At 37.2% G+C, this 72,089-nt stretch overlaps 2 protein-coding genes across 2 annotated transcripts; one reads left to right on the forward strand and one right to left on the reverse strand.

The window, feature by feature from the left end:
* Positions 1–686: 686 nt before the first annotated feature.
* Positions 687–49,960, forward strand: LOC123876219 (leucine-rich repeat-containing protein 24-like). Its single transcript, XM_045922403.1, has 2 exons — positions 687–821; positions 47,621–49,960. The coding sequence occupies exon 2, from the start codon at positions 47,656–47,658 to the stop codon at positions 49,411–49,413; it is 1,758 nt and encodes a 585-aa protein (XP_045778359.1). The 5' UTR covers positions 687–821; positions 47,621–47,655; the 3' UTR covers positions 49,414–49,960.
* A 15,006-nt stretch (positions 49,961–64,966) lies between these two features.
* On the reverse strand, positions 64,967–67,404 carry LOC123876173. Its single transcript, XM_045922337.1, has 3 exons — positions 67,252–67,404; positions 66,261–66,386; positions 64,967–65,056 (listed from the first exon to the last, which is right to left on the reverse strand). The coding sequence occupies exons 1-3, from the start codon at positions 67,351–67,353 to the stop codon at positions 64,967–64,969; spliced, it is 318 nt and encodes a 105-aa protein (XP_045778293.1). The 5' UTR covers positions 67,354–67,404.
* Positions 67,405–72,089: the final 4,685 nt, after the last annotated feature.

The raw sequence follows: 72,089 nt of genomic DNA on the forward strand, positions 1-72,089 counted from the left end.
ATTAACACTAGATGATGCTGCGGTTTCGTCCGCGTGGATTTAGGTTTTTGAAAACGTGGGAACTCTTTGATTTTTTGAAATAAAAAGTAGAATTTCATGGGTTTTGTTTTTTTTTGAGTTATTTTATTTTATTTATTTATTTGTCAATAAAACACATTTGCGCTTAACCCTAGCTCTTTTTCTACAAGTGTAAATTAAAAATTTATAACACCCCCGACAAGTGAAGGTTACAGTAACTAGAAAAGAGCTGATAACTTTCAAACAGCTGAACTGATTTTCTTGGATTATAGCTAAGAATACTCTCAATCAAGCCACCTTTAAAATAAAAGAAGAACTAAATTAAAATCGGTTCATTAGTTTAGGAGCTACGATGCCACAGACAGATACACAGTTATTGTTATGTCATTCAAGAAATCTAAGATTCTTTATAAAGCGCGAAAAAGGCTTTTGTTCTGAGAATTTCGTAAACCTTTGCAAATATAAACCTATGAAAATTTAAAATTAATTACATACTTTTATATAAATAAAATTTCTCAATTCAGAAATTATTCCCATAACTGATAGCATAGCAAAAATTACCAGCATGCATTGCGCATTGCGAGAAAATCGGGAAATTTTATCATGGGTGCCATGGCGGGACGTAGGGAGGGGAGGGCGTCGTCCCGGCGTCCACAAGCTCAGCGGCCGTCGCGGCGCCCGCTCCCGTGTCCCGCTCCGGGACGCTAGTGATGTGCTGTGTACGAAAATTAAAAAAGTAAAAAAAAAAAATAACAGTGATGTGTTTTGTGATTGTTTAGGAATCGCTGCCGGTTCCTTACATGGTAAGTTTATGGATTTTTCTTGTAAGAAAAGTTTGAAAAGTTTTCTTTTTTAAGTAGTTAGGTGCTAGCGACTTAAAAAAGGTGTGATAGCCTAGTGGTTAGAACGTCCGGCTCCTTATCGGATGACGGGGGTTCGATCCCGGGCACGCACCTCTAACTTTTCAGTTATGTGCGTTTTTAACCCCCGACCCAAAAAGAGGGGTGTTATAAGTTTGACGTGTGTATCTATGTATCTGTGTATCTGTCTGTGGCATCGTAGCTCCTTAACGAATGAACCGATTTTAATTTAGTTTTCTTTGTTTGAAAGGTGGCTTGGCTTGATCGAGAGTGTTTTTAGCTATTATCGAAGAAAATAGGTGCAGCCGTTTGAAAGTTATGAGCTCTTTTCTAGTTTTCTTAAAGAGGTTTTTGTGTCAGGGGTTTTTTAAATTTTGAGTTATAAGCAATTGAAATATCACTTGCTTTAACGGTGAAGAAAAACATGAGAGTTTTACCTACTCAAAGGTGTGTGAAGTCTGCCAATCCGCATTGGGCCAGCGTGGCAGACTATGGCCTAAGCTAAACCCTTCTCACTCTGAGAAGAGACCCGTCCTCAGTAGTGGGCCGGCAATGGGTTGATAGCGACATGCTCTGGCTTTCAAAAGAATAAGACAGCATTTTCGATGAAAGCTCTCTGTCGGCTTGATTTGTTCCGGCAACTTGAACAATTATCATATTTCAACAAATTAACAATAAAACAATATTAAACTATGAGTGTAAACCTTACTCTTGAATCACTCTATCTATTGATGAAAACCGCATCAAAATCCATTGCGAAGTTTAAAATATCAAAGCGTACATACATACAGCGGGAAGCGACTGTTTTATTCTATGTAGATAATTGTAAGAAATAATCAATCATGGATACCCTGATTTAGCTGTAAGTAAGGATTAACTTTCGTCAACTTTTATCTAAAACATTATTTTATGGAAAAGTTGGAAAATTGTTACGAAAAGTTGTTCAGATTCTCTTCTAATGGAACTAATTCAACGGATTGTACTTACTTAATATTTCTATTAGTACTAAATGATGCCCACGACTTTATCTGCGTGAAGTTAGGTTTTTTGAAAATCCCGTCTTCAATTTTCCGTGATAAAAATTGGCTCTATCCTCTATCTATCTATCTCGGATAATTAATTAAATCAGAGCTCCCATGAGATTTTAAAAACCTCAATCCACGCGGTCGAATTTGCGGGTATCACCTAATTATATTCTAATCCATACTTAATATAAATGTGAAAGTGTGTCAATCTGTCTGAACCCTTATCACAGCCTCATTTTGAAGAAATTTAGTACAGCGATAACTTGCATCTCAGAGACGAGGTTAAAAGTCTTTTAAAAACATAGATCCATGTGAAGTCACGGATCTTAACTTAACTTAACGGAGCCTAGTAGTTAAGAAAAAGAAGAACTGACCGACTGTATTATCAACATCCAATCTCTTGGTCTACAAATTCAGATTTTGCATTTAGGATACGTAAGACGTAGACCTCCATTAAGAAAGGAGTTTCGGAAAATTCACAAGAGTGCTAGTGCGATCGGGTTTGCTAGTTTTCATTATCAACTCAACCTGTCGCTGGCCCACTACTGAGCACAGAGCTCTCAGAATGAATAGGGTTTAGACCATAGTCCATGATGGAAGCCAAATCCGAATTGGCAAAATTCGGACACTTGAAAACATACGAAAAACTTCAAGCATGCAGGTTTCATCAAATTGTGCTTAAAACGCAAAATACATATAACCGCATGACTATCAAGCATCTTCTACGGGATCTCGGGCCAAATTATTATCAGTTAGTCGGTAGTGATAATAACTGGGACCGACTGAAAATAAAGGTTAAATTAACCCCCTGCGCTTGAACTTTTACTCGAGTCGGTAAATGGATGGATAACCCTTTGATGCCCCGAACCGCCCGAACGCCTACCTTGAAACTGATAAAATCTTAACCCACACTTCGGCTTCTGCCGTCTGCGAAAGGATTTGTGAGCCCACCGATTCAAAATAAAAAATATTTTTCAAAATTAAGTTACTACTTAGGTAAATACTTATAATAGTGGATGCAAGCTACCTCTGTACCAAATTTAATTATAATAAATTTAATTAAATTGTAAGTAGATATAACTAACACAATATTTGTACGCCACTCCGGCTAATGTGTCGAACCTTGTAATCATATCATCATCTTTTATACACACATTATGCAAATAAATAATTCTATTCTATTCTATTTCATCGGTTCAACTGTTGAGCCGTGAAAACCTAGCAGACAGACAGATAGACAGACATACTTTCGCATTTATAATATTTGTATGGATTTTAAAATGAAACTAATTTGAGATTTTATCTTAACAAAGCCTCGATAACTCAACAGTTGAGGAGCGGACTGAATTCCGGAAGGTCGGCAGTTCAAACTCCACCCGTTGCATTATTGTGGTACCCACTCCTGGCACAAGCTTTACGCTTAATTGGAGGGGAAAGGGGAGTATTAGTCATGATTAGCATGGCTAATATTCTTTAAAAAAAAACTCCTATCATAATGGATATAGCTAATGTTGTCAGAAATGAGACAGTGACGTAAATAGAAAATTAATGATAGTGGGATGAAAAAATAACTGAGTTGTTTCATATTTTATTATTTTTTAATTTTCATCCAACGTGAAAAAGAAAATTAAAAAATGATTTTTCTTTCAAGCTTTTTTTAGCTTCAGCTGTAGGAGATAGTATTTTCCTTTGATATTGAATTAATTTTTACATTAGCAATTTATATGTGGTTTACAGTTAATTGAAATTTCTATTTAAAAATATAATATCTGAGTTCAAAGGTTTTGCTCGGTTAGTTTTATTCATGTTTAAATTCAGAAAACATTATAGATTCAGTTCATAAATTGAACTTAGCTAGCTTGTTTTATGTTTTAACCGTTTTCAAAGAGATTCAAGAGATTTTAATAATCTCTACCATTTTAATACACAACTTTAATAGTATGCTTTGATATTTAGTCTGTTTATTTGACTTAGACATCATAATCTCTACCCTATTCATTATTATCATAAAAGTAAACAGTCTATAAGTATAATTTCTTTGACTTTGAAAGAAGTTCAGACATCATGATGTATTAGGAATTAGGACCATTTATTACAACTGTCGGTGAACGTTGCGTGAAGTGAACGATATTAATGTATTTTCTTGCGTTTTCTCGAACTGCGTAGGGTTTTTCATTACGACGACCCATTTTACTAGTACAAAGAATATCATCGTACTCTAATTTAACCCCTCGATCCAAAAAGAGGGGTGTTATAAGTTTGACGTGTGTATCTGTGTATCTATCTGTGGCATCGTAGCTCCTAAACTGATGAACCGATTTTAATTTAGTTTTTGCTAAATACTAAACCTGCAGTGCTAATCGCAGTTGAGGTTTTAACAACTTTTAAATTACTTATTTTTTATTTGAATTTTATGTTAGTAGTATATACTTATAACACCCCTCTTTTTGGGTCGGGGGTTAAAAATCACTAACAAAGTAGACGATACTGCCGCAAATTCTTTGATCTTCCTGATATCTATTCACTAGGGAGCAAGTTTTACCGGATCATGTGTTGTGAGCCTGTTGGGATCAAAGTATTCCACGGACTCGTATGAAGCGATTTGCTTCCTCGTTTATAATAAGCACTGTTAGAATATGCAATGCCCTTCCGGCTTCCGTTTTTTTTCTTAACTTTATTGGCAGAATAAACACCAGACCTTGATACGTTTAATACCTGCAGTCGTGTTTTTGATTTTAAAATATAAATATTTTTGAACATCGCAAAACTATTTAGATTTTTTGCTGATTTTTACCCAAAACTGTGCTGAGTAGTTGAGAGCTAGTTTTATTTTTCCTGTAAAGTTTAGATAAATCTAGTTTACATAAATCCAGTTAATCATAAGTACGTGTAGACAGAGATTTATGTAAAGTTTATGTATAACTTAAAATTTAAAAACCCCCGACACGAAAACCTCCATAAGAAAACTAGAAAAGAGCTGATAACTTTCAAACATCTGAACCGATTTTCTTGGATTCTAACTAAGAACACTCTCGATCAAGCCACCTTTTAAAAAAAACAAAAACTAAATTAAAATCGGTTCATTGGTTTAGGAGCTACGATGCCACAGACAGATACACAGACACAGATACACACGTCAAACTTATAGCACCCCTCTTTTTGGGTCGGGGGTTAAAAAGTGCGTACCAGTGTAATTTTGTGTGTAGGTAAGCCAAACTCATCTGCCGAGTTAAAACCAAGACAAAACTTTTTCGATACAAGTTTATGTAGCACAATTTATAAATAAGGCTCGGGTTGACAAAAAGTTTTTGACGAACCGAGTTTATTTCTCGAGAAGATATTGACAAATTCCTCTTGACTCAACAAAAACGCTTGCGGTGTTTGACGAAATAGGTATGTAGGTATATTCAGGTGAACTTTCCACGATACAAGTGTAAATTAAAAAATTTATTTATTTATTTATTTATTTATATTTTTTATGGAGACAAACAGTATTAAAAATAAACAAAAGGTAGCACAAATACAAAGCACACACACCACAACAGTCTCCATCGAAAAGTTATCACAAAATTAAAACACACAATAGCCGGGTATAAGAAGGTACATAGGAAATAAATTTTCAAAAGAAAAATAAAACCGACTTCAAAAACGACAAACACTAAAAAGTAAAAAATAACTTTTGTTTAGCTACACGTGTAATGTACCTAGGTATGAAGTCGAGCGAGCATATTAAAACAAAATTAGAAATCCAAGAGTGAAGCTCGCCCGACTTCATACCTAGGTACATTACACGTGTAGCTAAACAAAAGTTATTTTTTACTTTTTAGTGTTTGTCGTTTTTGAAGTCGGTTTTATTTTTCTTTTGAAAATTTATTATTTCACAATTTTTAGTGGCCCCACTGTACTATAATATGCTGTGCCCAGTTAAAACCCTACTGTTTACTAAGCTATTACACTGATCGCGAGCAATTTGCTCCTATCCATTGAGGAGTTCTGTTCTCCATCTCCGAAGATATTCATCAGATCTTCACCAAATTTATATGGGACCACCTGCACAGTATACCCTTTCAAACAAAAAAAAAATTTTCCAAATCGGTCCAGGGGTTTTTGAGTAATCGGGGAACATACATAAAAAAAAAAAAAAAAAAATAAAAAAAAAAAAAAAAAAGATTCTGACGAATTGAGAACCTCCTCCTTTTTTGGAAGTCGGTTAAAAAAAAACAGAAAATAGGTAAATTACATAAATAATAAAGCAAAAACAAAAACAAAAACGAAACAAAACTGACTAGTGAAGCTAGTCAATTTTGGATATAATGTCCCTAATTGCAGATTTATATTTATGAGGAGAGAGATGAAAAATATCGTAATTTGAAAATTGCTGATTGAACTATAACACCGACAAGTGGAGGTTACAATAACTAGAAAAGAGCTGATCACGCCACCTTTCAAACTTAATTTAAAAAAATTAAATTAAAATCGGTTCATTAGTTTAGGAGCTACAATGCCACAGACAGATACACAGATACACACGTCAAACTTATAACACCCCTCATTTTGGGACGGGGGTTAAAAATTGGATGAGAAAATGCGAAGGAAGTAAGGTAGGTAGTAAGTTGTGTAAAACTAAGGCATTAATAATACAGCTTTATTTTCATAGCTTATCTTTTTTTACAAGCTATTTATAACTTGAAGGATTTGTTAGATCATTTGTTTCGGTCAAATTTTGGAAGCCAATATAGAAACACTTCGTCTTATTCTATGGAGTTGAATTTTTACATCTTGGTTCAGTTCTAAATAATGGAATTAGAATGGAACTCTTCAATGGTCAAGTACCATCAAACAAGATTATGTGCGTTTTAATTTTTTTTTATTGAAATGGCGGCCATTTTAAATTCATTATTATTTCAACTCTCTACCTGTGAGATACGGTTCATGAGATACATCCCACTGACAGACAGACAGACAAACAGATAGATGGACGGACAGCGGAGGCTTAGTAATGGGGTCCCGCTGGCACCATTCACGTACGGAACCCTAAAAACGAAGTGATCTTTTCAGTAGTGTTAGCGCAAACCCTATATAATAAGGTTCTATTTTCAGGGATTCTAAAAATATCCTCATATAATATTTCTCAGCAAAATATTTTAAGACCTCTCTTCGTAATTTCAACACGGACCTTTATGAATGGTGTTGATATATCATACGGCTCCTTTGAAGTCAATTTCACATTAAAAACCCTTTGGCCCCAACTGTTAATTTAAAAGCCTTTTAAAGTACTTTTTTAACCCCCGACCAAAAAAGAGGGGTGTTATAAGTTTGACGTGTGTATCTGTGTATCTGTCTGTGGCATCGTAGCGCCTAAACGAATGAACCGATTTTAATTTAGTTTTTTTTTGTATGAAAGGTGGCTTGATCGAGAGTGTTCTTAGCTATAATCCAAGAAAATCGGTTCAGCCGTTTGAAAGTTATCAGCTATTTTCTGGTTACTGTAACCTTCACTTGTCGGGGGCGTTATAAATTTTTAATTTACACTTGTTACACATAATATTTAATATCCTGTTTTTCTCTCTTTCTCTATCTTTACGCTTACTTAATTAATTATCGCTAAGAATGATAATTCATTCAGTTGATAAAATTATTATCAACATTGGCAGCAACCCATTACCGGCTCATTACTGAGCACTGAGACACATTAGACTGACAGTTTGGCCTTAGTCTATCACGCTAGCCATATGAGAATTGGCAGGCTGACTCTCTCTCCCTCCTACTATGTATTTGTTCTATAAAGTTAGTATCTTGGGTTAGTATTTGTTCGACTTAGGGGCCATTGAATTACATAATATGTCAGACTTTTTCACAATTAAATGCATTCGTTCAGAAATAATTAGGTATAACTCAAAATTTAAAAACCCCCGACACAAAAACCTCTATAAGAAAACTAGAAAAGAGCTGATAACTTTCAAACGGCTGAACCGATTTTCTTCGATCATAGCTAAGAACACTCTCGATTAAGCCACCTTTGAAACAAAAAAACTAAATTAAAATCGGTTCATTCGTTTCGGAGCTACGATTGCACAGACAGATACACAGATACGTACGTCAAACTTATAACACCCCTCTTTTTGGGTCAGGGGTTAAAAATGTCAACTTTCTTTCTGGGCAAGTACTGAGAATATATTGACGAAAAAAGTCAATACCCACCTATTTTTGGCCAGACCCAGGAATCGAAACCAGGACTTCATCATCCGCCAGTCGCATTTTCTAACCACTAGACTAAAGGGGATACCTACGCTGTCGCAACTAGGTCGCACTAAGTACCCTAAAAAACCCGCAAAGCATTGAAAAAGATGAACTCTGAAAAAGATGAACTCTCCAGTCTTAATTCCAAAATAATGAGGTCAAAAGAGAAATAAAAGATGCATTGAAGTAAAGATGTTAAAGTCGCTTGAAATAGTAATATTTCTACATCGAATAGCTACTGAATTTGTCCCAGTTTTCCAATTTCCAGGGACGCGTTTGTAGATTTTCCATACATAAAAAGCCGGTCAAGCGGGAGGCAGACTCGCACGTGAAGGGTTCCGTACCATCGAACAGAAAATAACATATTTTTTTTGCGATGCAAGCTTTACGGTTATTGGCTTTTTCCCTTTACTTGTGCAATAAAATCTACCTACCTGCCAAATTTCATGATTCTAGGCGGGTCTACGGAAAGTGCCCTATAGGTTTCTTGACAGACACGACAGACAGACAGCAAAGTTATCCTGTAAGGGTTCCTTTTATCTTTTTGCGGTGCGGAACCCTAAAAACTTTATTTTAGTCAGTAAGAATACGTTATTTCTTTTAATGTTTGACTTTTAACTGGACGACTAAAAGTTGTTACTCGTTGGGAATCTCTCCTTTAACAAAGTCAGTCAGGGGACCAAAGGATCTTTCTATTTAAAGATGCAAAAGATCTCAAGGGATAGTAAAACAAGTAAATCAATTTACACATAATAATATATTTTTAACCCCCGACCTTTTTAAAAGAGGAGTATTATAAGTTTGACGTGTGTATCTGTGTATCTGTCTGTGGCATCGTAGCTCCTAAACTAATGAACTGATTTTAACTTAGTTTTTTTGTTTGAAAGGAGGTTTGTTGGAGAGTGTTCTTAACTATAATCCAAGAAAATCGGTTCAGCCGTTTGAAAGTTATCAGCTCTTTTCTAGTTACTGTAACCTTCACTTGTCGGGGGTGTTATAAGTTTTTAATTTACACTTGTCAAAATCGCTGTGAACCATAGACAAAAAGTCAGGTGGACTGGACAAAGGGTTCCTTGTTCTACGGAACCATAAATACGTAATTGAAAGCGAGCAAGTGCAAATGGTAATATCATCAACAGGTGGCATAGCTCGCGAAAATGCCTCAAAAATACCAAAGGGGGAAGAAGTGACCATTGCTTAATTAGACTAAAACTGTTCAAAGAGAACGGAAAACATTTTCCAGGAAAGGACCAATTGGAAAAGCGCTAGAGCAAACACATATCGAATCTGTACACTCAGAATCAAACGGACGCTTTGCTGAAAATCGAGGTTGAAATATGATTTTTCAACAAAATTTTTACCCATCCAGCCTTTTGATTGGTTAAAAGATCGACGAGTCTCTTTAAAAATCGTTTATTTACCGTTTGGTTCTTTTATGTACTTCAAAATAGTATATATTGGCTAATTCATTACTAACAGAGAAGTATTGGGATCAAAAAGCCTTTGAAAGTCATTCAGAACAACTGTAAATTAAAAATTTATAACACCCCCTATAAGTGAAGGTTACAGTAATTAGAAAAGAGCTGATAACTTTCAAACGGCTGAACCGATTTTCTTGGATTATAGCTGAAAACACTCTCGATCAAACCACCTTTCAAACAAAAAAACACTAAATTAAAATCGGTTCATTAATTTAGGAGCTACGATGCCACAAACAGACACACAGATACACACGTCAAACTTATAACACCCCTCTTTTTGGGTCGGGGGTAAAAAAGTTCTAGTTAACTGAAAATGAAATTACGTAACTTACCTACTTGTTGAACTATTTCACGTAGATACCAAAAAGGCATATGGTTTAATAAAAGTTGCCCTTCCAGATTAGCCGGTATTTGTTAGTGTCTATGTAGTCGAATTAATTTTTCACTAATAAATAGCTACATTATCCTAAGGCTATCATCATCATATCATATCATCGTATCATCATCACGTATCATATATACATACCTAAGCCTATCATACAGACTAAGTCGCAGAAAAAACCTACCCACAAGGAAATATTGGTGCAATTCGTAAATAGCGCACTCTGCACTAGCCGACATTTCGCCGATCGCGTAGGCCAATGTGAATTGGAGGCTTTCTTTGAACACTACCTACTTTATACTTGTGTACATACGTTGATTAATTCAGTAATTGCAATTTCAAATAACTAGGAATCCTTTCATTCGAGCGAATGAATCAACCGAAAAGAAATGAAAAGCATTTATTAGTAAAAAATCAATTTTCCGAAGCGTCAGAGCATACCGAATCCACTCACTTAAGAGGGCTTTCTCCGTCACTCGCTTCATACAATCGTAGTTCCAATTTCATTTGAATATTAAGCAACCAAAGTCCATAAAATTTTGCAGACATATTCTAGAAACTAATATCTGTGTCTGTGGTTTTTCAGATTTCTGTTAAAATATTCGGTTTCAAAGTTACGCGGTCTTAAAAATTTTCATACAAATCTTTGAGCCCTTGTAATTTTAAAACTACATATTTTTAGAAAAATCTAAAACACCACAGACACAGATATTAGTTTCTAGAATATGTCTGCAAAATTTCATGGACTTTGGTTGCTTAATATTCAAATGAAATTGGAACTACGATTGTATGAAACGAGTGACGGAGAGAGAGCCCTCTTAAAATCATTTTTTAACCCTACCGATGGTGCGTGGCGATAAAGGATGAAAAATGTAATGTTTCCTCTCAAATTTTTAATCTTTTTCATCACTAACTAAGTTGTAAAAAGCGGTGATGGCTTAGTGGTAGATGTCGGCCTCTTCTTTCGAGAGGTCGGGGGTTTAGTGGAATTTCAAAATTCGCCACTTTGGATTTTTATTATAATCATAATCGTTTATTTTGCTAGCATATAGTACGGTACATACATGCATATTATCTACATGGGTCTTAAGGATTAGGTAAATCCTGCCAAATATTATATTTTGTTGTTCTAACAGCAATTGAAATCACTCTGTGAAAATTTCAACCCTTTCACTGTATTACAGTTCTTGTAATACAGTCCGTGGACAGACAGACAGACAGCACTCGTTAGTAGGTACTCTTCAAGTACTAGCATATTAAGCAAAAATTTTAAAATGCAGATTTTCAAGAGTTCATCAAAGTTTAGAGATGAAAAGTCGTATTTTCAAGCCTGATTTTCAGCCTTTTTGAAAAGAGTGGGTTATGTAAACGGTCTAACGTAGGTGAGATCGATTTATCGCATGTCGCACTTGCATATTATGTAAGTTTCAGAATGTGCAATCAGAGTAAAGAATAATGAAACTAGGCATTCGTGATTCTAGACTTTTAGGGTTCCGTACGGAAGGATGCCAATGGGACCCTATTAGCCTCCGCTGTCCGTCCGTCTGTCAGCGGGCTGTAATCTCGTGAACCGTAAAAGGAAGAGAGCTGAAATTTTCACAGAATGTGAAATAAGCTAGTCTGAAATAAAACAAAGCAATTGAAATTTTCGCTGATTCAATCGAAATCGACTACTTTTTATCCAAAATACGCGGTAGGTACGGATTGGAGGCATTATTGGATTTGCTACGGCAAGCGCGAGCGGTTCGTTCCACGGCTTCGGAAACCTTACACCACACATAACAATGATTACACTGTAAGCGACGTTGATTACGGATTTATTGACCGACTTCAAACAAAGGAGGTATTACTAAGACTCCTTATGGTGACAGGCTTCGGCCGTGGCTAGTTACCACCCTACTGGCAAAGCCGTGCCGCCAAGCAATTTAGTATTCCGGCACTATACCGTGTAGAAACCAAAGGAGTATGGGTTTAACGAAAACTGGCATACCCCTTCCAGGTTAGCCCGCTTCCATCTTAGACTGCGTCATCATTTACCACCAGGTGAGATTGCAGTAATTTGCCAAATTGTATCTAAAAAAACTACGATGTCCATCCGTCCGTCCGTCTATCTGTCAGTGGGCTGTATCTCGTGAACCGAAATAGATAGAGTAAGATAGATAATTTCAACAAGCAAGGTGATATTTAATCGCTTGAAACTCAAATATTTAACTTAGAAATATAGAGGTGCGTGACCGGGGACTACAATTATATTCGTAGAAGTATCTTTGGAGCCCCCTACAAAGGGACGAAGGTTCTTTTATCCGAGCGTAATCACCTAAGTGTTCCTGAGCAGCGTTAGACCCCTTAAAGTAGAAGGGAAAAGATTGGATGAAAAGATACATACAAAAAGCTCACGATTGACCCTAAAATATTTTTCTTTTGAAATACTTCGATCGTTTTAATGAGCTCTGATATAGCTGGAAGTTAAATACTTAGGCGGGATTAAACTCGAAAGTTATAACATAATCTCTCTATTTGCATCGTATTCCTCATTGTTGAGGGTCATGACCCTTTTCCATTAATCACATTGGGTAGGAGTTTTCTTCATCCGCGTGGACTATACAAATTTCATACCCCTGTAATTTTACCCTTTTATGGATTGAATTTTCAAAAATCCTTCTTAGCGGATGTCTACATCATAATAGCCTAGCTGTATGCCAAACTACTGGACTGTCATAGATCAGTCAGTCAGCTTTTCCTTTTTAACCTCCGACCCAAAAAGAGGGGTGTTATAAGTTTGACGTGTGTATCTGTATATCTGTGTATCTGTCTGTGGCATCGTAGCTCCTAAACGAATGAATCGATTTTAATTTAGTGTTTTTTGTTTGAAAGATGGCTTGATCGAGAGTGTTCTTAGCTATAATCGAAGAAAATCGGTTCAGCTGTTTGAAAGTTATCAGCTCTTTTCTAGTTTTCTTATAGAGGTTTTTGTGTCGGGTGTTTTTTAAATTTTAAGTTATAGATACAAAAAATTCCCACGAGTACAAAACCTAATTCAAAATAATACAGATCTCTGTATTATTCTCTTTCTCTCTCTCTCTCTTTCTCTTTATCTCAGCTCTCTGTAGAAGCAATCTAGCTTGATAGGCGGACAATTTTTATCCCGGAAAATCAAAGAGTTCCCACGGGATGTAGTACCTCATCATTAATTAATATGAAACTGACTGACTAAAAATATCGATATACAGCTTAAACTACTGGATTGAGAACCTTGGGCTTTTGCAGGCATGTAGCTATACTTTATAGCTTTCCAAGCGAAACCAGGCGATATAGCCTAGTTTTTCACAGGAAAGTCATCAGAATAAAAAATCGATTTTATTAAAAATCGATTCCGACCATCGCGAGCGGCGATGTCAGCCATAACTGGCACTATTTAAATCGATATCAAACTACCCGCAATATGTTATAGCCATTAGTGTGGATGTGACGGGAGGTTGAAACTTGCTAATGGAGTAAGGTAGGCAAAAAGGCGGTGCTCCGATTTTACGGGATATAACCTGCATTCAGGCTTAAGCGTTTATCAATAACCTTTACGTTGGGATGCCAAGTTTTATTTTTAGCACGCTTTTTGCCTTTTGCCTTTGGTTAGATAGCTTAGTGGTCGAAATTTGTCGTTTTCTACACGATAAATTCTAAAATTGCCCCTTCCGGGAATCAAACTCAGGACCTTCCGTTGATAAGACCACAGCACTCACCACTACACCAGGGAGCACGACAAAAAGATAGAGATCAAGAGTCAAAAGATTGAATTTCCAACATTCGTGAAACACGTGTTACTTCCCGTTAATTGAAATCTCGTGAATTCGTTAAATAATATCTTTACATCAAACAGTAACACTTTCCTTAGATAGAATTAATAAATTAAAGTCTACAATAATAAATTAATGCCTCGCAATAAAACATGTGTTCTGGGGTGTCATGATTAATTATCATGAAAGTTACGAGTATTGCTGACGCTATTGTCTCCCCTTCGCGTAAACATCCCTAAGACAATGTACCCACCCACACAATTTTATATCTCCTTAGTAATTACATGGCTGAATAATCTATGCATATATTAATTGAAAAAGTTGTCAAAAACCCTGACTACGGTTTACATTGCATTCAAAATTCAATTGAAAATATTTTTATTCAATTAAACATTTACAACTACTTTTGAATCGTCAAGTACATCTACCACTGGCTCGGAATACCTTTCCTACCGAGAAGAACCAGCAAGAAACTCGGCGATTGCTCTGTTGGAAGGTTTGATATACAATATTACGCCATGTATTTAAAATAATTGAAGTCCCGCGCATTGCTAGACCGAGCTGCAGGTCGAATCCACGCTCTTTTATCATTTACATGCTCGATTGTATAATATGCTTTTTTTAGGAGCAAAATTTTAAAAGATTTTTAAACTAGTGTGAAGGCAAGTCCAAAATTGATTGCGAAATTTTGTTATAAAAGCCATTCCCATTCCCACAAATGACTTTTGGACCTTCCTGAGGCGGAGCATAGGAGTCGAAGCCTTTTACGATGTCTAGTTAGTATTTTCGACAGAAGATACGTTCTTTCTATAACGTAGGCAGTATGCACTCACTAAGAAAGGATTTCCAGGACTATATTCCGAACGAAACCGGGGCGGGTCAGCTAGTATATCACAATCTCATCAAAAGTGTCATATCACGTAGAAAATACAGTCAGCCACTTCCGCCCAAGATCGGGCGCTGATTCGATTGGGCTCACATAATAAAGACGCCGACAAAATAATTCAACACAAGCCATAGCTCACATGGCCCCAGGGAAATCAGTCTTAAACGAATCAGGCGTACTAATGAATAAACCAACTTCAAATGCTTACAATAATGAATAAAAATTTTCATTTGTATTGCGATGTCGGACGCCCATCTTTTTTATCATTTTTTATGTCCGTACAACTCCTCTAATATTACCGCGGTTATTCGTCTCATCTGGTGCAGAAGGGTTGACTCATCTTTTAACCCCCGACCCAAAAAGAGGGCTGTTATAAGTTTGACGTGTGTATCTATCTATCTGTGTATCTGTCTCTGGCATCGTAGCTTCTAAACTAATGAACCGATTTTAATTTAATTTTTTTTTTTGAAAGGTGGCTTGATAGAGAGTGTTCTTAGCTATAATCGAAGAAAATCGGTTCAGCCGTTTGAAAGTTATCAGCTCTTTTCTAGTTTTCTTATAGAGTTATTTGTGTCGGGGGTTTTTAAATTTTAAGTTATTGTTCAATATTTTTTGTCCAGGAAAATCAAAGAGTTCCCACGGGATTTTCAAAGTACCTAAATTCACCCTGTTGATGACACGGGTATCAGCTACTAGCCAGCATGTATTGTGTAGTGTATTTTGTAGTGTTCACACTCACAATCTCATCAATAGTGTCATATCACTTAGAAAATATAATATATAGTCAGAAGCCATTTCAGGCCCAATCAGAATTTATCAAAGGAGATCGGGCGCTGATTCGATGGGGCTCACATAATAAGACGCTGACAAAATAATTCATCACAAGCCATAGCTCACATAGCCCCAGGGAAATCTAATGAAAAAACCAATTTCGAATGCTACAACAATGAATCAAAATTTTCATGTCTTGTGAAGTTGGACGTCCATCTGTTTGTCATTTTTATGTCCGTATGATTTCAAAATAGATAGATATATTTTTAACCCCCTACCCAAAAAGAGGGGTGTTATAAGTTTGACGTGTGTATCTGTGTATCTGTCTGTGGCATCGTAGCTCCTAAAATAATGAACCGATTTTAATTTAGTTTTTTTTGTTTCAAAGGTGGCTTGATCGAGAGTGTTCTTAGCTAGAATCCAAGAAAATCGGTTCAGCCGTTTGAAAGTTATGAGCTCTTATCTAGTTACTGTAACCATCACTTGTCGGGGGTGTTATAAATTTTTAATTTTTAATATACAAGATCGTCACCTAAAAACAGCTCAACAGATTTTTTGTAGTGTGTGTAATTGTCAGGACTAGGTTTTTGTGAAAGGATTTTTTGGAAAATCCACCAGGAAAGTCGGTAAAGCCAGTTTGCAATGGTCACAATCTCATCAATAGTGTCATATCACGTAAAAAATATATACAGTCAGCCATTTCAGGCGCAATCAGAGCTTATCAAAGGAGATCGGGCGCTGATTCGATTGGGCTCACATAATAAGACGCCGACATATAATTTATCACGTCAAGCGATGGCTCACACGGCCCCGGGGAAATCAGGCTCACCGAATCTGACGTATTATTGATCATTTTGTCTGTATGTACCGCTATTATGTGTATTGATTATTAACTGTTGTTGTATCAGGCATAATAATATGCGCAATGCCATTTCACAATCGCTCATTTTTAAGGTTATGTACACTAAGCCGCTGTCCATCCGTTCGTCTGTCCGCCCGTCTGTCTGTCTGTCTGTCAGCGGGCTGTTACTCATGAACCGTAATAGGTAGAGAGTTGAAATTTCCAGTGTGTGTACTATTGCCGCTAGAACAACAAAATAATTAAAATTTCAAAACAGCCGCCATGCAAATTAAAAACTAAAAGTATTATTTCTTGTACGGAACCCTTGATATACGTGTACAACTCCCAACTGACCGGTTTTATTTAGTTTGTTTTAGAAAGACGGACGAATGCACTGGACGAAACTTTAAGGGTTTCTTACAAGAAACCCTTTTTATGGTTCCGTGGTAATACATTACCACGGAACCATAAAAAGTATAAAAAGATAGGTATTTTTACACGCTAGAAAGGCCAGTAAACTTTTCCCATACAAAAAGGAAATTCCACGGGTGCTTTTTTCTTTTCCCCGAAGGCATTATTAAATTCCTACATGACGATACGGAGAAATAATTTTAAACATTGAAGGAATTTTTAATGTTGCCCGTATCAAATTTGTGAATGCAAACTATAGCGTACCGCTTGACTGAGACGGCTCCTGCATAGTCAATGTCCTTCGGATGCCCAAAGGATTCTAACAGTATCCCATGCATCCGCACCATCAGGCATTTAGTGGTGAAAAAAGAAATCCTCATAATAACATATACAACCCTGAAAACATTACACTCCATTTTAACCCCCGACCCAAAAATCCCCTCTTTGTTATAAGTTTACGTGTGTATTTGTTTATCTGTCTGTGGCATCGTAGCTCCTAAACTAATGAACCGATTTTAATTTAGTTTTTTTTGTTTGAAAGGTGGCTTGATCGAGAGTGTTCTTAGCTATAATCCAAGAAAATCGGTTCAGTCGTTTGAAAGTTATCAGCTCTTTTCTAGTTATTACTCTAACCTTCACTTGTCGGGGATGTTATAAATTTTTAATTTACACTTGTATAATAAAATCAGCCGTGTAAGAATGCAGATATTCAACATTTGAAATCACTCCAAATATTAACCGTCCTTTCCAGTCTTCCCATTTAGCCGGCGTGAAAATTTCAGTTTCAAAATTTCAAAGTAAATGTAACTCGGAGAATAAAAGACTATATTTCAGAAGCACACATTAAGGTTACAGCTTAATTTTCATTTAATGCAAAACGCGGCATATACAACGAACCGTTGGTTACGAACGTAATAAAAATTTTTCACTCTCATGTTTTATTTTTTAAACTACGTACACAATATTTATTATTTAGGTTTACTAATTGCCGTACTTTTACGAGTAAACCGTAGAGTGGTTATTTTACTAGATTTGCAGTGTATCTCAAAATTGATTAAATTATAATTTAAAAAAATCAATATAGCACGGCAGTCGTGTTGTTAGTTAATCGGTTCAATAGTTTCAGAATTCAGAGTTCATCGATTACATTGTTTGTAAAAACAAACAAAGAAATCTGTTCTTTATAGTATTAGCTATTTATTTCTTTCCTTATTTAACAACGGATCCCTAAAAACAATACCGAATCAGCTTTACAATATTATCGTTTATGGCACAAGAAATATGGCGGTAATAAAGTTATAAGCAAAAGCAATACATTCGGCTCTGCGATATGATTTATTGGCTCTATAAAGAGAGATTTATTGTGAGCTGTTGCCGAGGTACGAGCGCGCACAAATACGAACACACATTCAACATACACGTATGTTGATTGCGGTTGATATTTGTGGAACTGGGTTAATGACTACAGCACAGGAATCAGTATTCAAAGTCTGTGCTGTAATCATTAAGGGTACGTTTCCACTGACGCGGAGCTGGGCGGAGTGGAGCAGTGTGCACTGTGATTACCCAATTCACGGTCCGCTCCGTTTCACTCGGTGTCAGTGGACACGTATCCTAAGAGGAGTATATTTGGAGTGAAGAGTATTGTGTCAAAAAAACCGGCCAAGTGCGAGTCAGACTCGCGCACCGAGGGTTCCGTACTCGGGTATTTTTTTCCGATGTTTTGCACGATAAATCAAAAACTATTATGCTTAAAAATAAATAAAATCCAGTTTTAGAATGTACAAGTAACTTCCCTATCTTTGCGACTTTGTCCGCGTGTCAAAACTAGTCGGGCTTACGTCGACAAAATACGTGAGTAAAGCCTGAGATGGCCTTGCCATCCGTCATACGGTTTTATGACTGTCGGAAATTTGAAGCCTTGCTCTTAAAAACAAAAATCTCGCACGAAAAGAAATAAATTAGTTAAGATTCTGAGTAATTGTAGGAAAGGAAGTATAAAAAACAAAAGGGCAAAATAAATTGCTCTAAAGCTAAATTGCGTTAGGGTCGGTCATAAATTAGATAAAAGTCGTAAATTTTAACTTAGAAATCTCTACAAGTGTACAAAATTGTAATCACGTGTTATGCGAGTGGTCTAGACAAGGCAAGAGCGTGAGAAAGCAAAAGGTACGGCCCATTAAGGGATGTTTGAAATACATTTTATTTTCAGCCAATTAGCCATCAGCCAGGGTAATTCTGTGCGCAAGAGTGAACCAATCAGAAACCGAAATTTCGCTGGTTTTTTTTTTCATTTCAGATCATGGGCGTGAACAAACACATCCGTGTGGTGGGTTTAAGGCTACACTGGGGGACCGGGAGAGAACATTCGATTGAGGTCTGGCTCAACGTGCGGTAGAGCCTAACAGTGAATATTAAAGTGTAGAAATATATTGCAATTGTATAGTTAATAATAGAAAAATTATAAATAGAATAAAATAGTGTGTATCCGGGCCAGCAGAAGCTGATATAGGGTGATGTACTAATTTACATTATATTTTAAACTAGATTATTTGAAAATCAGTTCCAAAAATCTTGAGTATAGAATTACCTCACAAACTAAACTAGAGATGGTATTTGAGATATTAGGAGGTGTTACAATATTGTGTATAGCTATTAGATTTTGAATCCGAAATTAGAGAAATGGGACATTTCTCTTTGTGGAACTAAGATTCAAATATATCTAGAACAAATAATGAATATATTATAATTTATACATAATGTGTGTTCTTAGACTTTTCTTTGTCATGTGTAGGGTTAGATTCATAGAATAATTAAAATTTATGGCATGTGTGTACCTATTTAGGACATAAGGTTATACATAATATCTAAAGCCGAAAGGGTTTTTCGTTCTGAATATTTGCTTTTCCCTTTCAATAACTAGTATGGCTTAGGAAGCAAGTATTCGGCCGGGAATTAATTAATATAATAAAGTTACTTAATTTCCAGTCTAAATAATAAATTCAGTTTCTCTTCTTTCTTTTTCTAAATACTCAACTGTATGAGTAAATAAACACTTATTTACCAGAAATAAATGCACTTGGGTATAACTGTCATCTTTTATTTGCTATATTTAGATACATTTCCTAGACATTTAATAATGGAGATTCAATTTGTTTGGAGGCTAGACTACCATATTATAATATTAACAAAGCCATTGATACAAAGAAACCATGTATCGAACTAACTTGAACTCCAATATTAAGATTTTCTCATATGACCTACATACCAATCACAATTCCTTTACTATTAAGTAAAATTTAGCCTAGTTTTTTTTTCAGCAATTCATCTAATTATAATACTAGCTCTTATTCAGCATTAAATAGGGATTATAATTGAATTAGCAGTCTAATGCAGTCCGATGGAATGACTTTTGTCGTTACGATTATTGATTTGGTAGAAAAATCACTCAATAGCTAAAATAAGGTGGTGTGCTATAAACTACTAGCTACCACGGTATAAACATCGTCTTCATCAACATGAACAGCTTTCACCGGCTCACTACTGAGCGCGGACTTCATAGAGAACTCTCGATCAAGTTTTCCTTCATCATATGGTATTTTATACCATTATGTGAAATTCTCACGATGGTTTTTCCGTATACTTTTACTATCACAAAACGATCAGTACCTAATTTACCAAGAATGCTCTCCACTACTAAAGATAATAGAGTCGGCTGAGTTCGAATCTCAGGCTAAAGACAAAGGGACCTTTTACTTTCGAGTAACAGCTAAATTTCATCTACCTACTAAAAATACCCTGAACGAGACAATGGAGTACACGCTGCCTCCGAAGGACAGATGGCGAGGCAGGTAGGTACCTTTTTTTTATTGTGTACCGATCTTTCCCAAACAGCATTTTAGGTAACATTATCTGTTAAAACCGACGCCAGCTGAATTTGTGAATCACCGAGTTTTGATAAGATAAAATTACTAGTTTTGCTGTACTTTGTAATTCCTTTGCTTGATATTATATGGTACATGGTTGATTGGTGACGTACCAGCAGCGAGATTCCGGCACAAAGCAAACACGTCATGTCTTTATACAGCTGGACTCTCCGAACTAATAAATTGGCCAATTTATTGACAATCAATCAAACAAATATATAAATATACAAAAATACCATGGTTTTGGGGCGAGCCCAGAGCTCATTGAAAAGAGCCTAGGTTTCCGTACCTAGGCAAATTGAAAACGCTTCGCAGCGAAATAGGAGAGTCCAAGTGCTGTGCCCCGATAACAATGCTAAAAGACTGAGATTTCAGTGTAGGGCTCCCCCCGTGCTTGAGGAATGCCGGTTGGTCTCAAACCGATGGCCTAAATAAGGCAAATACACGTATCAACTGATTTTCCACACTAACAGGACGTTCTAAATTAGCAAATCTCTCCACTCATTATATCTATTTTGAGGAGTTGAAATTTTACATTAATTTTTTATAATTCAATCCGTGTAAACCTGTTAGCTGGTCGAGAAGTCTACGTGTTCACCCAACGTACTGTACCAATTAATTACTTGTAAATAACTCATGACTTAAATACCTAGGTGTTTCTATAATTCAGCTGAGTTTATTTCTTATTTTATCTCTTCATAATGCCTAATCTTAACCACTAGTATAGACGATCACATCGTACCATCACAGAAATTTGATGCCGAGTGACCAGGGATCTATGTACGTATTCGAAATAACGATATGACTAGATTTACATTAACATAAAAATAACACAACGTAGAAATTGTGATTGGGTATTTGAGAGAGAAAAATTTATAAACTTACATTGCTATTTATAAATTATAAGTTTTAAGGACACACTGCATGTTGTTTTATATTTATATGTTGTACATTTACATTTATTTATGTATAGGGGGAGCAGGAGAGCAGAAATAAGCTGTATGTCTTATAAATGTAAAATTTACAGGTTTTCAGAAGATACTACAGAGATCGAGCTATTATTCCTTGCTTATTTCTCAGACTTAATTTTTTTTTTCTCAAACTCAGAGAGTACATATAATCGAAGCAGACCCAAACATGTGATTGCAATTAGTATCAGTAATATATTAGTATTAAAAATACGGCTTCGCGACTTATGAAAGTTATTCAAATAAAATTTAAGTTGGCACTTGGGTAGGTAAAAGAAATAGGGTCAAATTGAAAAAAAAAAAAGATGTCTTCAGGTAGGAAGGGACGTAGAACAAAGCAAGTAGGTGCGGGGCAAAGCGATGTTAGTACCGTAGAATCGAGCGAACAAACAACGACCTTAGGGAATGCTACATTAGAGTTGATTTTGAAAAAAATCACCGAGTTCGAAGCAAAATTACATCAGTTAAATTCAAATACCGGTTCAAATGAAATCGCGAGCGTCTCTTCACACGAGTCGAACGGGATTAATGAAAATGAAAAATCTGATAGGCAGGGGTCAAATCTTGAAACCGCGAGCACAAGTACATTATCTGAGACCCGGAATTTATATGTTGTACAGCCGTCAGTAACTAAACCAAATTTCGACGGAAAACCATTCACTAACCCCATCGTTTTTCTAAAACGATTAAAGAAATATATAAGGGCGGTAAATGGATTAGATCGCGAAATAGATATAGCGTTAGGTTGCATCTCGGGGCATGCTCGGAAGGTTATGGACTTGTATTCGAAGGGCTGGACTACGTTCGCTGACTTCGAGATTGATTTTAGACGAAATTATTGGACCGAACAAATTCAGGAATCTATAAGATATAAATTGATTAATGCGGTATATTCAAGCGATTCGGGAATGTCGATGTCCGAACATTTTGCTGAGCAAGCAGAATCAATGCAGTCATTAACTATTGCGTTTAGTGAGAGAGATTTGGTCAATTCTATTATGCGACATTATGCTATAGATATACAACGATTATGGTTTACTAGAACAGAGGAAGTTAACATCATGAACGGAGCGAAATTTCTTCGAAACATAGAGCAAAATATTGTTGAAAAACCTAGGCAATTTACGAGAGGTACTGTTAGTAATAATTACAGAGGTAGGCGATACAATGAGTCACCATCGAGACGACCTATTGTAGCAACAATGTCAACAAGAAGTTGGAGAGCTAGGGGAAATTCGACGAGGAGACGCGGCTATCGTGGTCGATTAGGTTCTAGGGTTAACTTTAACAGGCCTACGGTATCCGAATCTAAACAAATTAGGCCGGCTATCACGTTCGTGAAAGAGGGCGAGAATCTTACTGTGTCTAAGAATGTGGGGGAGGGTTCATCAAAAAACTAGAATGCCCAACACAAACGAGGTCAAGTCAGTTAGTCTTGTGTGGCACGGGCGTCAGAAAGACCTCAGATCACGAAAGGACAGGTGTAGTCTATAGGATCTTAATTAATAGTGGATGGAAGCCAGGACAGAGTTTGGGGACCGGAGATAAGGGACTTAAACGGTTATTAAGAGGCGGCGTTGATTATAACGAGTATAGTAGTCAATTTGAAATTAGGAGTATAGGAATCTTATTGGAAAACCAGTTTGAAAATGTAACAGAGTGTAATGAGTTAGGCGTGACTTGTGAAACTTGTATGAGGAGAGGTTTGAATGTGTACACAATGTATCATGAATTAGATGAACAAACCGATGTGAGTGTTGATTATTCTTTACCTAGGTTACCTGAAGTATGTGTTAGATTGTATGGAAGAAGTATGAGTGCACTCATAGATACGGGAAGTCAGATTAGTGGAATAACTAGGGAATTGTACGACTCTATTCTAAGAGAACATGGGACATTGCCAGAGATCGCTATTCCAGCAATTCAAATACAAGGCGCGTTTGGATCGCGAAGTGAAAGCACAAATCGGTTAGTGCTAATAGAGTTTCAGTTAGGTAGTACTTTAGTTGAAGCACCTGTACTAGTTATGCGACGTCTTCCTAGGTCATTGATTCTAGGATACGATTGGTTAGAGCGGGTAAAAGGAATAGTGAACTGTAATGGTGAACACACTTTGACTATTGAACATATGGGCGTTAGGTCTTGTGTTAGGCTAAATTCGGACTGCAAAATCGAAAGGTTAGGGGGAGAGACGAACGCAGCCACGATTAATTTAATATTAAATCAAAACTCTAGGCCAGTGGAACAAAGTGTATCAGACATGAATTTAGATAATGAGAAATTTAAGGGATTAAAATTAGATGACGCGAACTTAAGTAATGAACAAAAGGAATTATTACTACCTGTGTTAAACAAACACTGTAAGGTATTTACGGAAGGTTTAGGTTTGACAAACAAGTACGTACACGTTATTGAGCTATTAGACGAAACACCTTTTGTAAAACACAGTTATCCGGTACCTTTGGCGTATAGAGAACAGGTAAAAACCGAATTAGAAGAGTTAGAAAAACTAGGCGTGATCAGACAGGAAGCGACTCCTTACTGTAGTCCTCTCACTTTCACTAAGAAGCGAGATGGGTCAATAAGACTCTTATTGGACGCACGAGAGTTGAATAAGAAAATGGTAGGTGACGCGGGCGCGCCTCCACTCACATCTGAGATTTTACAATCCTTTCATGGAGTAAATTATATCAGTTTAATTGATTTGAATAATGCCTATTTTCAAATACCTTTGCATAAAGATTCTAGGAAGTATACTGGGTTCTCGTTCATGGGGAAGACGTATACTTATAATGTTTTACCTCAAGGTTTAAAAACTTCTGTAGCAGGGTTCTCGAGAGCAATGGATTATATCCTAGTAGGAGTACGAGAGTTTTGCGTAAACTATTTAGACGACATAGTCATATTCACTACGGGGGACATAAAGTTACACTTAGAACATTTAGATCGAGTGTTAGATAAATTAGAAACCGCAGGTTTAACTGGAAGGTTAGAGAAGTGTCGGTTCTTATGTGTAGAGGTAAAGTTGTTAGGACACATAGTAAATACTAACGGGGTACGTATGGATCCTGAACGGGTTAAAGCCATATTAGACTTCCCTATACCTCGGACTATAAAACAATTACGAGGATTTCTGGGATTAATAAATTATTTCAGAAGATTTATTTCAAAATATAGCGAAGAGGTTAAACCACTGTGTGACCTATTAAAACAAAATACGAAATGGTCATGGACAGAGGAAATTAACGACTGTTTTGAAAGGGTCAAGAAATTGTTTATAGACACGATACTTCTTGTACACCCAGATCCTAAGGGAACTTATTATTTACAAACCGATAGCAGTAATTTGGGGGTTTCGGGTTATGTCTATCAATTGGATGAAGCTGGTGAAGAACAAATATTAGGGTTCTGTAGTAAAGCATTGACAGAGACAGAACGCAAATGGACAGTTACTGAACAAGAACTATGGGCCATCATTTTCAGTTTGTCAAAGTTTGAAACATATTTGAGAGGAGCGAATTTAGTCATTAGGACTGATCATAAAAGCCTGATATTCTTGCAGACGTGCAAACTATTGAGCGCTAGGATGATACGTTGGGTACATTATATAGGGCGATTTAATTACACAGTCGAACATGTGAAGGGTAAACTAAACATTGTAGCAGACGTATTGTCTCGACACTTAAAGGGGACCACTGATGTATTAACTAACAAGGTCACGGGGCCTGAAATGAATCTATTTAAAACATCATTAGGACGATTAGTGCGGGAGCGATAGAGAGAGATAGGTAGTTATCAAAGTCGCGACAAGACTGCTAGTGAGATAATTAGACGCGTGCAAACAGCAAACACTTCTGAATCAAAGTACTACGTGCTTAAAGAAGGGATTCTTTATAGAACAGACATAAAAGGGGATATCTTAAGGTTATATGTTCCCGAGAACATACTAAGGGATTTGATAGTTAGCATACATGAAGAAGTAGGTCATTTCGGGCGATACAAGGTTTATGCTCTGATGAAACGTCAATATTATTTCCCAAATATGTCTCGTATAATAGGTCGTGTTGTAAGAGCTTGCGAGGCATGTCAAAAGTCAAAACATGCTTTGGAAACGCACACGGGGCCGATTAAAACTGTAATAGCAAAGGAAATAGGAGAGAGAGTTTTTTGCGATATTTTTGGACCTTTACCAGCAGGACGATTTGGTTTTAAATACATATTCGTAATGCAAGATGCTTATAGTAAGTTAATCAGACTATACCCACTACGCCAGGCTAGTGGGAAGGCTACTTTAACTTGTGTAAAAAAGTTTCATAAGCAGGTCACAATTAAGACATTATGTTCAGACAGAGGCGCGAACTTTACTTCAAAAGTTTTCGAGTTAGGTATTCGCCAACTAGGTATCGAATTAACGCACACATCTGTTAGAAATCCGCGGCCAAATTCGACAGAGAGGGTTAATAAAGAGTTAGGTAGATTATTCAGGACGTATTGCGACAAATCGCATCGTTCATGGGTAGATCTATTATCGGATATAGAAGATTGTTATAATCAGGTAATACATACTACAACGGGATATTCGCCAAACGAGATTATATATGGAAAACGTACTCTGCTATCGACTGATTTCAACACTGACTCATCGGTGAGGACAGACTTACAGGGTGAACCGTTAGAACAGATTCGACAGCAGGCACGACAAAACATAGATAAGGCGGCCGAAAGTAGACAATTACATTATAACAAAAATCATAAGTTAATACAATTCGAAATCGGAGATTTAGTGAAACTTAAGACTTTTACGAAGTCAGATGCGGATAAAAAGTTGACAAAAAAAATTCATGCGCTTATATGAAGGACCGTACATAATAGGGGCAGTTCCATATAATAATGTATATACATTAATAGACGTTCATACTGGTAAAGTTAAGGGTAACTACAATGCCATTCATTTGTTTAGGTACTATGTAGATAAATAGAAAGATAGGTAAAACTAGAGTATTAAAAGGGACAGAAAACAGGTAGTTTGGGGTACACTAAACAAAGAGATACCTGAGTTAAATAGCTATGGTCATGCCCGAGGGTATAATAGATAGGCGTAGGAGGTCTGATACTAGCGTTCTAATACAGATAAGGGGAAAAATAGATTTTGAAACGACTAGCACAGCTGCAGGGACAAAAGGAGCTACGTGTATTAAAAATCTATTTTGGGGGAGCGTGAGATGGCCTTGCCATCCGTCATACGGTTTTATGACTGTCGGAAATTTGAAGCCTTGCTCTTAAAAACAAAAATCTCGCACGAAAAGAAATAAATTAGTTAAGATTCTGAGTAATTGTAGGAAAGGAAGTATAAAAAACAAAAGGGCAAAATAAATTGCTCTAAAGCTAAATTGCGTTAGGGTCGGTCATAAATTAGATAAAAGTCGTAAATTTTAACTTAGAAATCTCTACAAGTGTACAAAATTGTAATCACGTGTTATGCGAGTGGTCTAGACAAGGCAAGAGCGTGAGAAAGCAAAAGGTACGGCCCATTAAGGGATGTTTGAAATACATTTTATTTTCAGCCAATTAGCCATCAGCCAGGGTAATTCTGTGCGCAAGAGTGAACCAATCAGAAACCGAAATTTCGCTGGTTTTTTTTTTCATTTCAGATCATGGGCGTGAACAAACACATCCGTGTGGTGGGTTTAAGGCTACACTGGGGGACCGGGAGAGAACATTCGATTGAGGTCTGGCTCAACGTGCGGTAGAGCCTAACAGTGAATATTAAAGTGTAGAAATATATTGCAATTGTATAGTTAATAATAGAAAAATTATAAATAGAATAAAATAGTGTGTATCCGGGCCAGCAGAAGCTGATATAGGGTGATGTACTAATTTACATTATATTTTAAACTAGATTATTTGAAAATCAGTTCCAAAAATCTTGAGTATAGAATTACCTCACAAACTAAACTAGAGATGGTATTTGAGATATTAGGAGGTGTTACAATATTGTGTATAGCTATTAGATTTTGAATCCGAAATTAGAGAAATGGGACATTTCTCTTTGTGGAACTAAGATTCAAATATATCTAGAACAAATAATGAATATATTATAATTTATACATAATGTGTGTTCTTAGACTTTTCTTTGTCATGTGTAGGGTTAGATTCATAGAATAATTAAAATTTATGGCATGTGTGTACCTATTTAGGACATAAGGTTATACATAATATCTAAAGCCGAAAGGGTTTTTCGTTCTGAATATTTGCTTTTCCCTTTCAATAACTAGTATGGCTTAGGAAGCAAGTATTCGGCCGGGAATTAATTAATATAATAAAGTTACTTAATTTCCAGTCTAAATAATAAATTCAGTTTCTCTTCTTTCTTTTTCTAAATACTCAACTGTATGAGTAAATAAACACTTATTTACCAGAAATAAATGCACTTGGGTATAACTGTCATCTTTTATTTGCTATATTTAGATACATTTCCTAGACATTTAATAATGGAGATTCAATTTGTTTGGAGGCTAGACTACCATATTATAATATTAACAAAGCCATTGATACAAAGAAACCATGTATCGAACTAACTTGAACTCCAATATTAAGATTTTCTCATATGACCTACATACCAATCACAATTCCTTTACTATTAAGTAAAATTTAGCCTAGTTTTTTTTTCAGCAATTCATCTAATTATAATACTAGCTCTTATTCAGCATTAAATAGGGATTATAATTGAATTAGCAGTCTAATGCAGTCCGATGGAATGACTTTTGTCGTTACGATTATTGATTTGGTAGAAAAATCACTCAATAGCTAAAATAAGGTGGTGTGCTATAAACTACTAGCTACCACGGTATAAACATCGTCTTCATCAACATGAACAGCTTTCACCGGCTCACTACTGAGCGCGGACTTCATAGAGAACTCTCGATCAAGTTTTCCTTCATCATATGGTATTTTATACCATTATGTGAAATTCTCACGATGGTTTTTCCGTATACTTTTACTATCACAAAACGATCAGTACCTAATTTACCAAGAATGCTCTCCACTACTAAAGATAATAGAGTCGGCTGAGTTCGAATCTCAGGCTAAAGACAAAGGGACCTTTTACTTTCGAGTAACAGCTAAATTTCATCTACCTACTAAAAATACCCTGAACGAGACAATGGAGTACACGCTGCCTCCGAAGGACAGATGGCGAGGCAGGTAGGTACCTTTTTTTTATTGTGTACCGATCTTTCCCAAACAGCATTTTAGGTAACATTATCTGTTAAAACCGACGCCAGCTGAATTTGTGAATCACCGAGTTTTGATAAGATAAAATTACTAGTTTTGCTGTACTTTGTAATTCCTTTGCTTGATATTATATGGTACATGGTTGATTGGTGACGTACCAGCAGCGAGATTCCGGCACAAAGCAAACACGTCATGTCTTTATACAGCTGGACTCTCCGAACTAATAAATTGGCCAATTTATTGACAATCAATCAAACAAATATATAAATATACAAAAATACCATGGTTTTGGGGCGAGCCCAGAGCTCATTGAAAAGAGCCTAGGTTTCCGTACCTAGGCAAATTGAAAACGCTTCGCAGCGAAATAGGAGAGTCCAAGTGCTGTGCCCCGATAACAATGCTAAAAGACTGAGATTTCAGTGTAGGGCTCCCCCCGTGCTTGAGGAATGCCGGTTGGTCTCAAACCGATGGCCTAAATAAGGCAAATACACGTATCAACTGATTTTCCACACTAACAGGACGTTCTAAATTAGCAAATCTCTCCACTCATTATATCTATTTTGAGGAGTTGAAATTTTACATTAATTTTTTATAATTCAATCCGTGTAAACCTGTTAGCTGGTCGAGAAGTCTACGTGTTCACCCAACGTACTGTACCAATTAATTACTTGTAAATAACTCATGACTTAAATACCTAGGTGTTTCTATAATTCAGCTGAGTTTATTTCTTATTTTATCTCTTCATAATGCCTAATCTTAACCACTAGTATAGACGATCACATCGTACCATCACAAGCCGGATTTATATTTATAATGGAAATCTTTCATGATAGTTTAAACTTTAAACACAAAAAACCAAAAATAAATTTAGTTTTATAAACATTTTAACCTTGATATCATTTAGTAAAACTACAATAAAACGGCTATAAAAACACCGAATAAAACGGTTAAAAACACTTGCCCAATCCCACATAAGCTAAAAACCTTGAGTAACCTCATTCGTCGCTAGGAAATCGGATCCAATTAGAGATGGGCTAGTAATTAACAGATAGCATGTGAAAAATCACGTGTTTTTTTTTTCATAATACATATGAAACTCTTGCTACCTACTTTAAGTAGCCTGTGTATTCACAGGTTACTTTTAGTAGAATACGCGAATATTTTCACGGAACAAAATGTCACAAAGTTTAAAAATTATTTTCTTTAATCCCCTTTATTGTTTAAAACAAACAATTATTATTAAAAAAACTGGTCAAGTGCGAATCAGACTCGCGCACCGAGGGTTCCGTACTCGGGTAATTTTTCCGATATTTTGCACGATAAATCAAAAACTGTTTTGCATGAAAATAAATAAAAATCTGTTTTAGAATATACAGGTAAAGCCCTTTCATATCATTCCTCATTTGGTATAGATTTGAAAATTGAAACACATTTTAATTTTTTTTTAAATGTAATCACAAATTCACGGTTTTCGGATTTATTCCTTTACTTGTGCTATAATACCTATCTACCTGCCAAATTTCATGATTTTTGGTCAACGGGAAGTACTCTATAGGTTTTCTTGACAGACACGACGGACAGACAGACAACTAAGTGATCCTATAAGGGTTCCGTTTTTCCTTTTGAGGTACGGAACCCTAAAAATTAAAAAATTGCCTGTGAAATCACTGTGACGAAAAACACCTGGAGGGCGGGTGGTGCATGTCAATATTGCACCATACAAATTTGCATTTCTAGTGGATTAAGATTCTTTGTATATCATGGACTTCCGCAAAGTAACGCGTCCTTCTATACAATATCTAAATGAAATTAAAATTAGCAACCATGCCCATCGCTACTAAAAACCTTGAGTAACCTCATTCGCCGCAAGGAACCAACCGATATAATCCTAACAATATAATGCGTCTAAAATAACCTCACGATATGGGTCACGGCTGGCGATGACGTATAGAGCAGTTTCCGACAGTCGCTCCAGACAGGTGGCTTTGTACTGAAATACAGCTAATTAATACTATGTAGATACCTATACTTAAGCTCAACGCACACCTGCTGAACGGAGTGGAAACGCAGTGGTTTTTTAAAGCTTTTTAGGGGTCTGGTGCGCCCCGGTAACATGGCTAATAATTTCTCTTCGGAGATATTGTTGGCTATGGCTAATGACCTGGCAGGGGGGGAGGTTTCTCCGCGTGTCCCTCTGACTAGCAGAGGGCACAGTGGATGAAGCGGAGGATGGGACGCGGGCGACGTGCGCGTCCCAAGGTCGGGGGACGCACTTCGTTGGTGCGTCCCGGAGGTGCGTCGATGGGGACCGAGCAGGTCCCCGGTGGAGGGTCTGCCTTGGCAGACGTCGCTGGCTGGGTCGCGGTTGTTTGCTTCGGCCGTTCCCGTGACCCAGTCGCCAGGCGACGCGCAGTAGCGCCGCTGGGGTTTAGTGGGTATTCCGGTCGCCTCTCGGCCGGCGAGTCCCACATACCCTCCCTCCGGGGGGGATGCGTAAATGCATTCCCCAGCGTCAACAAAAAAAAAAAAAAAAAAAGGGGTCTGTTATCAACGAGGAACTTGTATAGTTTCGCCGTGTCCGTCTTTTCGTCAGTCCGTCCGCGGCTTAAACTCAAAGATTCTTAGTACTATAGAAAGCTTTTATTTCGCATGTATAAGTAGTTTTACACTGTTATAATATTTTTAACCCCCGACCCTAAAAGAGGGGTGTTATAAGTTTGACGTGTGTATCTGTGTATCTGTCTGTGGCATCGTAGCTCCTAAACTAATGAACCGATTTTAATTTAGTTTTTTTTGTTTGGTCGAGAGTGTTCTTAGCTACAATCCAATAAAATCGGTTAAGCCGTTTGAAAGTTATCAGCTCTTTTCTAGTTACTGTAACCTTCACCTGTCGGGGGTGTTATAAATTTTTTATTTGCACTTGTTAAATCTTTGATTTCATGGCACCCCTAGTACTCAAACACATATATTTAACTGTCGATTCAGGATCAAATCAAGAGCTTACCCACTCTAGTTCACTCTGCCCTAATTGTGTGACACGTGGTGGAACCACAGAACGTTGTAGCAGGCCAACCGCAGCGGATGGTATAAGTTATAAGATGACAGAGTATATTGTTGGGAAGCTATTTATTGTCATACTAGCCGATGCCCGCGACTTCGCCCGCGTGGATTTAGGTTTTTCTAAATCCTGTGGGAACTCTTTGATTTTCCGGGATAAAAAGTAGCCTATGTGCTAATTCTGGATATTATCTATCTCCATTCCAAATTTCAGCCAAATCCGTCAAGTAGTTTTTGCGTGAAGGAGTAACAAACATACAAACACACACACACACACATACAAACTTTCGCCTTTATAATACTAGTGTGATTGTTTCCGCCCGCTGGGATTTTGACGGTATCGGACGGTAATCTAGACCTATTTATCAAAGCTTTGTAACTTTCTTTTGAACCATATTATACCTAACATGATGTCCATAGTCCATGTGGTCCATGCTATCCATATCCTTACTAGAATTTACAATTTCCCCACTTAATATCCACACTTATATTGTAAATGCGAAAGGTCGGGCTCAGGTCCCATCCGCCTAAAAGATTTTGACCAAAATTGGTACTTTTGACGTACATAGGCTTACTTTTCATTCCGGAAAATTTAAGAGTTCCCACGGGATATTAAAAAACCTTTATCCACGCGGGCAAAGCTGCCGGCAACATCTAGTTATATATACATGCAATATCTGCCTGTCTGTCTGTTTTGGTCCATCTGTTCATCCCACAGCGCTAGTTCAGCTTACCAACTAAGCAATTTTGATGAAAGGTTTACATAGCTTGCATCCCAGGAAAGATAGATTTCTCTTACTACTCAACTATCTAAATTCTAAAGTGTAACAACTGAAAGATCCCAAAAGATTTTTTTTATTCTATTTAAATATTTTAAAGCTTATAGCTTGATCAATCCCCATCAGTAGTCTCACTTCGCTGATTAAGTGCCTATACAGGGGTGATTTTAATAGCAATTTAAAAATCAATTCCCCTCAATTCCACGTTTTGCTCGTAACATGCGTGCAATTTACTAAAATAATGGCCGATTTACCGACTGCCTATGTAATTTGGTTGTTGACTTGGAAAATTAGCTATTATTATCTACTGTTATTTTGCAAAGGGAGATTGTTATCCGACTGCAGCGAAGCACAAAAGGTGGGTTATGTAGTGTTTTATCTGTATGTATGTGCGTTCCTATGTCCGCTCGTAACTAATCAACGATTCGACCGATTTTGATAAACGATACCTCATTAGATTCCTCTTCGTATCACTTAATACATAAAATTTTTAAAAAATCAAAATGACGGGTTTCATGCGCTAGCGGGCTAAAAGAGATGCAGTGCGAACCGCAGACTGGGTTTTTTTGAAAACTTTATAAATTAAATTATTTTGTTTTTATTTTTTATTTATTTCACCAACAACTTCCATACATTATCAAAAGATATTGACTGTATTCACCACTGGATTTAGCTTTTTAAAAATTCCTTGGGAACTTTTCGATTTTTCGGGATAAAAGTAGCCTATTGCACTTTCCTAGGAAAGGACGTGTGGCGTAGTTATGACAACGCATATCAATCAATTGCGATGGCTAAGCAACATTAACCCAACTCGGTAACTGGATGGGGACCGACTTTGTAGGTTCGAGTTTGGATTTTTTCCTCCGTGGCTCCGACACTCTCGTTTCACTATGACATCCGCGTCATAATAGCTATCCGCTTGCCAAAAAGCTCCAGTAGTTTGAGCTGTGCTTGGCAGATTAGTCAGTCAGTCAGTTACCTCTTCCTTTTTAACCCCCGACCCAAAAAGAGGGGTGTTATAAGTTTGACGTGTGCATCTGTGTATCTGTCTGTGGCATTGTAGCTCCTAAACTAATGAACCAATTTTAATTTTGTTTTTTTTTTGTTTGAAAGGTGGATTATAATCGAGAGTGTTCTTAGCTATAATCCAAGAACGGTTCAGCCGTTTGAAAGTCTCTCTTCTAAATACTGTAAGCTCTTTTCTAAATACTGTAACCTTCACTTGTCGGGGTGTTATAAATTTTTTATTTACACTTGTATATATTTCGAGTACTTATGGAAGTATGGATGAGTAGTGATTCGATTTAGAGTCAAGCGTGAACCCGACACAACTTTTCCCAGTGTAAGCACATTTCTGGTTGACTTATCTCCACAATGCCTGACCCCGCAGTTCGACAGCATCAGTTGGGGGCGAGCCAGACTTTCATTGCTGGTTTTTCGATAGAAATGCTCGCCGAAACGTGTCTTGAGAGAACGACCTACATCTGTACTTTTGAAATTTATTATTTTGCAGCGGTTCGGAAATTAAAAAGAAATACGTAGTGGAGAAGATTGTGAACGAAAAATGGAAAATGAAAATGAAAACAAAGAGATTGCGAGTAAAAGGGAAGATTCTCGATTCGTATGTTAATTAAACGGTTATTTTTAAGCCCCGACTCAAAAAAACGGGTGTTATAAGTTTGACGTGTGTATCTGTGTATCTGTATGTTTGTGTATCTGTCTGTGGCATCGTAGCTCCTAAACGAATGGACGGTTTTAATTGTTTTTTTTTTGTTTGAAAGGTGGCTTGATCGAGAGTGTTCTTAGCTATAATCCAAGAAAATTGGTTCAGCCGTTTGAAAGTTATTTACTTTTTAGAGAGTTTTGTGTCGGGGGTTTTATATTTTGAATGTATGTTATAAATCACTTTGTTAGTGTCTTGTGTAGGTCAAATCTAGGTACTAGTCGAAATTTTGCCCCTTTCTGTTGACCGATTGATCCGAAATTTGGTAAGCACACCTTTAGTTCTAAAGGCAATACAATAATAATATATAGGGTATTTCCCGTTGACCTAAAATCATGAAATTTGGCAAAGGGAAAAATCCTAAAACCGTGAATTTGTAGAGTCCGACTCGCACTTGACCGGTATTTTTTCTTTAATCCGAACGAAGACGAGCGTTCCCAATGAATACTGAAAGCTCCAAGCAAAAAGGCCTAAAACTGTGCTAAAATTGAGTCCATATTTCACGATTTCGTTCAAAACAGTAGGTATATTTACAGTAAAGTTCCAAAAGCTTTCATTCAGTTTTTTGTTCTTCCTATAAAATTTTGTGCAATTATACCGTTTTTTCACTAGCTCCTCATTTATTTCTTGTTATACGATTGTATCAAATCGCACTGGGTCCCTCGGATTTTCAAGATGAATCGCCCGTAAATATGCTTATACTAAGAGAAAGTCCTTGTAAATCCTTATCTTGGAAAACATTATTTACTTGATAATGTTTAAACCTACTGAGTAAAGTTTTCCGGGAAAACTGGTCTTTGGTATCCAAGTAAAAACATAAATTCTTTTGAAATGCGACAATTTTTAGGGTTCCGTAGACCATCATGTTCAACCTATTGCCGCCCCAATACCACCGGCCCTCTCAGAATGAGAAGGGCTCAAAACTCTTCATACCATAGACAATTCACCTGGAGAACTCTCAGGTATGGAGGTTTTACCACGATGTTTTCCTTCCCCGTTTAACCACCGTTAACTCTGAAAGTTAGAGGTAGGTACGTGCTGAAGATCGAATCCAAGACCCCTTGTATAGGAGGCTGACATCTAATCCATCTCCTAGTCATGTCATCGCTTTTCTATCCTATTTTATTCGGATCGATTTGTTGAGTACTTTAACAGGGCTCTCTCCGTCACTCGTTTCATACAATCGTAGTTCCAATTTCATTTGAACATTAAGCAACCAAAGTCCATGAAATTTTGCAGACATATTCTAGAAACTAATATCTGTGTCTGTGGTGTTTTAGATTTTTCTAAAAATATGTAGTTTTAAAATTACAGGAGCTCAAAGATTTGTATGAAAATTTTTAAGACCGCGTAACCATGAAACCGAATATTTTAACAGAAATCTGGTAAACCACAGACATAGATATTAGTTTCTAGAATATGTCTGCTAAACATGGACTTTGGTTGCTTAGTATTCAAATGAAATTGGAACTACGATTGTATGAAACGAGTGACGGAGAGAGCCCAAGATCGTTGAAAGGTCTTGTAAGTTGCATAAAAAGTTATTAAAAGGAAAATTGGTCGTAGTCGCCTTTACAGAAGGGAACCTTGGTGGCTTTTTTCACTTGGCGATGGAAATTTCGAGCACAAATTGCGGACAAAGGAGTCATTTAAATAAGTAGTTACCGAATGTATTCATTTGAATGAGCTTAAAAAGGTTGTATAAGGGTAAGCGGGTGAATACGCGTTTAATACTTGGAGTGGAATAAATGAGGCATTGCAAAGTTTTACCGACTTGTTTACAAAGAAAATACTTTTATTTTTATGTACCTCTATAATTTGATACCTCAGAGTTTTTTTTACTCTTATACACTCAATTGTAGTAGGTAATTTGTATGTTCATTAATTGTTAAAAATTAAAATGTTGAACTTTAGCAATTGAACATCTAGGGAAGCGTGATCCATCTTAGGTTGAAGCCAAAGACTATGAATTTAAAAAAACTTTATTTTTATTTTTGAGTTTGTATTTGTCTTTGTATTTGTAAAAAGTATTCTCACATATTCAACATAGCTATGTTGAAAATGTGAGAATACGTTCAAAAATAAGACTTTTTACACTTTGTAAGTGAAAGTTATTTGTCCCGGGGCGGAGGTCGTCGGTATTTATCGAAAAACGACCTTTAAAATAAAAGCCTGTCTCGGGAGAAACCCAAATGATCCTATCGACAAGTCGGGGTCAAGAAAACGAGATAAGGTGCCAATAAAACGTTTGTAAAGACAGTTGGGAATGTTGTAAGGCTTGGTGTCCACCAAAAGAAAGAGATTAACCGCCGAATCCAACTCGGCTGGGCAGTGTTCCGAAAGCTTGGGAATTCTTCTCGTTCAAAACTGCTCCGTTACACCGTACCGGAACGCTGAATCGCTTGGCGGCACAGCTTTGCCGGCGGGGTGGTAACTAGCCTCGACCGGAGACTCCCACCAGACCGGACCAGAAATTTAAGAATCATGAAATTCCAAACTCCTCTGGGAATTGAACCCGGGACTTTCCACTAATAAGACCATCAGCACTTACCACTGTGCCAGGGAGGCCGTCAAGAAACACATGCTTTATGTGGTTCCAAGGCTTAAGAGGGCTCTCTCCGTCACTCGTTTCATACAATCGTAGTTCCAATTTCATTTGAATATTAAGCAACCAAAGTCCATGAAATTTTGCAGACATATTCTAGAAACTAATATCTATGTCTGTGGTTTTCCAGATTTCTGTTAAAATATTCGGTTTCAAAGTTACGCGGTCTTAAAAATTTTCATACAAATCTTTGAGCCCCTGTAATTTTAAAACTACATATTTTTAGAAAAATCTAAAACACCACAGACACAGATATTAGTTTCTAGAATATGTCTGCAAAATTTCATGGACTTTGGTTGCTTAATATTCAAATGAAATTGGAACAACGATTGTATGAAACGAGTGACGGAGAGAGCCCTGTTAAAGCATTATCAATAAAAGCGCTTGTAAAGATAGTGTGGAAAACATTAGTAGAAACGTTTTATTCGATATTGCCATATATTTAGGGGAAAATATTTGTGTCTCTCCGTATCTTTCCTTCAGGGAAACTGAAGGGAAGATAAGAAAAGGCACAAATATTTTGCAAAGAGAAATATTAAGCTTTAGCTTTTCCTAGGGAAATTTTAGAGAATATTTTTAATGATGCGGCTATGCCTCATTATATTTTGGTTTCTGGTTTAAGACATTTTTTGCATCTAAAATCTAGAAAAAAGATTGAGGTTTTGAAATATTATCTCTGATTTAGCATGGAGTACTTGCCTCGCTAGCTAAAGGTTTCGGGTTTGATACCCAGTTTTGCTTAGTCATTATTTCGGAATTAATGTTTCATAAACATGGTCTGGTAATCTCATTGGTTGGTTATTCGTATAAGTTATAAAATAGACCTGTTAGCGTTATAAATATTTATTAAACACGTCTTTTAAGTAAAGTTTTGTTAATATTACAACTTTGAATATATTAAGTTAATTGAAAAGGACATTATTATTTTATTGAAACTCAATTTATATGATGTATAAAATTACACTTAAAATAAAATTGCAGCTATATTATATCAACTACAACGGTGTTATGAAATCTTTATATATTTTAGGATATCTAAATATCTAACAACCTACAAGTATAAATCAAAAATTTATTACACCCCCGACAAGTGAAGGTTGAAGTTACTAGAAAAGAGCTGATAACTTTCAAACGACTGAACCGATTTTCTTGGATTATAGCTAAGAACGCTCTCGATCAAGCGACCTTTCAAACAAAAAAACACTAAATTAAAATCGGTTCATTAGTTTAGGAGCTACGGTGCCACAGACAGATACACGATACACATGTGAAACTTATAACACCCCTCTTTTTGGGTCGGGGGTTAAAAATGACGGCTATAAACTTGTGTCTGGGGTAATTGAAGACGGTTAAAGCCGAGGGGTGGCACGTCCAAGCTGTAATTACAAAATCATAAATTATTATGTCCCTTCAAATTACACAGCACATTAAAAAGCTAATTACAATTACTTAACTAACTTGTGCTTCGGACGTAATTATGGCCTCATAAATTTAATATTGTGTGTTCTTGGTCTTAATAACCAATTTATTTATAGACTAGCTAATGCCCGCTACTTCGTTCGCGTGGATATAGGTTTTTAAAACATTCCGTAGGAGCTCAGTCATTTTCTATACTAATAAATAATTCCGGAATAAAAAGTAACCTATGTGCGTTAATCCAGTGTACCTATAATCTATCTGCATTCTAAATTTCAGCCAAATCCGTCCTGTAGTTTTTGCGTGAAAGAGTAACAAACATACACACATACACACAAACTTTCGCCTTTATAATATTAGTGTGAAGTGTGTGTTTTAAATTGCTAGGTATCTTGCTAAGAGAACAATTCCAGTACATTTAAGTAAAAATGGGTCAAGTGCGAGTCGGACTCGCACCCGAAGGGTTCTGTATCATGCTACAACAAATAACACTTTTTTTTCGTAGCGCCCATTATGAAATTTTTAGTATCTGTTTTTATAGCAGCAATCGAAATATACATTCTATGAAAACTTTAACTCTCTACCTACTATGGTTCACAAGATACGGCCCGCTGACAGAGACAGACATACAGACGGATTGACAGCGGAGGCTTACTAATAGGGTCTCATGGACACTGTTTGGGTACAGAAGCCTAATGTCCCGGCCACAATAACGGCCAACAACGCGATTTCCAACGGCGTTTCCCGTTAAACGTAGCTGTAACCATGCTCAACGTACAATGGCATTCATAATGCCATTTGGCGTTAGCCGAATTTTTAACCCAATTCAATTGGCATTAGACGTTCAAGTGTGGCCACTCAGTTTAATGCGTTGATTATCGCGGTAATTATGGCGTTGTTGGGCATTGACGTTAACCTTAATGTAGCCGAACATAAAAAGAGACAGGGTTTTTCCATGCAACTTTTTAAAATGACCACCTTTGAGATTCAGCGGACACTTTTTCATCGAAAGGCCCTTTTGAAATTTTAACTCTTGTACCTACTACTTATATAGATGCAGATGTTGCAGCTTCAGCGCAAAGCGATGCAGAAAGCGCTTTATGCTTTATGGAGCACTCTGGGCTTACGAGTGCTTTATGCTGAAACTTTTGTACAGCGACGGCAGAATGGCTTTTGTCTGCGCGGACACCAAACTATTTCCGTGGGAACTATGAAATTTAATGCCTCCGGCGATTCACTTATTATACAGATTATTTTGAGAGTGGTAATAATATTATGTACGTATGTTTGTATACAACTAATGGATATGAGTTTAAACTATTAATCTACTGGATATAAATGAGTAAATCGACTAGTAATCCATACTATTGTTATAAATATACTAATATCAATCAATCAATCAACAATCTAAATAGCTTTTATTCAATCAAACTTTTACAAGTACTTTTGTATCGTCAAATGCATCTACCATTCGGAGTGCCTTTCCTACCTCCTACCTATAAATTGGTTCATTAGTTTAGGAGCTACGATGGCACATACAGATATACAGACACACAGATCAAACTTGTAACACGTCTCTTTTTGGGTCGGGGGTTAAAAATGGTCTAATTTTTCTTTGAAATCCCGTGACAATAAAACTAGTATAACTTTTCAAACTTTTAGTTCCTTTGAAAATTCTACATGAAGAGATCTTAGAACAAGTGGGAAATCTTCAAAAGATCGCGGGGAAAATACGAGTAGAGAATGGGAATTTATTTCCTAGCACTATAAATTGTAAAAGCACTTAACGCAGAATACTGTGAAGCTTCTTGAGACGAGTGTTTTCTAGTTATAACAGCGAATAAAATGGCAATAACACAACCCTTCCCTCGAGGGGTATGAGTTAGTGCTGACGGGTACATGGCATTGCTGTACCCTGAAAATAACATACGAAAAATAAGTTATTTTCACTTCTTCAGTATTGTATAAGGCGCAACGCACACCTACATATTAGAGTGGATAGTAGCGCATTTGTTTTTGATAACAACTCAAATAAAGCTTTATTTACTTTGGTATAGTTGTAGCGATTTCAAATAAATACCTAAATAAATATAATTATTTAAACAAGTGTACTTAAATGAAAAATTTATAACACCACCGACAAGTGAAGGTTACAGCTACTAGAAAAGAGCTGATAGCTTCCAAACGGCTGAACCGATTTTCTTGGATTATACACTCTCGATCAAGCCACCTTTCAAACAAAAGAAACTAAATTAAAATTGGTTCACTAGTTTAGGAGCTACGATGCCACAGACAGATACACAGATACACACGTCAAACATATAACACCTCTCTTTTTGAGTTGGGGGTTAAAAATTCAGAATTTAATATCAAATTACTAAAACTGTCAATGGACGACGGAATTTTTTAACCGTCCGAACATTGACATGACATTTTATCCCATTTCAGCTGCATGCATCAATGCAATGATTTCCGCATACCATCGCCTACTGGCATAACTGACATGCATAGAATTAGTATATTTAGTTTGAGCTCTGTTGGCAGGCAGCCATCGCTATTCCGGACGTTAACCCCTTTCCGCGTCTCCTTCAAAACAATGCGTGAAACGTGCGAAATTTCGCAGCGAGTATAATTTGACACTTCATTTTTTTATTGTTGTGACTTAAGCTTGAAGGGCTTGGATGTTTTTATTAAATTTTAGCGAGATCTTTTTTGTTTATTTTTTTGTTGAATAATTTCAGCTCACGTTTAAGTGAAGGCTTGGTTTACATTTTTTGTTGGAGTAAAATTTGCATAAGTGTATTATGACCTTAAAATGTGAACTTTTACTATGCGTTTACATTTCGTCCTCCCCACTGCACCGGCTCCCCACTCGTCAAAATACTTAGAAAGATTTTTAGCCCCCGACCCAAAAAGAGGGGTGTTATAAGTTTGACGTGTGTATGTACTATGTACCTGTGTATCTGTCTGTCGCATCGTAGCTCCTAAACGAATGAACCAATTTTTATTTTGTTTCTTTTGTTTGAAAGGTGGCACACTCACACAGCCGTTTGAAAGTTATCAGCTCTTTTCTAGTTACTGTAACCTTGTCGGGGTTTTTAAATTTTGAGTTATCATATAACATTTGTACCGCTTGCCGCGCCGCTCTAATCTACCACTCAAAGCGAATAATTTGTGGACAAGTAGTACTTACTTAAGCATTCGATGGCATGACCTTTCCATAGAGTTCATAGAAAATTCCAGAGTAGGTACTCTTAAATGTACGCTTCATTCAGACAAATGGAATCACCCTTTTCACTTACAAGATAGATATAAAATTACCTATTTTCTATCCTCGTTCCAATAAATTATACTTTGATCTCCGAATGTATTAGTCGGGAAAGGGTTGCTCTAATAAAATAGGGATATTTTTATTATTTTGATGTTTACTCCGAGGAAAATGCTATGAGATGGAGATGTATATTCAACAAACAAATGGATATGTTAAGCAAGGGTCGAACCACATTTATCCTTATTCGCGCGACTTGTATATTTTGTTACGTTAGTACGAACATTTTTTTTTAAATCACAACTTCAATCTCGTTGCAACGGATTGACGTGATTTTTGCATGACTATAGCTGTTAAAGACGTGGAGAGTGACTGACATGAAGATGAGGATTTAAAAATCCCGTGGGAACTCTTTGATTTTCCGGGATAAAAGGTAGCCTATGTCACTTTCCAGTTCTTATCCTACATCCATACAAAAATCACGTCAATCTGTTGCTCCGTTGTGACGTGAATCAAGGACAAACCAATAAATACACACACTTTCAAATAAAATATGGGGTAATTATTTGAAAGGCATTCCGAACCGGTTGTATTTGACGATTCAAAAGTACTTGTAAAAGTTCAATTAAAAAAAAATTGATTTGATTTATAAATGCCCGTAAAACACAGACAAATGGATGACGGATAGACGGACTCGATTAAACTAGAAGGATGTTTTACAACGTTACCCTAATAAGGTGTTCAAATCGAACAATTGTGAACAGACCCAGAAAAGGAATGAATAAAATATAAACGAATCTATCGACAAATAACTAAAAAATATCCGTATTCGATGCCGGAGCGATAAAATGGTGACGGGAAGGTAAACAAATTCGAATCCAAGTAAATATTATCGTTTGATTATTGGGAAAATTGAAAGTTAATTCAATATTCGATCTCCCCCAACGGGCGATGTCGCGCCGCTGGGACTAACAACTTTTATACTTTCTATGTTAAAGAATGAACAATCACAAGTGTAAATTAAAAATTTATAACATCGCAGACAAGTGATAAGATAAGATAAGATAATTTATTTGCAAGAAAGTTGGTACAATAAGATTGAAATTTATGATTCTACTAAATTATTAGTGTGCAAATATTTAAGATAGCAAAATAAATTAAATTAAATTAATGTCAAATGTGAAGGTTACAGTAACTAGAAAAGAGCTGATAACTTTCAAACGGCTGAACCGATTTTTTTGGATTATAGCTAACTAAGAACACTCTTGATCAAGCCACCTTTTAAAGAAAAAAAAAACTAAATTAGAATCGGTTCATTAGTTTAGGAGCTATTATGCCACAGACAGATACACAGATACACGCGTCAAACTTATAACACCCCTCTTTTTGGGTCTAAGGTAAATAAGGTACCTATGTTTTGAAGTTAAACTCACTGACTAAGGGGTATAAAAATCATAGATTTATTATATTATTACAAAAGATTAAACTACAGGCATGCTTAGAAAACTAAAGGTTAAAAATGTCGAACTAAAAATCTCAGTATCATAATAAAGTTAAGCTATTTCGTGTAATATATTTAAGCTGATGCTTCACCGCTGCATTATACTACCACAACTTTAATATCCCTCAAGTAGAAAATTCGCTTCAGTAAATCCCCTTGAAGTTTTTTTAGTGCCCTTTGAATAAACTTGCTTAGGTACCTACTACGCTTCCATTCCAGTGTATTTTTCTTCGCTGTATAGATCTTTAACTATGCGTGACGTACTGATAATAAACCTCAGAGTCACTCAGAGGGCGATGGAGAGAGCTATGCTTGGGGTTTCTCTACGTGATCAGATCAGAAATGAGGAGTTCTGTAGGAGAACCGACTGAGCTCAATTGGTTGCGAAGCTGAACTGTACCCTGCCCGGGTACAGTTCGACAAGTGAAGGTTACAGTTACAGTACAGACTGACCTCTTTGTCTTATTTTCGTCTCTCTATACGACTCGTGAGTACGACTTCGACTGTATAAAGCTATATCCTTCACATAGGCCAAACTATAGCTTCGAAAGTTACATTTGAAAGCAAAATAATGTAAAAATAAACCGATCACATTAATACGAACATGTTTGTTGTTTTATTACATCCTTACCGGCGAGTGTGGATGCAGTCTAAGATGCAAGTCCCAGGAAAGAAGAATCTGTGACAAATAAATAGATTACAAGTGTAAATTAAAAATTTATAACACCCCCAAGTGAAGGTTACAGTAATTAGAAAAGAGCTGATAACTTTCAAACGGCTGAACCGATTTTCTTGGATTATAGCTAAGAACACTCTCGATCAAGCCACTTTTCAAACAAAAAAAAATTAAAATCGATTCATCAGTTTAGGAGCTGCGATACCACAGAGAGATACACAGATACACACGTCAAATTTATAACACCCCTTTTTTTGGGTCGGGGGTTAAAAAGGTAAATCTTTTTGTATTTTTCTCTGTATTTTGTAGGAAATTTTCACAAAGAAAACCGAAGCGGCAGAGTGAAGCGCTAAATTCGTGGGAGCGGAAACGATTCTTTAAGCTTCTTAACTTTTTATTTGTAAAAACTACACTTTGATAGACATTCCTTTTACATTAAGAAGGATTTTAACTATACAATGTACGTTTATTAAGCAACTCCGAAGGAAATGGAAGTGATTGGAAATTAGGATAAATGTTTAGATTGGTACTAGCGTAAAACTACAAACACAGCGTAAATACACACGGACGGACGGACGGACGGACAGCGGAAGCTTTACAATGAGGTCACGTTAGCACCCGTCGAGTACGGAACCCTAAAAATCTTTTAATAAAACACCGACGCTAGGCTGCATCATCACTTGCCAGAAGGTCTGATTGCAGCCAAGCACTAGTCTATAAATATAAAATAACCTACAGATTTTAAAACAAATCAGTAAAACCAAGGCGTAGAACAAAGCAATCCAATCTTAAAAAGAAGAAAAGAGGAGATCCAAAGATTGTTTTTCCAACCATTCTCTCCGTGCCGCGTCGCTCTAAACTCTAAAACTTACAAGTTACTGCAAATTCGCACCGCTTTCACCTGACTGCAGTGAGTTTGGAATTTATTTGTCGTTTGTTCTGGAAAATTCGGAAAATAACTCATAGGAATACATATCTCGTGAATTTATATGTTTTTCAAATCTATTCTCTCGTGGAACTAAAATATTGAGGTAAAAAGTTATCTCTTTCTGTCTTCAATATCTTAGTAGTTTTTCTGTTTCGTCTGTTAACGTATTAAAGGGTAAGAAACAAACAGACAGACACAGTCAAGCTTGCCAATCCGCAATTGGCCTGCTTGGTGAACTACGGCCTAAGCCCTTCTTTCTAAGAGGAAACTCATGCTCAGCAATTGACCGGCGATAGATTGAGATGATGATGATGATGAATGGCTAACTTAGGTTCTAGGATTTAGGTCTACATGAAACCGATATCCTATTGAACGCCGATTTTTTCGGAGCGACTATTTTATCGGTCGTCTACGATAGACGATATTCTGTACCTACTCTCTCTTTGAAACTACTGAACCGATTTTGAAAATTCTTTCAACAGTAGAAAGCTACATTATTCCTGAGTACATGGGCAATATTTTATTTTCAAAAAAATTACAGATCCTTACAAAAATTGTAATAAGCTACCCGTGCGAAGCCGGGGCGGGTTACTAGTACCTAAATGTATGAGTATTGTTAAATTAAATCTTCCTAATGTTAGATGAAACGTTTTTAGGGGTATTTGTGACCGTAGAGTCAATATTGTCTCATCGCAAGCGGAATTTCGTTCGCGTAGAGATTTATATGTTTCATTAGAACTACGACCTTGACATATCACGTAGGAAGGAAGGTAGGAAACTGAATTCCTCAAGGTATTCCTTACCAGTATACAAATAAAAGGTTCGAAATTTCGCTTTACATTCACAAAGTCGGTGTTCAGTAAACGTAATAGTTATTATCGGTTGTTATAATTTTTTAACACATAATATCAAGATTTAAAGGATTTAAAACATTATTTTTTCAGTAAAAATTTATGTAGGTAAGATGTAAGTACTTTATTGAAAGGTACTCCATTTTTTATGAGATAAAGCTGTTTCGATTTTTTTTATTAGCTCTATGGTTATGGTATGGGGTATGGTATCTAGGTTAGCTCTTGACTGCAATCTCACCTTGTGGTAAGTGACGAAACAGTCTAAGATGGAAGTATAGCAGTTTTCATCCAACCCAGACCCCTTTGGTTTCTACACGGCATCGTAACGGAACGCTAAATCGTTGGACAGCACGACTTTACTGGGTGGTAACCAGCCACGGCCAAAGCCTCCCACTAGACCAGACCAGAAATTTGGAAACTATAAAATTCTGAGCTCCTGCCGGGAATCGAACCTGGGACCTCCCACTAATAAGACCACAGCGCTTACCACTGTGACAGGGAGGTTCAAGATAGGCTTTGGAAGTAAATAGGTACCTACCGTAAAAGTAGGGTAACTATGAATAAATAATAATCTTTTCAACAAACAAATTGAGTAAAACATTATTCAAAGGCAAGAAAACATTAAGTATTGTACTCAAATATAAGATCATTCTGATAAAATGTGGTAATATCTCAGGAATCGAACAATACACGATTTCAGCCCGGAACCAAGTGGACAAGACAAATACCTCCTCTCCGCCATTAATCCTGTAATCTTGACAGAAAACCTCCGCCATGGGGCCTGAGGCAGCGCGTTCCTCAAAATAGGGAATTGGATTTGATTGTCGGATCGCCAAATAATGATTGCGTTTTTTTCATACACTTACTATCCAATACTTATACAATCAATCAAATAAATTACATCCATACTATATAATCCATACTAATATTATAAATGCGAAAGTGTGTCTGTCTGTCAAGGTCTGCTACCTTTTCACGGCCCAACAGTTTAACCGATTCTGACGAAATTTGGTACAGGATTAGCTTATATCCCGGGGACGGACATAGGCTATTCATCACGGAAAATCAAAGAGTTCCCACGGGATTCCCAAACACCCATCCGCTCAACCGATTTGTATGGGTGCCGAGGTAGCTTGCGTCTCTGTAATTGACATAGGCAACTTTTTATCCCGGAAAATAAACAGTTCCCTCGAGATCTTTAAAAACCTAAATCCATGCCGACGAAGTCACGGGGTCTAGTAATTAAATAATTATTATATTATCTGAATTTGAGATAAAACTTGGTTCTCTCAAAGGCTCTATAAGTTTGCTTAATTCAAAAACTTAATTAGGTAACAAAGAGCATTAATTAATTTGTTCAGAATCATAGCAAAGTAAACTCGTTTTATATTCGGCCAAGAAAGTGGTAGAGCAATTTTAAATGAATTTAAATTAAATATAATAGAAAACACAAATAGACGTTATAAACTATTGAGTAATGTTTAAACTTTTAATTTCGTCATGTGGTGAACCAGAATAATTTTAATATTATAAGATTCACTAATCAATTTGCACACCAGGACCTGGTTAAATGTGTAAGGTGACTGAATTAATGTAAGAACTACTTGTACCCACATTCCACCATATCAATAAACCATTATTTATTTATATATTTTAGTACAGTATGCGTATTTATAAGAGCCGTGATGGCCCCGGGATATAGGTCTAAGGTAATGTTCCCGGGTACGCACGCGCCTCTAATTTTTCGAAGTCAAGTGTGTTTTAAGCAATAAAATCACTCGCTTTAACGGTGAAGGAAAATATCTAGATTTAGATCCTAAAAAATCCGGCTGGAACTCTTTGATTTTCTGGGATGAAATGTCACTCTCCAGGTCTTCAACTACATCCATGTAAAACATCAGGTCAATCCGTTGCTCCGTTGTGGAGTGATTGAAGGACATAATATGGGTAGTGATGATTAACATGTTCTTTCTGTTGTTCCAGGCTTACCGCCGATGTAAACACAAAGCCGAAATGAGATGAGTATGCGCGTGTCGTGGGCCAGGTGGTATTGGATAATTGTCTTCACCACGTGCACCGCGAGGACGGCCAGCGACTGGCTCGACTGCGCCCACATCGCCACCTGTCGCTGCAAGTGGTCCTCAGGGAAGAAGACCGCCACGTGCGCGTCCAGCGACCTCCGCCGCCCGCCAGCTCTCTCGCCAGACATACAGGTCCTCGACCTCCACGACAACCCCCTCAGAAACCTCCCGCAAGAAGTTTTCTCCAACATCGGCCTACTAAATTTACAACGGCTCAATCTGAGAGCCACAAAACTTAGATCTATCCACCCAGACGCTTTCCTAGAATTAAGAATTTTAATCGAAGTGGATTTAGCTGACAACGACCTAGCTCTTCTTCCGAGGGACATATTCAGAGGCAACGAGAGATTACGCCTAGTCATGCTAAGCAACAACCCTTTAACGACGTTGCTAGCAGACCAGTTCCCGCCGCTTCCCCATCTAAGGATACTTCTACTAGACGGCTGCAGGTTAAAGACAATACACACGAACGCCTTGCGAAACCTAAAATCTCTAGAGACTATAGACTTACGAAGAAATCAACTGACATTCCTAAGATTGATCACATTTTCTTTGCCCGCTTTAAAAACGTTGTCATTATCTGGCAATCCTTGGAGATGTGACTGTCGTTTGCGTGAGTTCAAAGATTGGTTTTTAGAAAGCAAACTGGGAACTGAGGAATTAAATTGTGTTGAACCTTCATTTCTATCAGGAAGCACATGGCGTAGTGTGCCCAGTGAGACGATGGCGTGTCCGCCTGAAGTGAAATCGAGTACATTGGTTGTGAGAGCAGAAGTTGGATTAGCTGCTACGTTTGGTTGTTGGGTCCATGGAGTACCAAATCCTACTGTTACATGGCTATTAGATGGAGTAGAAATACGAAATAGTACGATCGATTGTGACATGGAAGAAACGGATACGACTATAGAGGACGATTATTCAGATGACAGAGTACCGGGTAGTGTTAGATGGGTGAATATTACCTTGTTAAATGTCACATCGAGTGCAGCTGGTGAATGGACTTGTGTAGCTAAAAGTTTAGCAGGAGAAGCAAGAGCTGTTATAAGTCTCGTTCTACCAAGATCTCAGACAGCTACAGCGCGTACAGCTCCTGGAATACCACAGCTGTTAGGAGTAGTCTTTGGAGCTTTAGGGGCATTAGCGACTCTTGGATTTCTAGCTGCCGTAGCTTGCTGGAACTTAAGAAGACGGACTGTACCTCCGAGTAGAAGTTTCACTGACCAAGAGAAACGTTTGATAGATGCTTCTGTAGTTGTAAGTTGTGATCGCTCCATCGCCGATATGGCATCCCCGTGTAACTTCGAACTAACTGAACGATCTATATCAGAAGACCAGCCTAGGGGATGCGGTTTTGATCCTGTTCATATAACGATAGAAGGTACGCCCGGAGCGTTTCCACCGCCACCGGCAGAATTCGCTGTACCAGTTCCGTATGGTAATATTTTTATATCTGTCCAAGTAGCTGGTAGAGTCGACCCTGGGAAGTATCCTGATTTATTAAGCGGAGGAGCAACCTTGCCTCGCCGAAGTAGAACATGCTGTAATGCCCCAGCGTATGACAATATGGGCCCTAGAGTTACAGCCACAGGAAGCTCGACTTGGTCGTTACCAGGAGCGAGTACGGAAAACGTTGAATCTTCAGAGACCCCGGTATTATCGTTACCGCCACCTCCACCAGAGTTCGTTTCGCTTTAGCCTCGGCCGTTGGTACTGGACGCTTCGAGCCTGAGGTGACCTGGTACCTAAAACTTTTGAAGTCAATTAGACTATTTCCCAATTTTATTGTATTTGTAATACGATAATTTTAAAGTGATTAATTTAAATGAGAGTTTTGTAAATAGTGTGCGTGAATGATGTGAGACATCCTGTGAGATTTAAATACGTAAGATTGTTATCAATATTGAAGAATTGTATGATAAATAACATTTTATGTGCATCGTTTACTCGTATGGAATGTTTATTACTCTTGAAAGCATTTAGTGTCTACCTGTTTGTTTACTAGTTATCCTTTTTGTGACTTCGCGTAAGTGTCTTCCCAACTTTTGTAAATATTGTTTAATCGTGTTTACAAACTTCCCAAATATAAGACTGACCTCTTTGTCTTATTTTCGTCTCTCTATACGACTCGTGAGTACGACTTCGACTGTATAAAGCTATATCCTTCACATAGGCCAAACTATAGCTTCGAAAGTTTCATTTGAAAGCAAAATAATGTAAAAATAAACCGATCACATTAATACGATGTTTGTTGTTTTATTCCATCCTTACCGGCGAGTGTGGATGCAGTCTAAGATGCTAGTCCCGGGAAAGAAGAATCTGTGACAAATGAATAGATTACAAGTGTAACTTAAAAATTTATAACACCCCCGACAAGTGAAGGTTACAGTAATTAGAAAAGAGCTGATAACTTTCAAACAGCTGAACCGATTATCTTGGACTACAGCTAAGAACACTCTCGATCAAGCCACCTTTCAAACAATTAAACTAAATTAAAATCGGTTCATTAGCTTAGGGAGCTACGATGCCACAGACAGATACACAGATAGATACACACGTCAAACTCATAACACCCCTCTTTTAGGGTCGGGGTTTAATAATAAAAGATTGTCGTCTCTCAGCAAAAGATTCATGAAGCTTTAATTCTGTAAAGATTTGAAGTAAGTAGATAACTTGAAGTTGTTAGCCCCCGTGGCTGGTGGTATCTATGACGGATTTTCCTCACGAAAAAAAAGGTGGTAGGTACGTAGGCAAGGAAAGAAAAACAAATACCTACTTTATAATATTATAATAACTTAGTTTTAAAAAAAGCACAATATAATTTTTTGGTACACATAGGCCTACAAAAGAGCTGGTTATTAGTACTAAAATTCTATTGCACATAAATCTATACTAATATTAAAAATGCGAAAGCGTGTCTGTCTGCCTGATAGCTTTTCACGGCCCATCTGTTTAACTGATTTTTGGTAAAATTTTGGTACCGAGTTGGCTACTTTTCGTCCCGTATAATCAAAGAGTTCCACCGGGATTGTCAGAAACTTTCCCATACCTACTTACCTCGTACATACCTCATTTGTCATGTCATATTTTAAACACGCTGTATTCTATTTTTATTTTATTCTACTACAAGTAAGCCCTTGACTGCGATCTCACCTGGTGGTAAGTGATGTTGCAGTCTAAGATGGAAGCGGGCTAACTTGGCAGGGGTATGGCAGTTTCATTAAGCCCATACCCCATTGTATGTAATTGGCCGAGCTCTGCTGCATTATAAATGTTACATAACCAATTGAAGGGTAAACGGGCACTTCAGCACGCAGAACGCGGCGCTATTTCAACTTAATGTAAGTAAGTGCATTTGTTGTGGGCGCCTGCCAAAACAATTCGTTTGAGCATTTACATAATCTTTGACCCACTTTCAATGATTTTTAAACTTTGTTTGTTAGTGACAGATAGGACAAAGTGAGAGAATTCATAAAATCAATCTTGTATTGATTCTTCTCGATAGGAAAGTCATTCTGATCCAGAAATAAATGCATTTGACGATTCAAAAGTACGTGTAAAATTTTATTTGAATAAAAATATTTTGTATTCTACTCTATGATTTGTTGATAAGTTAATTAGCAACAATGTTATTTTGTCGAAAAAGACTATAATTTTTGGCAAATCACAACTTTCTTAAATATTAACAGATTACAGATGATTGAATATAAAAAGTTCTTTTTTTCTTTCTATAACGTAGTCTACGTAAACGTAAGAGGCTTCCACAAGGAAAGGATTTTCAGAAATTTCACCCCAGTGTCGTCGGCTAGTTTTATAAAAACAAAGGCCAATTGGCAAATTTTCTCAAATATGTCAATAGTAAATCTTAAAAAGAAGCATTAAATTGGTGAGTTCAGTGCACTACGCAGAGCAGTGGAAACGCAACGCAAAGCAGTCACCGGTGTCTAATTAAGTGAATGATACTAAGGCTTAACGCAGACCTGCGGAATAGTGAAGAGCCTTTTATTGATAGGAAACTTAAGTAGCTCAGCTTTGTGCACAACGGTTACAAATGTTATGCATAAAAAATTGTACAAATTACAATAAATATAGTTCGCGACAGGTCCACATAGTAATCTGATGGTTTCTGGTGAGTCATGGAGGGGAGATGCCCCGCACAGCTCCACTGTGTGAGGTATCCCCACCCCGATTGCCTTGTCAACCTGTCGCGAAAATTATTGTCATTATGAAAACAAGAAGACTCAACTGAGTCGCCGCTAAAATCGCTATGCCTCGGCTCTACTCTATGGAAGTGTGCAGTACGCCTAATTTAATATGTGTGTTCTCATTGGTTAGTGTTCTTTTTAGCCGCTCTATACTTGAGGTGTTTACTGATATCTTTGCCCATTTCGACGAGATTTACGAATTTCCTCTATTAATTATTATTTGCTTGACTAGGGTTGTCAGAAAATGAAACTTAAATATAGCTTAATTTTTAATAGTAATATTTTGATAAGAATGATGAAATAATATATCTTTATCAATTCATTCACTAAGACCATAAAAGAAATAAGAAATTATACATACTTACGTAAATATTTTTCATAATTTTTTTTGGTCTAAAATAAATTTTGTAAGTTGTGATTCACCCTGTAATAATAAAAGTTGTTTCGTACTATTGACAACCCTAGGCCTAACCCGCTTCCAGGGTGAACACCGGAACCTCTTTCGGTAATAATTCATTTTCTTTTGTCGTTTTCAGATGATAATAATTTATGAGATAATTTCTCTAGTAAGTACGATAAGATCCCGAGGTATTCATAGAATTTTAAGAAGTTAGGTTTTACGAGTATAATAAGGGACGCATTGGCTAGCTCACTATAAGTGGTAAAAGCCTGGTGGTTAAGACTACGGGGTTCGATCCCGGGCACGCAAACGGATCCCTGAAACCGGCCAAGTGCGAGTCAGACGCGCGCACCGAGGGTTCCGTACTCGGAATAATCGAAAAAATAATAGAAATCTGTTTTAGGACGTACAGGTAAAGCCCTTTCATATGATACCCCCTTGGTAAGGTTATCTTACTTATAATTGAAATTGATTATTATTTGTTCATGAACACATTTTTTTTTTGTGATGCAAGGACAAATATACGTTTTCGGGTTTTTTCTTTTCTTGTGCTATGCCTATGGCCTACCTACTTGCCTTTCATAATTCTAGATCAACTGAAAGTACCCTATAAGTTTTCTTGACAGACATGACAGACAGACAACGAAGGGATCCTATATGGGTTTCTTTATTCCTTTCGAGTTCACAAAAGTTTTTTACGAGTTCATCCCACTTCAGGTTCACAAGCCGTTGAGCTATGTCGGTAGCCGGTACACCTATGTTTTATTAACCCCCGACCCAAAAAGAGGGGTGTTATAAGTTTGACGTGTGTATCTGTGTCTATGGCATCGTAGCTCCTAAACGAATGGACCGATTTTAATTTAGTTTTTTTTTGTTTCAAAAGTGGCTTGATCGAGAGTGTTCTTAGCCATAGTCCAAGAAATTTGGTTGAGCCGTTTGAAAGTTATCAGCTCTTTTCAAGTTTTCTTATAGAGGTTTTTGTGTCGGGGGTTTTTTAAATTTTTAGTTATGTGTAACAAACAGTATCTAGATTAGTGCTCTGCCCCAAGCCCACACGCTGCAAAGGTGACTCATTATTTAAAGTAGTGTAGCTACTGACAAGTTTCGTTCTGGCAACACCACTTCACCCACTTTGTGTACAGTCAGCATAAAATATATCTACTGTCTCACAATATCATGGGACGATATAGATTATCGTCATTTCAATCCATCACACCTTAGACATCATGTAAAAAACCGGCCAAGTGCGAGTCAGACTCGCGCACCGAGGGTTCCGTACTTGGGTATTTTGTTTGACATTTTGCACGATAAATCAAAAACTATTATGCATTCAAATAAATAAAAATCTGCCTAAGGATCCTGGTAAAGCCCTTTCATATACTCCAGTTGGTATAGTTATCTTACTTTGGAAATTTTTTTTCATGCCATCCGCATTTGCCTAGCGCGGCGGTCTGTGACCTAAACCGTTCTCGTTCTGAGAGGAGACCTGTACTGAGTTTTTTTTTTAAATTTTAAAACACTTGTAAGAGCAAACTTTGCAGTAATTAAGTTATTACATTTCTGGCTCGAGTCAGAAGCACACTCATTTCACATACCGTATCCCAATTACGCCGCTCCGTAGCTAGTAATAATTTATTTCTGATGCTGACTGTACATCTCAAAAGGGTAGAACCGTAACATAATTTTACTCGGACTTCACAACGCCAAGGTATTTTCGACTTTAAGCCCTCGCTATATAGCTTAGATTACCTTTTGTTGGACGTGTAAACGAATTTAGATGCTGTATAATGCTGCTCTTGTTATGGGTTGCGTATGAATAAGTTAGGAATATAATATTGTATTTTTTTTGGATTGATAGTATGTCGGCGCGAAGGCGTTAATAGTTACTAATAATCAAACTATTCAAATCAAAAGTTAAACATTACTTTGTTCATCAAGTACTAAAATACCCTCAGAGTTGATTTAGACATGACTAGTTGTTGTTGTTATTGTAAGTTTTGGTATGTCGGCGGTACCGACTTTTAGCTGTCAACACTTTGCTCACTCAGCATTACGTCATCTCCCCACTTTCGTCGTTGGACTATAAAATCAGACACGCTGTGCGTAGCGGGGCATTATTCGTCCGGTTGTTGCCGAGGACACTTCTCAGTAGGCATAGTCTGTCGTACTGTAGAATCGTGGTTACCTAAAGTGGTACTGTTGGTTAGACGAGTTGATATTGTGGTGATTAGGTTAGATGGTCGGTTTGGGACCGGTGTAGGGGTGGAGGAGCCGGTCTAGGTAGGTTAGGTTAGGTTTACCTAGTTACGCTGGTAGTTGTGACATGCAGTAAGTGAGAGTTATCATGGTTGTAGTCGAAGGTAGTTCAATATCACTTGATAGTCCAAGAATATCGTTAGTACGCCCACGAAAGCTCGGTTAATCTAAAGGTTACTATCCTGACGTATCCGCTTGGTTATTATCCAGGTTTACTAGTGGTTAGATCATGCTTCAATCTTAATAATCATTAGAAGCAATAATAAGGTGAAAATATGCCCACGATAACCAGATAACACCCTCTCACTCCGTCATCAGAAGTGGGATCGACCGCTGATCCACCAGGTCGATCATCAGATATGCCGCCGCAAAACCACCTTGTCATCGAACCTCGAAATGAAGTAAACCTGGTAGTCAAGAAACCGTGTCGGCGCCAGAAGACGTATACACGGATCCCGGATCATCCACTTCTCGAGAAGAGTCGCTGGAACAACTCACTCAAGAAGCAACCATGGAAAATGAGACGGAATAAAAACGCCGAGTTACCATATTCTAAAACCCAATTATCCAAAACCTTGCGTATAGTTATCGTCACCCGATTTAGGTGATAGTAACGACAAGTTTATCGTACCTCGATTTAGGTAGCATTACTTACTATTGCTCGATTTAGGTGACAGTAACGACTAGTTTATCGTCATTCGTCACTTGGTTTAGGTGGTATGAGTTACTATTGCTCGATATAGGTGATAGTAACGACACTTTTACTGACTAAGACACGTGATACTATTCACTATTGGGATGGTCTTCACTAATGAGATAGAGTTGATTTCTTATCCAACCATGCTATATAGAATTAAAGAAAATTTCGTATTGTAGCTGTAGCAGTACGATGTCAACAATGAACTTGTTGTTTAGCACTAGCGTTGTACTTTGTTACGTAATGAACTCTTTTACTAAAAGTTAATCAGGAAAAGCCGAGCCTTTGATTATAGCAAGTTTTCTCTTTTACACGAGCCACACACACACAGACACACACACACACACACACACACACACACGCACACACACACACACACACACACAAGTTCTATCCACGAGTTTATCTACGAGACAATCCACGAGTTTATCTACGAGAAATCCACGAGTTTATCTACGAGAAATCCACGAGTTTATCTACGAGACAATCCACGAGAAATCCACGAGTTTATCTACGAGACTCTTTTACACGAGCCACACACACACAGACACACACACACACACACGCACACACAGACACACACACAAGTTCTATCCACGAGTTTATCTACGAGACAATCCACGAGTTTATCTGCGAGAAATCCACGAGTTTATCTACGAGACAATCCACGAGAAATCCACGAGTTTATCTACGAGAAATCCACGAGTTTATCTACGAGACAATCCACGAGAAATCCACGAGTTTATCTACGAGACTCTTTTACACGAGCCACACACACACAGACGCACACACACACACACACACACACACACACGCACACACAGACACAAGTTCTATCCACGAGTTTATCTACGAGACAACCCACGAGTTTATCTGCAAGAAATCCACGAGTTTATCTACGAGACAATCCACGAGAAATCCACGAGTTTATCTACGAGAAATCCACGAGTTTATCTACGACACAATCCACGAGAAATCCACGAGTTTATCTACGAGAAATCCACGAGTTTATCTACGAGAAATCCACGAGTTCTATCCACGAGTTATCCACGAAACACACACACACACGTACTCACACACGCACGCACACACACACACACACACACGCACACGCACACACACACACAAATACTAACGAGATTTTACTTGTTACTAAATAAGCTCAAAAACCAGAAACATTGAAGATGTGCTGGTTTACTACAAATATAACTAAGCATCATTTGATGCTGACAGATACCAAACTCAGAAGAGAATGTATTTTAGTTTCAGAATCAACATCAATCGTTAGGCAGGTGCAGAGCGCGCACCGCCTGTCAGTATGGCCGTGTCGGCGCGAAGGCGTTAATAGTTACTAATAATCAAACTATTCAAATCAAAAGTTAAACATTACTTTGTTCATCAAGTACTAAAATACCCTCAGAGTTGATTTAGACATGACTAGTTGTTGTTGTTATTGTAAGTTTTGGTATGTCGGCGGTACCGACTTTTAGCTGTCAACACTTTGCTCACTCAGCATTACGTCATCTCCCCACTTTTGTCGTTGGACTATAAAATCAGACACGCTGTGCGTAGCGGGGCATTATTCGTCCGGTTGTTGCCGAGGACACTTCTCAGTAGGCATAGTCTGTCGTACTGTAGAATCGTGGTTACCTAAAGTGGTACTGTTGGTTAGACGAGTTGATATTGTGGTGATTAGGTTAGATGGTCGGTTTGGGACCGGTGTAGGGGTGGAGGAGCCGGTCTAGGTAGGTTAGGTTAGGTTTACCTAGTTACGCTGGTAGTTGTGACATGCAGTAAGTGAGAGTTATCATGGTTGTAGTCGAAGGTAGTTCAATATCACTTGATAGTCCAAGAATATCGTTAGTACGCCCACGAAAGCTCGGTTAATCTAAAGGTTACTATCCTGACGTATCCGCTTGGTTATTATCCAGGTTTACTAGTGGTTAGATCATGCTTCAATCTTAATAATCATTAGAAGCAATAATAAGGTGAAAATATGCCCACGATAACCAGATAACACCCTCTCACTCCGTGATAATTTTATATTAAATCTATAAAAGGAAAATTTGACTGACTGGCCTATCAACGCACAGCTCAAACTACTGGATGGATTTGGCTGAAATATGGCATGCAGATAGCTATTATGACGTAGAACCCGCTAAGAAAGGATTTTTGAAAATTCAACCCCTAAGAATTTTTATTTTTATTGGTACACTATGTTTGATTATAACGCTGTTGTATTGGTACGGTTTTGCATGTCCGACCATCAGCGCACCATATTAACACATTTAAATTAAGTTCTTAGGAACGGGAGAAGTCAACCCACTGTAATACAGTGTTTACTAGCACAGGGGTTGTCAAACCTATTCGTATGTTCTTACTAACTTTCTAACATTGTATACCTACTGTTTATAAGGCACATCTACTAACAAATACTTAGTACATAGCAAAATATTGTAAAATAATATTTAGGATAACTATTTGTGCATTGAAATAGTTTAAGAACTAAGAATGAATAAATGATGATGATGATGAAGAAAGTAAAATAGGGGTTCGAAATTTGTTTAGTCCAACCGATGAAGTCGCGGCAATAAGCTAGCTTCCAAATATATAAAAGGAAAACACAAAAAACATCGCAATGTTCAACGGAGTTTCCCGTGAAACGTAGATGAAGCCACGATCAACGTACAACGGCATTAACAATGCCGTTTGGCGTTAGACGATTTTAACCCCAATTCAATTGGCATTAGACGTTAACCGTTCAGGTGTGGCCATTCAGTTTAACGCGTTGATTATCGCGATAATTATGGCGTTGTTGGGCATTGACGTAAAGCTTAATGTAGCCGAACATAATAATTAATCATTAAAGGTGACTTCTTATCGTACCACAAAGGTAAAAGTAAAGTAAAGTAAAATATTCTTTATTGTACACCAACAAGACAGTAATATATAAATAATAACAATAAAGATTTATGTACAAGAGGCGGCCTTATCGCTAAAATAGCGATCTCTTCCAGGCAACCTTAGGGTGAGGAGATAATAAAAATTAAAGAAAGTGGAAGGGGTGTACTAATAAAATAAAGTAAATAAACATAATGTATATATAAAATTTAAAATAAATAATTAAGTAAATAATAATAATAATAATATAAAAGTAGCATACTTTATTAGCATAGTTTATCTAAGCTTGGCGAGCCAGGCAAGAGCTATTTTCACGCAAACTTACCATGTCAATGAGTATGTATCTCGGTGAAAACATCCTTGACATACATGATGCAGAGTCTAGAAAATTAGGTCTATACGCAAGCCGTTTAGAAGTATGCTCTCACTAGCTTGTAGCTTATCAGCCACGTCTCCCTATTAGGGGTTGCTTTGAAAGGCTTTCAAACGAGTTTTAAGGGTTCCGTAACAAAGGGTGCTAACGGGACCCTATTGCTAAGCCTCCACTGTCCGTCTGTCTGTCTGTCAGCGAGTTGTATTAACCATACTTAATAGGTAAAGTTGAAATTTTTGCAGTGTGTGTATTAAGTATTTCTATTGTCGCTTTAACAACAAACAAGTGTAAATTAAAAATTTATACCACCCCCGATAAGTGAAGGTTACAGTAACTAGAAAAGAGCTGATAACTTTCAAACGGCTGAACCGTTTTTCTTGGATTATAGCTAAGAACACTCTCGATCAAGCCACCTTTCAAACAAAGAAACTAAATTAAAATCGGTTCATTAGTTTAGGAGCTACGATGCCACAGACAGATACACAGATACACACGTCAAACTTATAAAACCCCTCTTTTTGGTTCGGGGGTTAAAAACGCAGTGAAATCTGGAATGAGGGGTGTTCTTAGCTATAATCCAAGAAAATTGATGCAGCCGTTTGAAAGTTATCAGCTCTTCTCTAGTTACTCTAACGTTCACTTGTCGGGGGTGTTATAAATTTTCAATTTACACTTGTAAAAACAGCTGATGTCCAGCAGTGCACAAAAAATTCAAATAGAATACGAATTAATAAAAACCTGTAGCAGTAATAAATGATTTAAATATCCGTTTTCAAAATAAACAATGAAGTAAATAATAGCCAATTTTTTATTTCATTTGATTCAATCATTTAAAATTAAATGAAACACGAAATGCGGCGAATCACAAAAGAATTCGTCTGTGCGAGTAATTTGTGATAGGATCTTTACACCAAACGATAAGATCGCATGAACCTATACCAAACGACTAACGCGAATTATAATAATTATGTATTAATTATGTTTAATACACCCAATGAATATTTTATACCACGATATACAGCATGCTGACGGACAGACGGTCGGACAGACGGACAGCGGAGGCTTAGTAATACTTAGGGTCCCGTTGGCTCTCCTCGGGTACGGAACCCTAAGAATCATCAAAATTGGTTTATTTATTTAGGAGATAATAGCGAACATACACATTATAATACGGATCGAATGTATTTTTGAAGTCGGCTGAAAATGCATTGATTCACAGATTTGTATGGTTTTTTCATCCCATTTCATCCACTGTTGGACATAGGCCTTCCCAAGAACGCGTCGCCAAACACGGTCCTCCACCTTCTTCGTAATATATGTAGGTTAAGTATCTGGCGTATTCAAATTCCAAAGTAAACAACATAAAGTTGAAAACTAAAACCCGACTGCGATCGTCTTAATAAACGCTGAAATATTATACTAAAATTATTTTTCTGTCACTTGGTATATTTTAATGTTGTAGTACATTTATATTTATGAACTCAGAATTTTCTCCTCTTTCATTTGTCACCCCACTCGATACAATAGCAAAAAAAAAAATTTAGAGACCCCCACTTTTCTTCATGTAACATGCGTTAAGTCAATTTTTTTCCTTTTTTTTCGTATAAAATGTAGCCTATGTCACCCGCCCTTTACAACGAATCGACTGACACCTCATTCAACAAAATCGGCCCAGTAGTTTAGGCGCTACGGTGGAACACACAGAATCTGGATACAAACATACACAACCACATACATGGACTGCTAAAATCATAACCCTTCCTTTTGGCTTTGCCGAAGTCGGGTAAAAAAAACCTGTGGTCGTACCCTACAACAAGAGACAAAGAAATATCAATATAATCGGCGAGCGCGGTGGTCGCGCGGCCGCGAAATCCTGCATTGCGTGTTCGCGAGTAATAATAAATGAAAAATAACAATATAAAGCACTTCTTTATTGCTGCTGCGGGTTTGTATTAATACAAGCGCTATTTGAACAACAAAAATGAACGACTTTTATACTATTTTGAGGATAAAAAGACGTGTACAATTATATCTAATTGAAAATAATGATGGGATCTCTCTCTCTTTTTAACCCCCGACCCAAAAAGAGGGATGTTATAAGTTTGACGTGTGTATCTGTGTATCTGTCTGTGGCATCGTAGCTCCTAAACTAATGAACCGATTTTAATTTAGTTTTTTTGTTTGAAAGGTGACTTGATCGAGAGTGTTCTTAGCTATAATCCAAGAAAATCGGTTCAGCCGTTTGAAAGTTATCAGCTCTTTTCTAGTTACTGTAACACTTGTCGGGGGTGTTATAAATTTTTAATGTACACTCGTTGTACATCGTAGCCTCATTGCTGAGGGTCGTGATACCTGTCCATTATTCACATAATGGTAGTAGTTCGCTCGGGATAGTAATGCGGTGGGTTCCCAGATCCTTTCGAATACAACTCGACTAAAAGAACGAGATTTTGACTCTTAGATTTCTATACTTATTATCAGATGTTAGTGTTAATAATTGGGACCGACGGCTTAACGTGCTCTCTTAGACAATGAAAAAATGAATAGACCAAATTCGGACCTTCAAAGTTGGTCACCCATCCAGTTACTGCCTTTGGTCAGCGTTGCTTACCAATCGTAACCGATTTATATGCGTTGTCATAGCACACACCCACATAATGTGGTAAAAGACAAATATGCGAACGTATGTATGTCTGTCTGCTACCTTTTCAGGCCCATCTTAACCGATTTTGAGATTTGTTATAGAGATAGCTGTCATCCCGGAAACAAACTACGCTATTCTTTTCGAACCGAACATTCAATGAGTTCGCATGGGGTTTTTAAAGGATCAATGCGTACCTACAAAGCCCCGCATCATCCATACTATACTAATATTATAAATGCGAAAGTGTGTCTGTCTGTCTGTCTGCTACCTTTTCACGGCCCAACAGTTTAACCGATTCTGACGAATTTTGCCACAGATAAGCTTATATCCCGGGGATGGACATAGGCTACTTTTTATCCCGGAAAATCAAAGAGTTCCCACGGGATACCTAAAGATCCATCCGCTTATTTGATTTGTATGAAATTTGGTATCGAGGTATCTTGCGTCCCTGTAATTGACATAGGCAACTTTTTACCCCGGAAAATTAAACAGTTCCTACGGGATCCTTAAAAATCTACATCCACGCGGACAAAGTAGCGGGCATTCTCTAGTTCTGTATAAAAATAAAATGTATGATAATTATTAATTTTATTATTCGCCGGAATCGAATTAATTAACGTCGCCCATAAGAGTATGAAGTGGTTAATCAATTGTTTTATGAATCAATTGATATTGCTAATTATTAATTATTGTGCCATTTTAATCAGCACCTGTAGAGTATCCTGGCTTGCAGGAATTGTTCGATTATTTTTGATTTTTTTAGGGTTCCATAGCCGAAGGGTGCCGACGGGACCCTATTATTAAGATTCTCTGTCCGTCCGTGCGTACGTCTGTCCGTAGGTAGAGTTCAAATTTTCACAGAATGTGTATTTCTAATGCCATTCTAAAAACAAATAATACGAATTTCAAAGTGACAAAAAAAATTAAAAGTAGCATTTCTTGTATGGAACCCGAGTTGGACTCGCACTTGACCGATTTTATTTATCCATTGTAGGCACACGCTTGACCACAATCGCATCTAGTGGAAAGTGATAATTTGGCCTCAGATTTACCAAGAAGAAAGATGCCTATTCACTCTTGTTTTAAAGATACCCGGATTATAATTGGTAGGAAACACAGATCGCGGAAGACGTTTTTTGTAGCAGAAAATCAAAGAGTTCCCACAGGATTTATAAAAACCTAAATTCATGCGAACGAATTCACAGGCATCAACAAGTTAAAAATACAAATGAAGTACCTATCACTTTGCCAGCTTATTAATATTTTATGTCATATCATGTATGTTTGAGATAATTAAAGTTTGATGCTCTTATTTGTTTGTAGTATATTAAAATACACGTATGATATACCGTAATAAACCTTCAGTCTTAGGACGTGTGTCCATTGTAGTTGTCCGATTTTGCCAGTGATTCTGACGGACAATGCACAGCTTAATACTGGATGCTTATTATAATAATATCGCACGAGCGATCGCCTGTTGCTTCCATCAAAATGCTCGGGTCAAGCTCAGGCATTAAACCTGACAGGTAGTAGAATTTATAACAGGACTTAGCCCATTAAACAATCAAGTATCACCGACAGTCCTTTCTGCTGGCCCTGTATACAGGTAGATGAATTAATATCGACGTACGTGCTACCAGAATTGCACAAGCGCAGTAAACCAACGCGAACGTTACTCGAGAGTCGAGATCCCTAGCCACGCTCCGGGAAGCCCACAAGAAGGTTCTAATTAACCATCCAGACAAAGAAAATGCACGTTATCTCTTATCAGTCTGTGGTGTACAGTAAAAGTCGTTTCATTCATTAATTCATTGACGTATCGTCTGTCATCGAACAATGTGAACCGACCCTGACCCCTGTCACACCTGACTTATAACTGTCGCGTGGAGAGTTTGCATTAATATAACATTCTTTGTGAATACAATTTGCATGTTGTAATCTTGAAAGGTAGCGACCATTTTTGAGCTACGGCAAAGGATGTAAAAGAACGTTGGCTTTACTTTACGAGCGCTAGGGAAAAAGTGAAAATTTTGTTGTAGTAACGAGGCGCCTTATTGGGTTGCCTTGAACTTACGCGAACAGAGGTAGATAGACAAATAGCAAAATGCAGAAGATAAATAGTGTTAGGCTCTATGTCGGAAAAAAATAATTCAAAATTCAAAATATTTTTATTCAGTTAAACTTTTACAAGTGCTTTTGAATCGTCAAAATAATCTACCATAGGTTTGAAATGCCGTTTCTACCGAGAAGAACCAGCAAGAAACTCGGCGGTTGCTCTTTTCAAGTGTTCAATTTACAATAATATGCCATACTGCTATTGACGCTTCCTCCGATTTAATTTTTCAAAATATATTTATTTTATTATGACACAGAGACAGTTTGCATCCCAGCGAAAGATATATTATACAGTTTTTAATCCACGAAAACCAAAAGTTTCCACGCAATTTTATCTAAATCCACGTGGACGAAGTCGCAGGCATCGTCTAGTACTAAAATATAAATAAAGTTCAATGAAACCTTTAACATTATGCATATTAATTTATTTTAACTGGTAAAGGCTGGTTTAGCTCGAAGGCCTCTCAACGTCTCAAAGCAAGGGTAAAATAAAAGAAACGCCCACTTTTCACGCGGATTCATAAAAACTTCAACTTGAATGAAAAATTCCTTGTGTTGTCCGCTGTGAAAAATTCCGATCAAGTTATTATTAATGACGCAAAGTTTCCTTCAGTCATCAATCAAGTTATACTTCAAAACTTATTGGATCCAATTTTTTTTTTTAGTCTCACATTTTGAGTGACATAAATTGCAAAGTGCTTCAACAATCTTGAATTATACATAACTTTAGGGCCTTAAAGATCATATTGAAAGATTATTCAGTCAAAGTCAAAATCATATTTTATTCAAAGTAGGTACAATTGTACTCCTTTTGATGGTCAAAATTGTTTTTGTACGATATAGTGGTGATAATTAATTACGTAACTTAAAACTAAAGCTACGAGGGTTCCAAACGCGCCCAAGTTTGAGAAGAGCCCACAACAAACTATTATATTTAGGGTTCCGTATCGTATACCGTCCATATCATATTATATTCGTCTGAGTGGATTTATTGTTCGAAATTTTGCAAATTAACATTCAGAAGCCTAGTACAATCAGTAAGTAGCCTTAGCATAAGATTCTACAACTCATCAATGTTAATAGAATTCGAGCTTTTAAAAACTTTGAAGTCTTTGCATACCTTGTAGGAAAATCAAATTCGCGAAAATGCACTGCATGTTATGTGATCGAGTATGTTTATCAAGTTTTAGTCGAATTTGTATTCGTGTCATACAAAAGTCCAATATAATTAGTTTAGATAATAAATCCATCTAAAGTCAGCACAAGCGAAATTAAAACCATTAATTTCAATTCTTTAACTAAAGAAAATTCACGTATATTCTACTCTTTACCACATTATTGTGTTTCGAGGCTCGAATTCGTTCAACGTTTGTGAGATGTAAAATCTCATACTAAGCACCCGGAAAAGTGTTCAAAATTCATCAACAATTTAAAATGAAAAATTGTCCTACCGTGACAAATAAAATACTCAGTTGGTACGTTAAAATGAAAAATTATTCATTTTCTACCGCCGTTCTCAAGCTCGGAATAATATTTGACTTTATCTAGACTCTCTAAGATCCCCAGGTGGACCTTAAACGGAGTTTATGTTTGAAAATATCTCACTGAAATAAAACCAAATATTTGCACAGGAAAATTTTTATTGCCATTTTAAATTCCTTCAACTCTTGAAGTGCAGTTCGGGGGCGTATTTAAAAATGCAAATCGTTATTTCGTTCCCGAGTTGACAAGCAGACCCTCTTCGGTTTATCTGAAAAGATATTTAAATTAAAAAAGGAAAATGAAGATAAATACTATATTCGCAAGCGAATTGGTACCCGGGCACTTCTAAATTTCTTGTTGCGGTTTTAGGATTCCGTAAGAGAAGGGTGCCAACGGAACAATATTACGAAGCCCTTGCTGTCCGTCCGTCTCTCCTGTTTGTATGTCTGTCTGTCAGCGGACTATATCTCAGGTACCGTAATAGGTAGAGAGTTGAAATTTCCACAGAGCGTGTATTTCTATTGCCGCTACAACAACGAAATAGTATAATGAGAATTTCAAACTGGCCACCAGGGAAACACTGGTTAAATAAATAAATAAAACATTAAAAAGTACCTAATCTTGTACCATAGTACGGAACCCTCTGTGTCTGCTTGCACTTGACCGATTTTAATTTATATTCAAACTAGGTTAAGAAGTTATTAAAGATCTTCAATGCATCCCTTTGACTTGAATAGCCCGGTAGTAAAAGGAACCTCCATAGAATTGAACATAATTCTGATCAAATTGGACGTAAGTACCTAAGTACCTATTTTCTGAAAAAACGCATCGATAAAAGTCCTCTGATGGGGTATCTCCGAGCTTTGGTACGATGACGCCAAGATAAGTACAGCCTCAATAGCTCAATGACTGAAATCGAAAAAGTCAGCGGTTCAAACCCCGTCCGTTGCATTATTGTCGTATCTATTCCTAGAACAAGATTTATGCTTAGTTGGAGAGGAAAGGGGATTGATTTTAGGGTTCCGTACCTCAAAAGGAAAAACGGAACCCTTATAGGATCACTTTGTTGTCTGTCTGTCTGTCTGTCTGTCCGTCCGTCCGTCCGTAGGTATTATAGCACAAGTACAGAAATAAATCAGAAAACCGCGAGTTTGTGGTCACATAATCAAAAAAAATTAAAATGTGATTCAATTTTCAAAGTAAGATAACTATACCAAGTGGGGTATCATATGAAAGGGCTTTACCTGGACATTCTAAAACAGATTTTTATTTATTTTTATGTACAATAGTTTTTGATTTATCGTGCAAAATGTTGGAAAAAATACCCGAGCACGGAACCCTCAGTGCGCGAATCCGACTTGCACTTGGCCGATTTAAAAAAAAGAATATGAGCATGCTAATCATGACGAATACTCCCCTTTCCCCTCCAATTAAGCGTAAAACTGATCTAGGAATAGGTACGACAACTTTACCTCCTTATCGCAATTTTCTGAGACAGAGTTCATGTGCTCAAGTTTCTTCCTGTTGCGGAACACGAGCGGGCTGACGATCGTCATGAAGCCCATCTTGGAGTAGTTGCCGTCTTCCACGATGCCAATCTGTGAACAATGACAAGACAATGAACAAGACAATCGTCATAATTTTAGATCACTTCGATGTCTGTCTGTCTGTCTATCGGTCTGTCGTGTCTGTCAAGAAAACCTATAGGGTACTTCCCGATGAATCATGAAAGGCAGGTAGGTAGATCTTACAGCACAAGTAATGGAAAAACGGGTTAAGGTTCCGTGCATAATTATGAACATTATGTTTTAGGAGTATGAGCTAGAGACCTGTGACACGCGGACAGATAAACGGACAGACAGGCAAACAGCAGAGTGATATTAATAGGGCTTCGTTTTTACTATTTGGGTACGGAACCCTAAAAATAATAAATTCTCAAATCAGTCTTAATTAAACTCCTTTAAGGTCGCAATAACATAGTGGACCGTAAGCATATTAGAATAAACTAAGGACAGTTATTGGACTGAAATTAGATTTAGAAATCACACTAATATTATAAAGGCGAAAGTTTGTATGTGTGTGTGTGTGTGTGTGTGTGTATGTTTGTTACTCATTCACGCAAAAACCACTGGACGGATTTGGCTGAAATTTTGAATGGAGATAGATAATATCCTGGATTAGCACATAGGCTACTTTTTATCCCGAAAAATCCAAGAGTTCCCACGGGATTTCGAAAAACCTAAATCCACGCGGGCGAAGTCGCGGACATCGGCTAGTTATTCATAAGTAGAAGTTTAAGCTAGAATAAAATTACTTATTAGCCCATAGGCTAGATCGTAGTAGGAATAAAGCTACCATTATATAATGGAGCTTTATGGTAAGGAAAAAAAAAAAAAAAAAATTAAACTCCAACTTATAAGACTACTGCAGTTACCAAGATGGTGATTCTTCGTCGCATATTACCTTTTCCAGCAAACAGGTGATGATGCAGGCAGACTTCTCAGGAAAAGGTGGATCTTTCCGAAGGAACTCCAGATCAGTCTCTGTCGCGTTAACGTGGGCCATGCAGGAGCGGGCGGTGGCTTTAAGTGTCTTGTGGACCACTTGGACTACTGGGTTCTCTGAAAGAGAATAAGTAGACGTTAAATCGTCATCATTATCATCACAACCCATCCCCGTTTCACTACTGACCACTGATCTACTCTCACAATGAGCAGGCTATAGGCCACTATGCTGGCTAAGTGCGGATTGGCAGACGTTATGCACTTTTGAGAACATTATGGAGAAGTCTCAGGCATGCAGGTTTCCTCACGATGTTTTCCTTCACTGTCAACTCAATGAAGATTTGGTTGCTTAAACTGCACATACTTAGCTCTGAAAAGTTAGAGGTACGTGCCTGGGATCGAACTCCACATCCTTAATTCCTAAATAGGAAATTAAAGTCTGAAACTAAGCTAAATATATTAAAGGAAAAGCTGCTCAAAAAACAACGCACAGCTCAAAATACTGGATGGTTCGGGCTGAAATTCGTCATGCAGATAGATAGCTTTATAGGATCACGTAGACATCCGCTATGAAAGGATTTTTGAAAATTCGACCCCTAAGGGGGTAAAATAGGGATTTGAAATTTATGAATTTGGCTGAGAATGGAAATAGATTATACCCTGGATACTTTTTATCCCGAAAAATCAAAGAGTTTCTACGTGAGTTTTAAATAAACCTATATCCAACGAACGATGTCGCGGGACTCAGCTAGTATTATAACAGGTAAATGCAAGACATCAAAAGTGTATCACGTCCTTCTTTCAGGTCTATTTATTAGGAGTTCAAGGGTTGTCAAGGGAGGAAGGGAAAATTATGGCTACCATTTTGTAGGACCCGTCATATTGAATTTATGACCACATTTCGTACCCTATGTCCCTTTTCGGGTCCGATGTTACTATTGTTTCGAATTTCAAATCGAACCTATATACGAGTGATTCGCAATTTGGGACGCTATATTTGACACCTCTTCAATATGAGTTCCACAGAATATAGATGTTGCAGAACGTGATATAAAAGGCGTATCACATAAATGACGGACCGAATTTCGTCTCTATACTCCAAGAGCTCGGCATTAAACAACGGTTTTCGTCGTTAGTACAGAGTCACATATTAAAATTCTTTTGTCCCATCTGCCGGCGTAAAAGTAACTCCATCGAGCGTCTTGTCGTGCAGGGCAAGGTGGAGGGCACCAGAGGGTGACAAAAGTTTTCAAGCTATCTCTGTGCCAAATTTGGTCAAAAATAGGTCGTCAAAAGCTGGCAGACAGACACACTTGCGTATTTATAATATTAGTATGGATGGTGTTGGTGAGTAGGTACTATTTATTGCAACGCTACGCAAATAAGTCAAATAATGCAGTGGCACGCCTGCAATCGCGTGTTGTATTGAGTGGGCCTTCTACCTTTCTGTGAGAACAGTCTTTGACGCCATAAATTACACGTACAAGTAAAATTACGATTTCATTTTCATGTTTAGTGTACAATGGACAAGCTACGATCAAACCGAGCAGCACGAAATTCGAATTCGTCAAAGGAACGGTGATTTCATTGCTTTGACGAATTCGAATTTCGAATTTCTCAAATTTTTTATTGGTACCTAGTACCTACTCTCGTGTAAATTATAGCTCTATGGTACTCATCATCATCATCATCATTATCAACCGTTAGACGTCCACTGCTGGACATAGGTCTCTTGTAGGGACTTTTACGCACGGTCTTGCACCGCCTCAATCTAGAGGCTTCGTTTGATGTCGTCTGTCCGTGCGTGAAGTGTACACCGGTCTTACCTCGCGTTGTACCTACATGCGCATCTTGCAGGATCTTGAAAAACCGGCCAAGTGCGAGTCAGATTCACGCACCGAGGGTTCCGTACTCGGGTATTTTTCCGACATTTTGCACGATAAATTATTATGCATAAAAATAAATAAAAACTTGTTTAGAATGTGCAGGTGAAGCCCTTTCATATGATATCCCACTTAGTATAGTCATCTTACTTTGAAAATTGAAACACATTTTAACTATTTTTTTGTTATGAAACCACAGATTCACGGTTTTCGGATTTATTTTTTTACTTGTGTTATTAGACCTACCCACCTGCCAAATTTCGTGATTCTAGGTCAACGGGAAGTATTCTACAGGTTTTCTTGACAGACACGACGGACGAACAGACAGACAGGCAGACAGACAGCAAAGTGGTTCTATAAGTTTTCCTTTTGAGGTACAGAACCCTAAAAACCCTTTTTAAAAACAAAATCCCGATTTTCACCGCAAAAATGTAAACATGAATGTTACCCGAAAATGAAATATGAACGATACAATGAAACGAAACATATACGGAACTCGCAAAATGCTAACTTGTTTAAACTTGTCTGTGCGAGATCCCCGCCTGTAGCGATGCAATCGGGTGAATAATTCAGAACAAGTAAAGAATAAATTTAAATCGACGGTACATTTCGGACGTCTGAATTTGGATCGAGTTTTGAGAGTATGCCACTATTCTCTATGCGCACAGCTTTACCCTCAACGCTGATTCAGCAATAAAATAAAAGTTAGACAAAGTTACTAAGCCCATATAAAATTGGTTTGTAAATTTGCAAACCAAGACTATAAGTATGTCAGTGTTCCGACCAACTATTCGCCTCATTTATTTATATTTTCACGATAGGTACCTATATGAAAATTTTAGGAGCGCCAAGATTTCAAGTTTCCTTAGCGTGCTCCCCAGGGCTCTTCATTAAAAAATAAACATACCTTTGGTTTAGTTCTCATTTGCGCCAGTCACACTCAAAGAATTTATTTAGAAACGTTCCAAAAACAAATATCAATAACTTTAACCTTGTCTACATTTTTTGCGTGACTTATTAAGTTTGAATATTACTGCAAGGATGAATGAATCAGAATGAATGTCTAACCTAAGCAATTTTTTCATTTTATTTCTATCGTTGAAAACTAGCACAGAATATAGCCCCGGGATCGTAAATTCTGGCTGAACAACCTCAGTATGTTTAAATGTTAACCTGGTTCGATGGCGAACTCGTAGACGAGCCCAGCGTTTGATGGAATAACCCTCAAGTTTTGATGTAGCATTCCTTTCTCTATTTTCCGCTTTGTGAGTGATGTGATTTATGGATTATGTTCAGTAGTGGTGAATACGTGATCAGTTTGCACTTCGCATGATCTTACGAGATGGCGAACACGACAAATTGTGTTTTGAAAGTAGACCGTATGTCGATTTTTAACCCCCGACCCAAAAAGAGGGGTGTTATAAGTTTGACGTGTGTATCTGTGTATCTGTCTGTGGCTTCGTAGCTCCTAAACTGATGAATCGATTTTAATTTAATTTTTTTTGTTTGAAAAGTGGCTTGATTGAGAGTGTTCTTAGCTATAATCCAAGAAAATCGGTTCAGCCGTTTTAAAGTTATCAGGTCTTTTCTAGTTACTGTAACCTTCACTTGTCGGGGGTGTTATAAATTTTTAATTTACACTTGTAAGTATCTATATGGCTTAGAAATTATAAGTATCTAACTATTTTGGTATTGTGCAAGTAACATAACTAAATAAGCCTTTTTCTGATGAAAAAAAAATGTTTTCGTTCGGCGCGGCTGAACTTTTTTAATGGGACTTCAACAGAGCGGTAGAAGGAGGGGACATGTTGCCTAATAATTGTGAGAGCAATAATTTATCAATCGATTGCGATTGTTAAACAAACTTGACCCAAGTCGGTACCTGGATGGGTGACTGAATTTGGCCTTTTCGTTCGCTCTGCGCCTCAGAGAGCTCTTTAAGGTCTCGGTCCCAGCTATTATTAATAAAATCTTATACATATTTACTTAACTATGAACCCCGAAAGTCGAAATTTCGTTCCCTTAGTCGAGTTGTATGCGGAAAGATCTAGAAACCCACCTCATTATTATCTAAAAAAAACTCCTACCATTATGTGATTAAAAAAAGGGATCACGACCCTCAGCAATGAAAAATACGTTTAAAAAACGAAAAAGAAGTTACTAACAGAAACGATTTCATTACATTCCGGATCAATCCTTCGGGAAAACGTTTACCTATTCTGCACAAAGTAACTATGTAAACGCGAGGAAATGCGTGGTGAATATAAAATTAAAATCGATGTTGCTAAATAAGGCGAGGAGGATATCTATAGAGTGCACTTAGACTTTGCTCAGACTTAAGACACTGTTAAAACAAGACAGAGTTGTACCGCTGGCATAAATCTGTCTCGTTTTAACTGAAACTTAAGTCTAAGCAAAGTAAGTGCACTTTATAGATTTCAATTAGATCGTTATTCGTTAGAATCTGTAAATGATATGAAAGCTGTACGGAACCATTCGTTTGCGAGTCCGACTCGCACTTGGCCGGTTTTTGTTATAAGAGAGAAGATTTCGTGCGCAAAGTATTTGCTTTAACAATATAACATCCAGGCAAGCACTAGTAACGATTCAAAATGCTAACTTCTTCAAACACTTCTTCAGCATTTCTCGTACTTACCGTGATCCAGTTCTGAAGCAATCGGTTGAATAATGCAGAACAAACAAGCAATAAATTTAAACTGTCTATACATTGCGCACGTCCTTTTCGATAAAATATTTGTAGAATAATAAAACAACATTTCGAAGTATAATTTCATTGATAAAAATCTGTACGGAGATTACAATATTGCAACGTTTAAATTTAATATTTTTGATAGAGGTTTATTATAATTTTACGTATGGATGAGTTTTAAATTATGTAAAATTAGCTTATGAC

Source organism: Maniola jurtina, chromosome 21 (assembly GCF_905333055.1).
Source record: "Maniola jurtina chromosome 21, ilManJurt1.1, whole genome shotgun sequence".
Lineage (NCBI taxonomy): Eukaryota > Metazoa > Arthropoda > Insecta > Lepidoptera > Nymphalidae > Maniola > Maniola jurtina.

What these genes read in the sequence shown, in the direction of transcription:
- LOC123876219 (XM_045922403.1), top strand. Translation starts at nt 47,656, where the DNA reads ATGAGTATGCGCGTGTCGTGGGCCAGGTGGTATTGGATAATTGTCTTC.
- LOC123876173 (XM_045922337.1), bottom strand. Translation starts at nt 67,353, where the DNA reads ATGGCCCACGTTAACGCGACAGAGACTGATCTGGAGTTCCTTCGGAAA. An exon ending in TCACCTGTTTGCTGGAAAAG is followed by an intron (nt 66,387 to 67,251) that starts GTAATATGCGAC and finishes CATTGTTCACAG; the next exon opens with ATTGGCATCGTGGAAGACGG. An exon ending in CAGAAAATTGCGATAAGGAG is followed by an intron (nt 65,057 to 66,260) that starts GTAAAGTTGTCG and finishes ATATCTTTTCAG; the next exon opens with ATAAACCGAAGAGGGTCTGC.